Source organism: Armigeres subalbatus, unplaced genomic scaffold, assembly GCF_024139115.2.
Source record: "Armigeres subalbatus isolate Guangzhou_Male unplaced genomic scaffold, GZ_Asu_2 Contig2073, whole genome shotgun sequence".
Taxonomy (NCBI): domain Eukaryota; kingdom Metazoa; phylum Arthropoda; class Insecta; order Diptera; family Culicidae; genus Armigeres; species Armigeres subalbatus.
In genome coordinates, this window is record NW_026942917.1 from 1 (window position 1) to 72,089 (window position 72,089).

The window sequence follows — 72,089 nt, forward strand, 5'->3', positions numbered from 1 at the left end:
CGGGGATAATTTCTCGTTGCTGCTGTATCTGCTTTGATCGAGGCAAGAACCATCCAGAGAGCTAGAGCCCTCAAATATAGCAGAAGAATGTGAGTTTCCGTGGATTCCAAATATTATTTGTAGATTAAAATAACTTGTATAAAGAAGAATATATAACTGTGCGGAGAGATTCGAGGCTGTGGATCAACATTTAAATTCAGTCAATTCCAGCACGGGGGATAATTTCTCGTTTACTGTATCTGCTTTGATCGAGGCAAAACTATCCGAGAGCTAGAGCCCTCAAATATAAAGCAGAAGAATGTGAGTTTCCGTGGTTCCAAATATTATTTGTAGATTAAAATAACTTGTATAAAGATTATATAACTGTGTGAGAGATCTCGAGGCTGTGATCAACATTTTGGATTCAGTCGATTCAGCACGGATAATTTCTCTCGTTTGCTGTATCTGCTTTGATCGAGGCAAGAACTATCCGAGAGCCAGAGCCCTCAAATATAGCAGAAGAATGTGAGTTTCCGTGGTTTCAAATATTATTTGTAGATTGAAAATAACTTGTATAAAGAATATACAACTGTAGGAGAGATTCGAGGCTGTGATCAACATTTGGATTCAGTCGATTCAGCACGGGATAGTTTCTCGTTTGCTGTATCTGCTTTGATCGAGGCAAAACTATCCAGAGCTAGAGCCCTCAAATATAGCCAGAAAATGTGAGTTTCCGTGGTTCCAAATATTATTTGTAGATTGAAAAGAACTTGTATAAAGAATATATAACTGTGCGAGAGATTCGAGGCTGTGGATTCAGTCGATTCAGCACGGGGGATAATTTCTCATTTGTATCTGCTTTGATCGAGGCAAGAACTATCCGAGAGCTAGAGCCCTCAAATATAGCAGAAGAATGTGAGTTTCGTGGTTTCAAATATTATTTGTAGATTGAAAAGAATTGTATAAAGAATATACAACTGTGCGAGAGATTCGAGGCTGTGATCAACATTTGATTCAGTCGATGCAGCACGGGGATAATTTCTCGTTTGCTGTATCTTAACTTTGATCGAGGCAAGAACTATCTGAGAGCTAGAGCCCTCAAATATAGCAGAAGAATGTGAGTTTCCGTGGTTCCAAATATTATTTGTAGATTAAAAATAACTTGTATAAAAGAATATATAACTGTGCGAGAGATTCTGGGCTGTGATCAACATTTAAATTCAGTCCATTCAGCACGGGGATAATTTCACTTCGTTTACTGTATCTGCTTTGATCGAGGCAAAAAACTATCCGAGAGCTAGAGCCCCTCAAATATAGCAGAAGAATGTGAGTTTCCGTGGTTCCAAATATTATTTGTAGATTGAAAATAACTTGTATAAAGAATATACAACTGTAAAGGAGAGATTCGAGGCTGTGATCAACATTTGGATTCAGTCGATTCAGCACGGGATAATTTCTCATTCGTTTGCTGTATCTGCTTTGATCGAGGCAAGAACTATCCGAGAGCTAGAGCCCTCAAATATAGCAGAAGAATGTGAGTTTCCGTGGTTCCAAATATTATTTGTAGATTAAAAAATAACTTGTATAAAGATTATATAACTGTGCGGGAGAGATTCGAGGCTGTGATCAACATTTGGATTCAGTCGATTCCAGCACACGGGATAATTTCTCGATTGCTGTATCTGTTTACCGAGGAGCTAGAGCCCTCAAATATAGCAGAATAAAGGCTCCCCCAAACCTAAGCGATTCTTCATCGCTGCGACAGTAACAACTAGTCGCCGCGATTCTATCGTTGGGTCGCTGCAGGCAATGTTCCATTTACGCTTCCATACCAACGGCGACAAAATCGCTGTCGCCAAGCGATAGAATCGCGTCGCGACCGTCGCGTCGCGTGTGTTTGGGGGAACCTTAATGAGGGTTTTGAGGTTTCAAATATTATTTGTAGATTGAAAAGAATATACAACTGTGCGAGGGATTCGAGCCTATGATAAACATTTAGATTCAGTTGATTCAACACGGGGATAATTTCTCGTTTTCTATATCTGCTTTGATCGAGGCAAGAACTATCCGAGAGCCAGAATAATGTGAGTTTCCAAGGTTTCAAATATTATTAAATAAAGATCTAGATCTAGAAGAAATGAAATCAATCTCACATTCCCAAAAAGGGAGAGGCGCAGACAGACGTTCAACATCGAGTCTCTAACTTGTGTAAAAAACATGGCGGATTGCCAGGTGGCAATAAGCAAAAGAGATGGCGCCACATGTTAAAACAGCAAACGTTGTTCCGGAGAGAAGTAATCAACAGAACTTACATCACCCAGTGCGTCACGAATATGGAATTCACCACAGTAAAATATACACATTCACCCAGCAAATGACAAAAATTCACCACGCGTTTAAATGGGCCACTCACATTCATGCGGTAAATCACAAACTGATGAAATTCAAAAATTACATAATTTCACGATTATGCGTCTGCTTTGAACGAGACAAATATAACCCCTAATATTAGTAAAGTGTGGTATTGTGCTCGTATTGCTTTTCGATGTTGTATTTTCAAGGGGCCTGCGTCGCACAATCAACAGCGTCCTGTTGCATCTCCTCACCCATATCGGCATTTTTGATTACTGCCTTACGGTCGCTCATTTTGCTGTTGCGGGATTTGCTGTTGGATCTACTCGAGACGAAGTGGTAGAAGATGACCTGAAATGACAAACACAAAAAACTATGTTATAACAGGTATTTTACGCACAGGGCATATAATTCAGCCAAATTAAAGATTGCTTCATTGTTAATGGTGAAAGAGGATTTTTGCCTTTTTAAGCAAACCATTTTTTAACCTGTGGAAATGGAAACCAACCTGCAATACCTTACGTTACCAGATGTGAGATTTGCTTGAAACGCACATAAAAGCAAGCTATACCGTGCACGCACTCCAACTTTGCGCAGCTCCTAACTTTGCGCATTTTGCGGATATTTTTGTAATAGAATGCGTTAAATTGAATTTCGAAATATAATTATTACTTGTCAGCAACAATATACATGTTATCTTAACAGTGCATGCATTTTTTCGCTGTTAAATGACATATTTTTCATTTAATAGTCGAAACTTGTACTGAGAAACAGTGAAAATGACCAAAATGGCGTGTTCTTAGCACAAATGACACAAGTGACGGTTTACCCGAAAACTGTATTTTTGTAGAATTTTACATTCGCTGACAACTGATTACACATGGACCCAATAATTATAATATTGTAGGCCATCTCATGAGAATTTGGTTAGTTATTTACATTTCTCTTAAAATATATGATGCGCAATGTTAGGAACAATTTTTCAATATATGTACCTAATTTTGCGCACAACTCGCATTCTTCGATAATTTCAACATTTATGATATACCTCGTCGAAATAGAGTTCACGCAAAAAAGTACTTTGTTAGCTGTGGCCAATGTACATAAATGAGGCTGTATATACACTAACAGACGTGAAAACATACTAAGTATGTCGAATAAGAAAATAAGAAATAATGCCGGGCATCCTCATATTTACAAATATGCTCAAATATGCCTACAAATGGAATGAACATAAATTGTAATAGTAGTATTAGCCAAAAAATAAAATTTGGATGAAAAATTGTGTGATAGACGCTTGCTTCGTGTTAGAAATTTTCCAAGTTATATGTGTGCAAAGTTAGGCATATAATAAGGATCTGCTTTGAAGTTCAATTTACTATTTATTTTAAATTTTTGTACCAAATTTAGTTCTCAAACAATAATATAATAATAATACTACAGCATGGAAACTATTTCAGGCAGATAGCTACTTTCTGTAAGTTGTAAGAGTTGATTCAATTTTGTATTTCCTTAACTGCGCAAAGTATGGTGCGTGCACGGTATTTTAAACAATAATTTAACCCTTAAAGGCGCAAGACGATTTTTTTTAGAAGTCGACAAAAATATTTTTAACGTAAATAATCATTAAATTCATTAACAATAAACGCATTTTGAGTTTGTTGTTTAAAACAACAGTATGCGCATCATTTAAGGGTTAAAGAAGTTTACTGCCGTTAACCGCTAGTCAGTCCCATCTGTATATGCATATTATATACAGATGATACTGGCTTGCGGTTAGCCGCACATAACCAGTAATATCGGTTTTATCACCCCTGGTAAAATTTTGTGGTGATAAAATAGGGAGTGACAAAATCTATAAAATATAATTATTTTAACTCATTTCACAAATATGAACCACTTTATGTTTTGGAAAGTCAAAATACGTGAACGGTACCCGTTATTTCCTTTCGAAAAGGCTCACAAATCCTTGACAGGCACTCGAAATGATTAATAAAACCACAGGTGGTGAGAGTTATTTCATAAAATTATCGTTGTTTGCGGTATTATTTACAAAGATAAAAAGAACGACTAAAATTTTCAATTTTTTTCGGGGTGACAAAATCGGGTCGAAAACGTGATAAAATTGGGACGTGACAAAATCGGATCGAAAAATGTGATGAAATCGGGTGTAGACGAAATCAGGTCAACACTGTATAGCTCAAAATTATTTCCACGCATGAGTCAATACCGGCCATAAAACCTGATTCAGGACAAATATTCCCTCTCACCCGTTAGTGGGTAATCGTTTTCAAAACACAGCAATGTTTTAATCATTCACCTTTTAGTTCCGAATATTCCATCCTTGACCTGTCCTTTTCCGGCGCCCTCGTTTCCATGACTAAATTCCTTCGTCGTTTGCTATCCGATTTCGCGCTGAACTACCACCTACTGAACTGTAACAAACAGAAGACTGAGAAACCGTCGATTGTTTCTCTCCCAAGGCCTGAGTCCTCCGTATCTAACTTACAGACTTGCAATCCAGGTACGCCGGGAAAATCCCACCCCGTTCCCACCACCACTACATCACCGTCATAATTGAAGTTGAACATATGCAAAAGTAATTTACTTCTTCGTTACTTTCCAACTCCTCAACAGGCAAGCAAAGAGCAGAAAGTGCTATTGCCAAGTCGATTCGTTCATTATATGCTGTTGTGGGTGGGAAAACGCCGAGCAAGACTTTTCGCTTTGGCTTTATGGCGGTGGTCGCACGAGCTCGTGCTACGTAGTTTCCACTTTTCCTCTCGTTCGACGTATCATCGATTTATCGTCTTTGTCATGCGTTTATTTAATGAGGTACGCATATGGTTAGCAGGACTAATTATACATACACTGAAAGATCCACGCTCGCGTTCCAAATTATGTCGAATTAGGTCTATAATGCGCTATTTAATCTTGACAAGTTGCGCCCGCCACCCGCCTTCCCGTTTCTCACTCGGGTTCAATAATTTTGGCTATGCCAAATAACCTTTGTTCTATTCTATTGTGGAAGGTGATTCCTTCGTATTAAAATCTTCGAAAAAAAAACAGATTGATCCACCTAGCGGTGTATAAAATATAAGTGGTTTTTTATAGTGTTTTTTGTATGAAATATAAGTGGTTTGTTTTGCCCATAGAAAATAGTATTTTGGCCATAACTTCTGATCCCATAGTCCAATCTAACTTGTTGCGAGTAATTCAGGCAATGCTAAGTACCAAAAGTGCGTCTACAAAATTTTGTACACACACACATACATTTTTTTTTCGAGGAGTTGACCAGTTGTAGTCTTAATAGACTGGTATCTCGGCTGGAGCTCTCCATGTGATACACAATACTGGCAGACGACTCAAGCTATGTTGCTCACTAGGTCACTGCGGTCTGGGTTCGTATTGTGATCATACCGATACAATTCTCTTCCCGCAGTCTGTCAGTTTAAAAACAAATAATAATAATAATGAAAGCTCATCACGCGCATGAATGTTTTCCGAATAATTAACATGTAAAGTTGATTTAATGTTTTCTTGGAGCCGACATTCAATACCGAATAATAGTCTATGTTGACAACGGGTGGTACTGATGCCATCTCCAAGTAAAGGCCGTTCTACAGCGATTAACGCAACGGCGCATCTTGACAGTAATTCTGTATTCTCTGTCAAAACGCGTCACCGCGCCCACCACCACAGCCGAGCCATAACACTTTGATGTAATGTGATGGGATCATACTAGTGGACTTTGTTTCAACATGGAATAATTTAAATGGTATCGTAAATATACAATAAATTAATTTAGAAGTACTATTGCAATAAATCGACATATTAATCTGAGAGCTTCCATTATTTTGGCGGTTGATCAAAGATTACGGCGTCATATCCTTTACAGATACTTTCTGATATCATAAATTTCAGTAGTCAAATGGTCATGTTCTATTCCGCTCTTTAAAATTCAAGTCTTTAAAGTCTGGTCCAAGATTCAGTTATCAATGGTATGGTAATGCTTCATTGCGTCTATTTCCTAGCTAAATGAATGAATTTTACGATTATGAAGCATTAATTTATATGAATAACATCATTAAAAATATGTACTACTCGTTGGATAGTCATTTCTCGCGTAACATTTGAAAAGGGCCTACAGCCAAAACGTAAATACTGAGAAAATGCCGTTCGAAAAAAATGCATCACAATTTCTATTCCTATTTCCCAGGTTTATGATATTTTAAGCAGCATAAACTCCTAAAAGCACATAATCAGCACTATTTATCCATCCATAACCTTAATTGCATCGAAAACATGCAAAAATGTGTCGAAATCGTTAAAATAAAAGTTTAAGTCTATTTTATTTTTTTCTCCAGGATAGGCCCTCTTGATAAGTCATTTCTGCATTTGCTTGTCATTCATAGACCCTTTGTTTATTGTTTGTTTTTTTCGAGGAGGAAATTTTCTCTCTCGAGGTCGGGCCGATGACGGTTCGGAAAAAAATCTCGTTATCGGCCCGAAGTTTGGAGAAAGGCTTATCCCAGACAGAAAAAACGAGTGGCTTGGCTGTTTTTAGGGTGGACCTACAAATATTTTGAAAAAAACACAATGTAGGCCCAATTAAAAATTAGTTTTTTCTAAGTAATTTAATTGAAGATGCGGAACATTTTTATACTATTAGTAGCTATTAGAGGATGCTGAGAGATCGAAGTATGTTGTGGTCGCGAATAGATGTGTAAATTTTTCATGGCCGTGTTCTGTCAATAATGATGAAAATAAATTATGAACAAAACTTTGTGAAGCGGAAGAAGAATTGACAATTCATCAAAAATATCAAAAAAGAATCCGTCGAATGCACAAGTTAAATTAGTTCTATCAAAAATTAAGGTTGAAGCAGTAGTGAAACTGGATCGACAAAATAGATGCGTGGAAATAATCGCCGCTTGAGATGTGTATTATCCATCGGACATTCTGAGGCCGATCTGAAGAACTCGCTCATTATAAACTACATATACAAAGTAAGAGCGGAAGTAAAAAGGTTTGGTACAGTAAACGCTTTTATAGAAGTAACTTTGGTAAGTTCGATCTTTTTCGTTCTATATTTGAGCAGGGCCAACACAACCGCGGAGTATATCTATATAGTACACAGTGTCGTTTACTAACCAGTGATCATACCAGAAAACAGATTCCAGGTAAACAACCAAGTTTTATAAAAATCAGTTTTTTACTTAGTTCATTTGTGAATCAGTTTATTCATTACAAAAGTTATGTGAAACAAGTATTGCCATCATTAAATTTGCCAGCATGTTGTTATTGTTCAGCGCTGTCATAAATTTATTTAAGACACACAAATGAGTGAAACATTCTGGAGATTTTTTTCTTCCTGAAACTATTATAGTAGTGATATAAAAAATAGTATAGAGTATGACAGAAAATTGAAAGAATACGATGGAGTGGAACAAAGTGTGTTGTTGAGTGACTGATCTCCATCCAATGAATCAATATGTTGGCAAAACAACAATGTATATTTTGAACAGATGTTTTGCACAGTCCAGAAGCACTTTTTTGATCAAAGTTTACGTGTGAATATAATAGACACACTTTGTCAGAATATACCTGGAACATCGCCACGTATAATCGCAATTGAGGGGGATAGAAGCAGAGGAATGTAAGTGACATTTTGGTCAAAATTGAGTTGAGTACAGCAAAAAATACTTTGGTTCTCGAGCTTTGCGGCAATATGTTAACATAGTTTGTATGATGTTTATAAAAAATGTGAAAATTCACAGAAAATAAGTATTTTTTGATCTTCCATACAATTTGTATTAAACAAAAAAAATATTGAAAAACTTTGTACCCATTTTTCTCAAAACCAACTTTTTCTCACTTACACCCCATTTGCGTTTGACTCCCTTAATTCAAAATGTTTGGCCTGGAAGATGTTTGAAACCTATTTGTATTTGACAGGGTGTCTACTCATCTGTAAAAACAAAATTCCCTGATTTTTTCCAGGTTTTTTTCCAGGAGTTTTACATTAATTCCCAGGTAACGAAACGTGCCATATATAGATTTTAGCAGCAAAATAATCTACTCAAAAAAGTAAACATTGCGATTTTTTTTTTTAAGATTTTTTGGTAGCCAAACAATGTTGTAAATTACTTAAGAAATTCCTCAAGGAATTCCTTCGCAAGTTCACCCAGAATTTGCTTCAGCCATTTAATCGAAATTCCTTCAGGAATCACATAGGAAATTCCTCCAGGTATTCTTTTGAAAATTTCTCCATAGATTCGGAAAATCCTCCGAATTTTAAGAATTGCTTCAGAACTTCCTCCAGGATTTTATTTGAAAATTTCTTTGCTAAAGCATCTCAAGGAGTTGTTCCGGAGATTCCTTAGAGATGCATTTGCCGATTCTTTCACGATTTTTTTAAATTCCTTTAGGTGTTTGTTCGAAAATGTCTTGTGAAAATCCCTCGGAAATACCTTTATAAAATACGTTGCAGATTTCTTCAGATACTCTTCTAAGATTGTTTTAGAAATTTCTTTGGAAATTTGGTTAAGAATTCTTTCGGAAATTTATTTGAATTTTATTTCAGTTTTTTTTTTTAAAAGGAACTTGAAGAAAAAATGTTCCGGAAATATGTTTGGGAATTTCTTCAGAACTTCTTGAACACTCATTTAGGAAATGTGTTGATGAAAAATTATGAGATTGCTGGGTCCATGACGTTTGGCATAATACCTTCTTTATACCGTTGGCTGTTTTTTGGTGCATTTTGTGTTTACCATCCTTTATGCCTGAGGTCCTTATATCTGTTCGCGTGACCAACATCTAGTTTGTTCTAGTTTGTGACTAATATCTAGTTTGCTTGGACCTGTATGCCATGGTTGAAAGTGGAAGTGATTTTTTTTTTCGATGCGTCATTTTCCTTGATTTCTAGATTTCCAATATTTTCTCGATTTCAAGTTTTCCTAGTTTTCATTAAAGAGAAAATGATACCAAAAGATTATACAGTGTGACAGTGAAGTGCCTACATACCTGAATAACGTAAAAAAGTGCCTAGAACCGTGTGGAATCGAAGAATTCTCCAAGATATACACTATTTCCCCTTGAAAATTTTCACGCTAGCTTCCCTCACGAAGCGTCGTGCAGTAATCGTCTCAACTTATCTGGCAATAGTTCGACTGCAACTCGAGCTTTTCCGCAAAATGGACAAGCCCCAGCAACATCAGCAGTACGTCCGGATCTAGCCATTCTACCAGCAGCAGATAGCATCTCGGAAAGGGCGTTAACAGCACTGGCAATTAATCTGGTAGCAGTTCCAAGTCCTCCATCGATTAGTTTACCACTTGGGGACAAAAACGCACCAGCAACTGGATCTTATCACGCAAAATTGCAGCAAACCAAGTCGGACATATCACCCAAGTATCACTTTATTTTACTTAATTAATTTAGAATATCCAATTAGTTCGTTTTTTGGGCGTTTATGATTTTATCCTTACTTAATCTATAATATAATACAATTGCTTTGCTCTTACCACGTTTATGCATCATATAATTTCTAAAAACAATATTTTAAAATTGGATAGGCAAAATCAGAGTACACAAAAATCTAGTGTTATAATTTTGATACTGCTTTTATTCTTCAGATTCAAGAACTCTATTCTAAATTTACAATTCAAAACGAAACATATTTAATGAATTCAACAAGGATATTCCTCGACGAATAATTGGCTTTTCCATCCTTGAAGACAACTACTTATATAAAGGCATGACGGTCGATCCGGGACAAACATGTGGAAATTCGGTGAGAGAATTCCATTATATATATATTCCATTGTGTATATAACATCGCAACTATATGATTATATAAAAGTATCATCAGGGCACCCGATTGAAGCGATTTGGATAGGAAGAGTGGAATCGCCAACTTCCTATTGTTAACATCTCGTGGATAAAGGGCGGGCTCTTCTCCCCATCTATTGGGTCAATCTGGGAAACGAGGGCTAGATTATATTATTGTATGTACGAACTTTCTTCTGGAAGGAGATTCTCTATTCATCCCGTGGATTCGCATAAGTGTCTCTCTTTCTCATACAAGAGTTTGATGAAATATAAAAATAATATAATGATCAAATCGTTTGTCAGATATGGCCAGTGCTTCGCGCCAACTCGACCAGCGGTTGGCAGCACAAAAGATATTTTAGTTACTAGATAAAGATTGTCGCTTCGGTTCCCTTTGTTCTGCTGTCCGAAACATGTGTGGTACATACCTGTCAAATCGTATGGATTTTCCTTCTTTGACATTTATCTCCCCTATCCTCGCCAGCAAAAGATGTTCCGGACAGCGACGACAACGACAATCTTTATCTAGTAAACTAAAATATCTTTTGGCAGCACCATCTCAGAATCGATTGAAACTTGGTGGGCATAAAGATATGGTATTTCTAAGCCACTCTGCATACTTAGTTTTTCAAAAATTGTTAAGAGTAACATTTGATGACGGCGTAACTTTTTCATTGATTTTTTTAACATAGATGTAACTCTAAAATGACAAGACTTACAAAAAAAGTGTTGTATATGGCGGACTGTCGTAGAAATTCAGAAGTTTTTGGAAAAATATCCAAAAAATAAAATACCGATTTCTACTCTGATTAGTTTTAAAATTAAAATCAATATTACAAAAAACCTCATCTCAGAAATTGAGAAATTTTTCTGCAGATAGGTATTCTAATTATCTAGCTATTCTGGGAATAATGTTCCTGTGGCATATTTTAGGAAAAAAAAGTTTTCTAACAAAAACTTTTTCATGTCAATATTAATGTGAAAATTTATCAGCGTGCTTTATGCCTACAGCGCCAATTATAGGTTCAGCAGCCTATCATCAACCAACGACACATTTTGGAAGTATAAAAATTGTTTGAGGAGCAATTTAGCATAATCTAACATTAATGTGGACCAACATTTGGAACAGGCGTATATTTTCCTAGATTGCTTATATCAATGTTACACACAAATGACCAGATTTACAAAATTGTGATGTTTGATGGACTATTGTAAATTGGTTTCGGCTGATGCGATTCGATCAAAATCCCAAAAATACAAATCAGCTCCTAATAAACCAGCCGAAAATTATATAAAAGTTCATTTAATTATCATGCAATGTTCTGTGAAATTGTTCTGTAGCATACCAACTGCCGTTTTTGCAATTCTGAGGTCAATCGAGCAATCAGAACCAATTTCCAGATCGAATGAGTGACGGAGGTGTATTTTCCTATACATTTTGGCTGAAATCCCCATACAAACTTCAAATCAAATGCGCCAGCTTATGCAACAAGCGATTGAGCTGAAATTTTCAGAGATTGATTTTCTCACCCAAAGACACAATTTTGGGGGATGCCCCGTGGAATTCGACAACATTTTTTTCTCCCCATAGTAATCTGGGCCAGTCTACTGTCAATATACCACATGAACAGGTTTTGGTTAGTTTTCGATACCCCCTCCCCCAGCGTGGACATCTGCTTTATATAAATTTTACAAAATGGATAATGGACATGGGTTCGAAGCATGGAATGTCGGTAACGGGGTGGACTTTGGCCACAAGTAGTTATTTAAGTCTACATAGTCTCACTACTGCGTATATAGAGCGCTGAAACTTTTATCTAATTGGGGGTCGTACACTAATTACGTAAGCACTTATGGGGGAAGGGGGGAGGTCTACCATTTTCTTACGTTCCATATAAATAAAAAAATAGTTGTAACGAACCCACTGGGTAATAGAGTGGGGCGTCATGGTGGGTTTATACGTGAGTGAGTTCAGTACCGCCCCTAGCTGTCAACGTCAGGTGATCTTTGGCAGGATGAAATTATACCAGAACCTGAACGGAAAACAAAGGAACACAGATAGTCACGTACATTCGAGATATTTTCCAATATAATAGTAAAACGTAGTGAATTCGACAACTAAACTTATCTGCTACTTAACTTAGGCCTAGTTTATGCTTATTGTTAATGAAAAGAAAGGTAAAATGAACTCACATGCAATTGTCCTGAATTATTAAATACTTAACCCTAAATTTGCTATAGGTGCCTAAGAACATAGTACGGTTGAGTGATTCGTAAGCTAAATTAAAAAAGTACGCTATTGAATTTCTACAAGTAAGTGCTGATCATAATGGCCCGTTTACATATAGGCTAGTTCTAGCGGACAATGCACTATCCGACAATACTAGCGCGAAATTAGCATATGGCCCGTTTACATATGAGCTAGTTCTAGCGGACAATGCACTATCCGACAATACTAGCGCGATATTAGCACAATGTAAACAGGAATTGTCCTCGCTAATAAGCGTTTACATTATGCTAATTTCGTTCTAGTATTGTCGGATAGTGCATTGTCCGCTAGAACTAGCTCATATGTAAACGGGCCAATAATATAAACAGGAATTGTCATCTGCTAATAGTGTTTACATTATGCTAATTTCACGCCAGTATTGTCGCACAGTGCATTGTCCGCTAGAACTAGCTCATATGTAAACGGGCCATAATGAAATTAAAGCTAATGAATAAATACTTAACATTAATGGGACTACCACACATAGGTCACATAAGAAGAAAACATAAAAGAACTAGTTTCGGAGAGGAAAAAAGTGAGAAGAAAACGAATATGTGAGTGAAATATTGTTCTTACAGACACACACCTAAACTAACTGATATTGATCAGATTGCAGTTTTGAAGCTGTCTATCACCTGCTATCGGAACTCATATTCTTCATTCATACCTCCGAAACAATCAGGGGACTGAAGAGAAGGCTAATACGCCTACCCACCATTCATTCAATATGGCGTACAATGTTTTTGTTTTAATTTCGTTTCATTTATGATAACAAAACTTCGGAAGAATCGACGAGCTATTTTTCGACATAAAGAAGTCATACAAACACAAAAGGCTCGATGTACCTCAACCAATTGCAAGTTTTCGCCAGGAGAAGTTAAATGCCGATAATTAGCACTAACTGCGTACGAACCAATCACCCAAAATGAGCGCTGAATTCGGGTATACTACCCAGAAACTGGGTACCAAAAACAGAAGTACCAAAAGCGATGTTGGGTAGAGTGCCATTGTACCGCGGGTGACAGGCGTTTCACCCTCCTGGAAACAATAGTTGTATGGGAAAAATCTTACATGGGGAAATCATTATTTAATCTTATGAGGTTGAAAAGGCTAATTCGACACAGTTGTTTCATAAGGGCCAATGTAGCAATGAACTCGAATGGAGAAAAATGGGTTCCAATGTTCCATGACATGTTTTCAATTGTAATTCAAAAATTAGATGTTATTTTGAATGTTAATAGTTTGCATGAAATACATCCACATCTAATCATTGAAGCCCCATATAAATAAAATTTACTTTGGATTGATTTCGGTTTGAAAATATGATTCAAAAACTAGTCGTCCTTTTTTCCTGACAGTGTACACTTGCGCCCTTCAGAAATGCGCCATAATGTTTTTGATAACATCCTTTTCGCCCAAATTCCACGCCCGGCTATCAACCTATTTGTCAATATCGCCTGTTTGCATCGCCCCGTTGTGTTTACAAAGTACCGTTTAGCCCTTTTGCTCACATGTGTTTTTGGTGCAAGAACAAAAAGTCATAATGCAAAAATGAAGCACAGTTTAGCCCCTTTGCTGCTATGGAGAGAACGGGGCGCAATCGCACCAAGAAAAAAATCCAACGGAAATGTAATATCGCCCTTTTGTATTTTTCTGTTTTTACAGCAAAAAAAACAACATTTTGTACTATTTTTAATATGCTACATATAGTGCATTTCCAGGAGGTTCGATCTATGTCATAAACTCGATTTGTTTACATTTGCGACTTCGGTACTTATGAAACAACTATGTCGAATTACTCTCTTTTCAGTTTTCCCACTCGACAAATTGTTTTTCGATAATTATTGAATCTGTCACTTCCAAGTTTTCAATACGAGAAACTTCAATAAAACAGCCTAATCCATAAATCGAAAGAGAGCATATAAATTACAAACACAATTCGCTACCTGCCCTGGTATGTTGGTTGTATCCAGCCTCGTTAGTGAACAGTATACACACATGGATACAAAAGCCAGCATGCTACGCTTCTTCAATCGAAGGCAGAAAAATGAAAACGTGCTGGAACCGGGCAGCAACGCGAATCGAGAAAGCCCGAAACAGAGAGCGCCAATTATGCCGGGATTGACCTTGAATGTGTTGGTGGATAGGAAACGGCTCGCTGCTGAATGTACTAACCCTGAACCGGGAACATCCTTTTAATAGCACTTCCATTTGTCGTTTTCAATTTTTCCATGTCCGAAAGCCACAATCATCACCGGGAGCACCAGAAATCGATTTATGAGAAATCCAACAAAAGTGCACGCTAGCAACAATTTGATTTTTCCTCTAGATTCCGAACCAAATTTCAAATTTTAATTGCTCTAACAAATAATCGGTTGTTTCCAAGAGGAAAATGATTTTAGTGCTTTTCTTTCCGAGTTATCCGAACTTACCTGTAGTACTGTTAACGTATTAATCCTTTTATACTTTGGATGCTAGCACCGGACCCTGGAAAACTTTCCGAAATTTTACAGCCTATAGCTCGAAAATTCACTGAAATTCCACTGGATTTGACACTTCTTACTCCCGAATCAAAAAACGAACGGCACCGCTTACTTTGGTCGCGAAAATTATTGGATTTTCACCGAGAAAATCTTGAACCGACGCGGATAGCTTCTACTTCGCTTAAAAACTCGGGCACTTTTGATTTTCCTTTCCTCTGGCTTGCTGGGGCGCTTGTGTTTGCGGATCGTTCGTCAGCGGCGAGGCAGTTTCTTTCAGGCGGTTTCTAGCGGTCGAATGTCGCGTGCAAAACACGCAAAACAGCGCGAGCTGGATCGAAGGGTTCCGTGCGAGATGGTCGAACGCCTTGTCTTTTGACATAAACATGTTGCACGACGTTCCGGCGGACTATTATGCAACAGGTTGTACAATGGGACGTGTTTTGGTAAAAAAGTCTAAAATTTGGTAAAACTTGGTAAAATAGGGTAAAATTAGCAGTGATTGAAATCGTTCGGGGCTGTCCAGGCGGGTGTTTGTCAAATTGTTGTTGCCACCAATCGAGCGAAGGCACTAACACTACGGTATAATCTATAGAACATAAACACTGCAGTGAGTGGATAATGTTGTAAAACGCATCACGGTGCCAATAATGCCAGTAGCATTTGTCCGTCAGTTCTTGGTTTTCAAGTTCGTTTTGATTAAATACCATAAAGTTAGTGTAAATATAGTAAATCTATCGCCATGAAGTGTTGTGTGCCGTCTTGTGATGTTGATTTTCATTATATGAAGGAGAATAATGGAGCAAGCGAGGAGCAGCTTTCGCAGCATATGTTTCCCAAAGATGCGATGCTGAGAATCAAGTGGCTGCAAGCAATAGCCAATGCAGCAAATATTGATATAGATACTAAGGCTATAAATTGGAGTACTTTGAGAATTTGCTCAGGCACTTTAAATCAGAATATTTATATAAAATCAATTCTCGGACACGGTTAACAAAAAATACAATTCCTTCGATTTTCGCAAGCTGCAGTTTGAGAAAGTAAGTGATTCATGACATGTGTAGATACCGTATATATGATAAGTTTTGACAATTCCCTAACAGCGACTTTCTCGTATCCGAAACAAAGATGAAGGAAAACTTTCCACTACGGCCTCCTCTAGCGTCTATGGATATGAATTCGATTAACCAGCCCAGCCGGCGAACAAAACAACTCAAATTGTTCATTGATCGAAGCAATTTCAAGCACGTGCAAATGACCGAAGATGCAGCACGAAGCAAAGAAGTCTCTACCAAGGACTCTACAACAGAGAATAATGTAGTTGTTGCTGCCAGCACGGTTGAGCAGGGTGACCCCGGCCTAACTGTGTAAACGCAGCCCAACAGGCTGGAACGTCATACGTTGACGTCTTCGAAGATGACGTGGGATGTCATCGGCATTATAGGCATTATTTCCCGTTCTAAAGATGTGCATGGAGTTGAATTGTGGGTTTAGGAGCAAAATTCTTTTCATTTAAAATAAATAATTCTTACTCCTTCCATTTAGGCTGTGAACCATTCCACCGATTCGTTTAACTTTTAGTTAAAATTTGACACTTCGATGGTTATTTTCCCATCGTGGTTAAAATTTTACTCCGAAGCCGACCCATTTGAGTTTTGACAGATTGATAGTTATTCGGAACGAAATGGATTTGGCGCCAATTTTCTCACGAACAAAGTTTAACTATCGAACTGTCAAATCTAACCATGCTCCGGAGCAGGGTTATTTTTAACCACGGCGAAATAACCATCGAACTGTCAAATTTTAACTAAAAGTTAAACGAATCGGTGGAATGGTTCACAGCCTTAAAATAGATCTAAAGTTGAATTACAGTAGCGAGCAATATTGTACACTCAGACAGTGGCGTAGCCAGAAAATTGGTCTGGGGGGGGTTTTCTGAACATATATTTTTTTGAAAAAAAAAATTTCTTCTAAAAATTTTGTCTTTGGGGGGGGTTTTATGCCCAAAACCACCCCCCTGGCTACGCCACTGTCAGAATAATCTGCACGTAATACATATGTGTTCACTAATAGAATATGATAAGCTATCTTCACACTTGTGATTCATTTGTTTGGCTAATACAAATCGTTTTGCGCTAATGAAATGTATGTGCAGCTGTTCATGATATACATTACACTAATTCGTTTTAAGTGCGTCCTGGGATAGTGGATAGTTATGTGCGCACATATAAATCTTAAAATAAAAATTTATGGATTTTCGTCAATAAATATGTGCGGATTATCCTCAGTGTACAACTTAAAACTAGATTTATCACAACTTGTATCACAGTGAGTTACCTTAAATGACTAGACTAGAATTTCTTAAACATAACCTAAATCTAATATCACAGATAATCGTAGCAAGATAAGCAGAGTCTACTTGAATTTAATTGTACGACCTGTTACCGAAATTTGTAAGTAGAATGTTTTCTCCACATTGTTACTTTACTTGATATTCAATAAATTTCAGCTTTAAGCTAGTTCGCACCAATCGAGAGTTTGCGTCAGCTAAAAAGATTACAGAAGGAAAAGACAGCGGATTGCGTTTGCTGCCACCGTCCGGAATCGGCTGACAACTGTGTTCAGTGTGACCAATGCAGGTGGGTGGCACGACGCCATGTTTTTGCAGCCAACATCTCAGTGTAAAACTCATGATAGTATGTGTTTTGTTTACAAGCATCACATTTGATTCTCATTAGGATACAGAACTGTCAGTGGGATACGGTCGCGTAATGTTGGCTGCAAAACGAACCTATTGTGTGAGATAGGGATGCCACCGGGCTGGACCAATGTGATGCCTGGTGGCATATGTCATGTGCTCATGTGACACCTTCGGTTGCCGAGCGGCCGTGGACGTGTAAGCCGTGATTACCGCTGAGCATTTGCTACACTACCTCCACTGCTAAAGCGGCACGTTTGCAGTTGAAAATGCAGAAGATGAAGGAACAGCAAGCACTCGGGAAACGTCATCTGGAAGAGAAGTTTAAGCTGATGGAGGAGGTGATAGAAGATCAGGAAGACGCCATTAGCAATCGGAGTAGAGTTAGCGGCAGGACGAGTATGGACAGAGTGAAACAGTGGCAACAGCAATGTCTGGAACAGGGTGCGAGCGCGATATGTCCGAAGCAAATGGATAAATCGACGGGCAGTGTAGCAGCTCTACCGATTCTGAAACCAGGCGATCCGAAGACTACTATAGGAAATTCGTTCGATTCTACAAACCCGGTTGTCGTGCGGGATCAGCAGCGGTATACCGGCGTCCACAAAGCAACACGTGGAGGACTCGAGAGGTAAAATTAAACTCCCTGTGCCCCCGTAGCATTTCAAGGTAAGCCACTTGAATCTGTTATGTCTGTACCCTTACTATCCAAAGCTCCCTCCAACAAATTATAAGACAATTTGGATCGTTGGCAGCTTCCGCCACGGTACCATCAAACGCTACAATGACCATGCCTCCCATGAAGGGAGCGAAAGTTGGCCATCAGCCACTGATGAATCCAATTAACCCTGGATTAGTACCCAAACTTATGGAACAGTCGAATGTTGGCCCTTTACCACTTCAGACTGGGACAGAACCTGCGAATACAGGGCTGTACAACATCGTTTGCCACATATATATCCGACACCGCATCAAGGGATCATCCCCCCAACACCGGTACTACGTCATATTGAACAATTCGTCCCCTCCGCCTCGCAGTTAGCCGCGCGCCAAGTAATGTCCCGGGATTTGCCTAACTTTTCTGGTGACCCTGCTGACTGGCCGATATTCATCAGCAGTTTCATGAACAGCACCCTAGCTTGCGGTTTCAACAGTGCCGAGAATCTTTCGCGTCTCCAACGTTGTTTGAAAGGGTCCGCGTATGCGTCTGTCAAAAAGTAGGTTGTTGTTACCCGAATCAAGTGCCTCAAGTGATCGATACACTTCGCTTGTTATATGGGCGGCCCGGGTTATTAGTGAGTGCTTTATTGCAAAAGGTGCCCAGTGTTCCGGCCCGAAGGCGGAGAAATTAGAAACGATCATCGACTTCGGTATGGCGGTTCGGAGCCTTTGTGATCATCTAGAAGCCGCTGGACAACAGGAGCATCTGTCCAATCCAACGTTGTTAATGGAACTGGTGGGAAAATTGCCGGTACACACCAAGTTGCAGTGGGCAGATTACTTGCAACAACACCCGGTAGCCAACCTTAAGGTATTTGGGGACTTCATGCTTCAGGTCATCACAGCCATTAGTAGGGTGACAATGTGCGTTGGTGGAAGCAGTGGTGATCATCAAAGGCCACGAATGAAAGGGACGGTGAACACGCACAGTGACGAAGCGGATTTCGATCGGGAGAAAAACAGGATTTGTGTATGCTGCAAGAAGTTAGGTCACCGCATAGCAGAGTGTGCTGTATTCAAGACGTATACCGTAGACAACCGCTGGAAATTCGCGCAAGATGAAGGACTTTGTCGCAGCTGTCTCAACGCGCATGGTAGAAGAAGCTGCAGAAACGAGAAACCGTGCGTAATCCAAGGTTGTCCATACCGCCATCATCCGCTACTGCATTCGAGTCGATCCAGCGCAAGCGGGCGACCTGTACAAGGTTTGTCTACAGTACAGAACCATACGCATCGGCAGAGCAAGCCGGTCATTCTTTTCCGCATTATTCCTGTCGTACTATCGGGGCCACTCGCTACCATTGAAACCTACGCATTTCTGGACGATGGCTCAGATCTGTCGCTGATCGAAAACAGTCTTGTGAAGCAGTTAGGAATTGATGGTTGGAGGTCACCGTTGTGCCTAAAATGGACAGGAAATGTTACCAGAATTGAATCAGAATCCAAACAAGTTCGAGTTTCAATCAGAGGAGTTAACTGTAAGAAACAATTTACGCTCAACGATGTCCGCACCGTGGAAGCGCTCACACTACCAGAGCAAAACCTCAATTTCGCTGAAGTGTCACAACAGTACAGCTACCTACATGGCTTGCCGGTCGCCAGCTATGCGAAGGCGATTCCTCGTCTACTGATAGGCGTTAACAACGCAAGCCTCACTGTTCCACTGCAGGTGAGAGAAGGCAAGAGAACTGAGCCGATCGCCGTGAAAACTCGATTAGGTTGGTGCATCTTTGGAGGAGGCGAAAGAAGAAACACGCACTCTCTAAACTATCACGCTTGTGAATGTGCTAATGACCAGGAGTTGCACGACGCAGTGAAGGATTACTTTTCGATGAAAGACGCTGGAGTAAAGTCTCCGGTGGTTCTAGAATCCGTAGAAGATACACGTGCGAAAGAAATCCTGGAGCAGACGACAGTCCGAGTAGGCAATAGGTTCTAAACCGGCCTACTATGGAAGTATGACGATATTGAATTCCCAGATAGCTACAACATGGCGGTAAAAAGTTTTGAGTGTTTAGAACGTAGAATGGTGCGGGATCCGGATTTAGCGTCAAATCTGAAGAACCAAATAACGGAGTACCAGCTGAAAGGTTATGCGCATCTAGCGACACAAACGGAGCTCGCTCATGCTAATCCGAAATGCGTGTGGTATTTACCGTTAGGTGCGGTTATGAATCCGCGGAAGCCAGGCAAAGTTCGCCTTATTTGGGATGCAGCAGCCAGAGTAAATGGAATATCCCTCAATTCCATGCTTCTCAAAGGCCCGGATCAGTTATCTTCGCTTCCTGGAGTTCTATTGCGTTTTCGGCAGTTCAAAGTGGCAGTTTCAGCGGACATTCGAGAGATGTACCACCAGTTATTAATCCGCGAGCCGGATCGTCATTCTCAACGTTTCCTATTCCGAAGCAATCCATCAGAGCCACTCAGAATTTATCTCATGGACGTGGCGACCTTTGGATCCACGTGTTCACCAGCGTCAGCCCAGTATGTGAAAAACAGAAACGCAGAAGAGTTTGTCGCTCGCTTTCCAAGAGCGGTGGGGGGAATCCTAAGAAACCACTACGTGGACGACTACTTAGATAGCTTCTCGAGTTGGGAAGAAGCCGAAAGGATCTCACACGAAGTCAGAACAATCCATCAGAATGGAGGATTCCACCTTAGAAACTAGCTGTCGAACAGTGCTGAAGTCCTACATGGGCTGAACGAGGAAGTTCTCGAGGGTAGTAAAATCTCTGCTTGAGCACAACAGACAACAGCGACCGAGTACTTGGCCTCCTATGGCAAACAACCAATGACGAGCTTCGCTTTTCGATGAACGTGAAGGACGATATTCAACGTGTTTTGGATGATGGTGAGAGGCCAACCAAACGACAAATATTGAGATGTTTAATGGGTATATTTGATCCGCTGGGACTTCTAAGCGTGCATCGACGTGTGGCGAGCAGAATTCAGTGGGACGAAAAGATACCGGAAGATATATTTGACCTTTGGGTCAGATGGACCGCTCTGTTCCCGAAAATAAGAGTCCTACGTATCCCAAGGTGCTACTTCAAGGAAGCAGATATGCAGACGTATGATCGACTACAACTACATATTTTTGTCGATGCGAGTGAAGCCGCATTTTCCGCAGTAGCGTACTTCCGTGTGATCAACGTAGAAGGCAAAGCAGAATGCGCTTTAGTCGCGGCAAGAACAAAGGTTGCCCAGTTGAAACCGCATTCAGTTCCGCGCTTGGAGCTTCAAGCAGCGGTGTTGGGTAGCCGCTTGATGTCTTTCGTACAAGAGAACCACAACCTTGAAGTGAAGCAACGATACCTGTGGAGTGATTCCGCCACAGTGTTGGCCTGGTTAAAGTCGGATCATCGTCGATACAAGCAGTACGTGGCCTGCCGAGTAGGAGAACTTCTTTCTACCACAGACGCAGCTGACTGGCGATGGGTACCTAGCAAATTAAATCCAGCGGATGCTGCCACAAAATGGGGAAAGAATCATTGTCCTACTGACTCCGACGAGTGGTTCAAAGGCCCTGAGTTTCTGCAGTTACCAGAAAAGGACTGGCCGGAGCAAGTAAAAACGTTGACAAAACCTACCGAAGAACTGCGGAATTGCTTTGTGATCTAAGCTGCGATCACTCCGGAAGGCGTTGTGGAATTTACCCGGTTTTCAAAGTGGAGGCGACTCCTAGGAGCAGTAGCGTACGTACATCGTTTTGTGGACAATTGTCGGCGTAGACGAACCAGCGAGAAACCAGAATTATTATTCCTTAGTCAGGACGAACTGAGAAATGCGAAAAACTCAATTATACGGATAGTGCAGTGGCAGGAATTTCAGTCAACGCCGATGATAGATGAACACGGAGTGCTGCGGATCGATGGGAGAATCGGAGCTGCACCGCATGCAGCGTTTGATACCAAGTTCCCGATGATTCTTCCAAGAAAGCACCCAGTAACAAAACTGGTGGTACACGACTTCCATCGAGCTTGTCGACATGGAAACTCAGAAACGGTGGTGAACGAAATTCGGCAATCATACTACATTCCCCGATTAAGGACGGTGGTCAAGCAAGTTTCGGCTGCTTGTCAGTGGTGCAAAGTCAGGAAAGCGTATCCGAAAGTTCCTCGAATGGCCCCGCTTCCTGTGGCCCGATTGTCATCATTTAGTCGACCGTTTACCTACACTGGCATAGACTTCTTTGGGCCGCTGCTAGTAAAAGTGGGAAGGAGTGCTGCTAAACGCTGGATTTGCCTATTCACTTGCCTCACTACTCGAGCCGTCCATGTGGAGGTGGCTTATAGTCTATCTACACCGTCGTGCATCAAGTGTATTCGCCGTTTCGTCTGTCGCCGAGGAGCGCCGGCAGAAATCTATACCGATAACGGCACCAACTTTCAAGGTGCGAAACGTTTGTTACAGGAAGAACTGGAGAACGAACTGGCCGCGACATTCACCAACGAAGCTACAAGGTGGAATTTCATTCCTCCAGCAGCACCTCACATGGGTGGCGCATGGGAAAGGATGGTGCGGTCCATTAAAGCGGCTATGGAAGCTGCATATAACAACGATCGGAAATTGGATGATGAAGGATTGGAGACATTAGTTGTCGAGTCTGAGAGTATTGTCAACAGCCGACCACTCACATACTTACCCATCGATGCTGCTGAAAGTGAAGCCCTTACGCCGAATCACTTCCTTCTTGGTAGCTCTACAGGAGTTCGTCAGCCGGCTGTTACGTTCATTGATCCTGCTTTGGCGGTGAAGAATTCCTGGTATAAAATACAGTAGCCGTTCGATAACTGCAAAATGTTTACTTTTCAGTTAACGAATGCCGTTCGATAACTGCAACGCATTCTTGACGTCAAACGGTTGTCAATCGACGTCAGATGCAATAAAAGTGCATGCATGCACGCAATGCAGCTGTCATTGAGTTTGACATCAGTTTGAAGTTTAGCGGTCCGATAACTGCAAAACTGTTGCAACTATCGAATTGCAGTTAAAAAGCATTGCAGTTAAATGACTTGCAGTTATCGAACGTCTACTGTACAACATCAACTGGACACGTTTTGGAAACGTTGGGTACGGGAATACCTCCCTATACTCACTAAGCGAACGAAGTGCTTCGGAGAAGCAAATCCCCTTACTGTTGGCGATTTAGTCTTAATAATTGACGGCACCCGACGGAACGGCTGGCTGCGCGGACGAGTCAAAGAGGTCATGACTGCAGAAGATGGTCGAGTTCGGTAAGCTATTGTACAGACTGCTAGGGGGTTGTGGCGTAGACCGGTGTCAAAGTTAGTCGTGTTGGAAGTTGAGCCGGATAGTAAAACTGGGACCGGTGGCCAGTGTTACGGGGGGAGGATGTTGCTGCCAGCACGGTTGAGCCCGGCCTAACTGTGTAAACGCAGCCCAACAGGCTGGAACGTCATACGTTGACGTCCTCAACGATGACGTGGGATGTCATCGGCATTATACACGTAAAAAAATAACCTTATATGTTATGGCAAAAAACCATTCGAAAATACTTATACTCTTCATTATGCCACCTAATGAATGATCCCATATCAAAAAGTTAATAACATTCATAAGTTAATGAAAAGTATAAGTTTCGGAATGTATGTGACTAATGCGATGTATAAGTTTTTTCTTATACATATCATTAAGCGCCTGCTTTGGCAAAAAAGTATTAGAAATCCTAATAATATATAACATTAAATTTTTTTACGTGTAGGCATTATTTCCCGTTCTAAAGATGTGCATGGAGTTGAATTGTGGGTTTAGGAGCAAAATTCTTTTCATTTAAAATAAATAATTCTTACTCCTTCCATTTAAAATAGATCTAAAGTTGAATTACAGTAGCGAGCAATATTGTGCAACTTAAAACTAGATTTATCACAACTTGTATCACAGTGAGTTACCTTAAATGACTAGACTAGAATTTCTTGAACATAACCTAAATCTAATATCACAGATAATCGTAGCAAGATAAGCAGAGTCTACTTGAATTTAATTGTACGACCTGTTACCGAAATTTGTAAGTAGAATGTTTTCTCCACATTGTTACTTTACTTGATATTCAATAAATTTCAGCTTTAAGCTATTTCGCACCAATCGAGAGTTTGCGTCAGCTAAAAAGATTTCGGAAGAAAACCGCCTTTTTGTTCTCGGAACAGTAGTCTTCTTCTTCGTTGGCATTGCATCCCCCACTGGGACATTGCCGCCTCGCAGCTTAGTGTTCATTAAGCACTTCCACAGTTATTAACTGCGAGGTTTCTAAGCCAAGTTACCATTTCTGCATTCGTATATCATGAGGCTAACACGATGATACTTTATGCCCAGGGAAGTCGAGACAATTTCCAATCCGAAAATTGTCTAGACCGGCACCGGGAATCGAACCCAGCCACCCTCAGCATGGTCTTGCTTTGTAGCCGCGCATCTTACCGCACGGCTAAGGAGGGCGGAACAGTAGTACAGAACCGAAATTTACGCAAGACTCAACTAACGCCGGAAGGGGATGCTAAACTTATCAGGACAAGAAAGAGGTATCTAGTAAATATTTGTATTCGTGTTTTATTATAATCTTTACGAAACATTTCAAAAACAGTGCGCTGATTGCGAGGCGTCAAATACGGGGCTGTCAGTTTGAATATGAATCTGAAACATTAATTTTTCCAGCAGCTGTTCTAGATTCATTTTTTATACCAGTCAAATGACAAAAAAATAAAACTGGTATAACGCTCCGTTCTATTTTCTGCAGATTTGATTCACGATTGAATCACGAGATTCAAATATTTTCCAATTGTTTTGGTTTATGAATGCGTCATTTTATCTACGGATCAATCCACTTTGCAATTAAGGCGCCTTTCTTGGCGCCAACATGATGATTTAATTTAATTGAAAATTTGAGAAACATGAAGTTCTATTATAGAACACTGCTGGGGAAAGTATTCTATTAGCATTTCCTCAGTTATTAATTGTAAGCTTTCCTGTGCCCGCCATTGTTTGAGTATGTATTTTGTGTAACAATTATGCCCAAGTAGCCCCCTTCGAAAACATCCTTGGTCAAATCGAGAATAGAGCTCGTCATCTCCGGAGGGCAATTCTACGCTTTTGCTCGCAAGGCTAACTGGAGATCCGTCATAGTAAATTTTTTCACCACTATTCCTTCTGGATTTCCTTCATCCTGGAAATTTCCTTCGGGAATTTATACTTCCAGTCGAAGAAAGTCCTTCTGAAATTTCCAGTTTTCCTACAGGAATCTCTTGACAAAATCCTGCGCGTATTCTTCCAGAGTTTTTGAAGGAAAACATTTGTAACAGCATCCGGAAAAAAACTATGTTTTGAAACGAATCACAAAAAAATTATAGGGCAATTCCAATACAAAAAAAAAATCCCGAAAGAATCTGGAAGAAAGCCTGAAACTATTCTGGGAGAACTGCTAAAGATTCTTGAAAGAACACAAAGATTGCTGGGGAACTCCCGGAAAAATCTTCTAGGGATCCTAGATGAATTTCCAATACAACAATTTTTAAACGAACTACAGCAAAAAACTTTCTGGAGATTTCTGGAGGAGCTACTTCTACTTGAAGGACATACAGAATAATTTCAAAAGGAATTTTCTGAGGGAATCCTGGAAGACCTCCTCGAATTAACTTGCAAAATATTAAAACAGTAGAATTTTCATTCGCGAAAAGTCTATGAATATTTCGGGCTCTAGCGGGCGCTGGTGCGAAACGCTTCTCATTATAGTTGATTAATTACTGTAATTACGTCGCGAAGTTGAACTGGGGCACTAAATCCAAAAAAATAATAGCTTCCTTGCTTATTTAATTTACGTCGAAATTGTTCTGAAAAGAAAAAAAATTCTGCAATTTTTTATCAATACCAAAGTGACGTTTCACAAAATAGCAACCCTGTATGGAAATTTAGCAACCCAGTATGGGGCGCTAAATTTAGAAACTCACGGCTAATTATGAGTTGCGTTCTTATTTTACATTCCCGTTTAGATACCTCCGGTGTAAAAGTGGGTCCCTATAAGGGCCGATGCCCACGTAACGTTTTTTCAACGCTGCGTGCACGTGGCGTTGAAAAAACGCAGGTGTGCATCGGTGCGGCGACGCTGCGTTACTGCTTTTTCCCGATGCACACATGCGTCCTTTTAACGCCGTGTGCACGCAGCGTTTAAAAGACGCTACGTGGGCATCGGGCCTAAAGGGCCCGGAAATAGCGATAGGGCCCCAGATGGGGACTCCCGTGGAGGTGCTCTTAGGCGAAAAACGTACTCTAAAGCTGGGTGGTGCGGATAAAATCGATTTGGTTGTCAAACTGAAGCGAAAATTTTCTATTGTGCCGGAGCCAAACATTGAAGATTGTGGTTATGTTCATTTTAGATCTTATATTGAGAAGTATTGTTTTTATTTGGGAAAAAAAAAAACTTAGTTTGAGTTTTGCATTCTTTGTAACAAATATATTCACATTATATTTCGAGTGGATAATTAGTAGGAATGCAACTAAAAAGCACTCGTTACGAGATTTCACGAGATTCAGCAGCTGATTGGAGCAGGAATGTATGTAAACTATCGTAAAGTCATGTAGAGTCTCGCGCACTCGTGCGCCTTCATGAAGCATGGAAAGAGAAATTCGAAGAGCGGGAAATGTTTGACAGCCGGAGAACTGCAAAATAAATCTGCTTAAAGGATTGATTTCAAAATATCCCGCTACTCGCTTGAGAGCAGAAAAGCGGCTCTATCCGTAGCACCCAGCTCTTACGGAACTTTTGGTTACTTGGGCAGGCGAGGGGGGCGACACTCATCCGATTGGCGCTTTGATGTTGCATGAAGAAGAAGAAGAAGAAGCAGAAAGATGATAATCGAAAAAATCTCCACGGGAAACCATACGAAGAAGTTTTTAAAACTCTTCTCAAAAATTCTAAAAGCAATTTAATTAAAAACGGTAAGCAGTACGGGGTTGGACTTTTCTTCTATTATATAATAAACACAATATTTCTATTCAAAATTTTATTGTGTAATATTACACTTAAAACACAGTATAAGAAAAGTCCAACCCCGTATACTGCTTACCGTTTTTAATTGAATTGCTTTTAGAAAGTTGCCTGTGTATCCGTAGAAAAATCCAACGTCGGTATAAAAAGCGTTCTAACTTTGTTCCGGATAGACAATACCTCTAAGCATTGTATTTTGTACTTTTGTACTGCACTTTTATTTTAGTAAGGATAGACAAAATAATCAAAAAGTGTCATCAATTACAAATTCATGTACAAGCTACAACATTTTATGCTACGGCAAGTGCTGGCAGCGCTTGTTTACGAAATTAACAGCGTTTCTAAATCGTCTGGAAAAGTATTCACCCATCTCCAACATTTTTCAAATAATATCTACTCGGGCAGTGTCCGGTTATTAGGCCAGTATTGTCAGATTTTCTGGATATGATACACTACGCGGCGTTTGTAATGTTCCCAAATGGGTACTTGCACAAAACTTCACGCGGCGAATGACTGTCGAAAGGTACGGCCGCACCAAACGATACACCGCAATGCTGTTCACCCATAAGAATCTAGTAAACGGATTGCAGAAAGCGCGGCGGTACCAGTACCATTCACCGCGTGGAATTTTGAGAAAATCAGGCAATAAAGGCGCGAAGATCTCTTATTGAGCTCCAAGAGCTTTTCGAATCATTATGAACATAACTAGTTGGTCATCAACCTTTGGGCTTCGCAGGACTTCAATTCCAATTTTAGTGGTAGAGTATGATATACTGCAGAAACGTTCTGGGCCAATAAACTGAACCTTGTTTTATAAGCTCGACTGCCTTTTAATTACTTTCAATGTAAGTATCCCAGACCCCATTACAAATTTACGATGTTCCTTGCGAAGTTCTTTTGGCGCACCTTGCGCAAAGAAACAATACTTTCCCAGACAGGTTTTGATGTAAATTTAAAGCTATACTCAATGCTCAATGAGTATCTGTGAAAATACAAATGTTTGCATATGTGTTTCAACTTACACTTGATTTGAATCACCCATGATTTTAAAGATTTTATTTTAGGTTTTTCTCAACACTTAATCTAATAAACTGTTTACTTACCAACGTATCCGTATCTTGATGTGCTCGGAAAAAGTTGCTTTGACAGTGTTGCTCATGAATTCATATTTTAGGCTGACGCTGTCGTGACTGATGGGATAATGATGGCAGTGCTAAATTGCATTAACTGTAAGTGTAAAAAAAATTAAAAAAATCATATGAATATGGATAAATAATTTTACCTTCATTGTCATTGATGACGAGGTTCACACCACATGGAACAGACAAAAATACAATCTTGAACAAAACTTTTCAAAAAATAGTTTATACCCAGCTGTTCGCGCACGGTAATGGCGGCCCTGTGGTTTAAAAAGTGTATCCGTAGTGGAGGGAGATGCTAGAGAAAAAAGTACCTAAAATTATGTACTTTTTTCTAACCGTGTACCATAAAGTCCATTTCTAAACGTGTACCATAAAGCGATAAAGCTTTGCGGGCAGCAGGGACTATGTCCAAGGGCTTGACGATCCCTCCCAGGCCATCGGCGAGTTGTGAGGCTTGCCTAGGATGTGGTGGGGTTTGACAGTGGGCCCTGTTAAATTCCTATAAAAAGCTGCATGTATCAGCAAGTAAGCCCCACCAAAGGGACCGTGTGCTGCTGAAAGCGCACAAGCCCCTGGTGTTAGGTATGACGCTAAACAGCCCTGACACGACGGCCCTCCGACGAGACAGGAGGTTTAATAAGCCGCCTGGAAAACCAATAAATTATGAACACAGAGAAACAGACGTCTCACTTAGAACAAAATGCAATCAAAATCATCGTCACGAAAACATTACCCCCCAATGCTGAAAGCACTGAAGGTGGACAAGCGGCAACCAGGTGGCGGTAGTGAGCAAACGTCAAACACACACGCAGAAGAATCTTGCAAGATTGAAACAACTATTTCGATTGTTGCACCAAACTACGTGCATATTGTTGTTTCAATCTTCAACATTGTTGTTTCAACGATGATTCATTGCTTCTTTCAATTGAACATTATTGTTGTTTCAATCCTGCATCGCATGATTGAAACAATAATAATATCGTTGTTCTGGCAACTATTTCGTAATATGAAAAATCTGTAGAAACTGATCAACATAAATCATTCTGTCTACAAGAAGTAAGTATGGAGCAGAGGTAAGGTGGATGACTGTTACTCCCCTTGTAACTAGTTCGATTCTGCTTCTGTCACATTTTCCTATTTTGTTGATGTCATCGTAGTGTCGATAAAGTAGTTTCGTAGCATTTTCGAAAGTGAAAACAACCATAAAAATAGTTGTTTTCTGATGTAACATTTGACAGTGACAGCTGAAAAGCATGGTTGAAACAAATATATCCGATAGTTGAATCAACTATCGCGTATGGTTGATTCAACCCTATTTGTGGTTGTATCAACCAAAAATATTGTTATTCATAAATCAATGCAAAAATATTGTTGATTTGAAGCAGAATCAGGTTGATTCTACCACATATTTTTCTCCGTGCAAGCAAAACCGATGGAAACGCCATCGGTGACCGATCGACCACCTACAAAAAATTGAACTCACCGTTAAAAAGATGAACGATGATACATGTGTAGAGTGAGACGTCTGTTTCTCTGTGTTATGAACAATATAACAGGATGATCTACGATGAATTACATCTCCGCAACTTCGACGTCGTGGCGTTGCAGGAGATTTGCTGAACAGGACAGAAAGTGTGGAAAAGCGGGCATCGAGCGGCTACCTTCTACGAAAGTCGCTGTCCCGTCTACAAAAGGGCGATAATTTGGATTGTAGCAACTACCGCGCAATCACATTGCTGAACGCCACCTCCCAAGATACTCTCCCAAATTTTATGCCGACGACTAGCACCAATTGCAAGGCAGTTCGTGGGGTAGTACCAGGCGGTTTTTATGGGCGAACGCTCCGTGCAACGTGTCCACACATCATCTATTCATCGACTTCAAAGCCGCATATGATACAATCGATCGGGACCAGCTATGGCAGCTAATGCACGAACACGGATTTCCGGATAAACTGACACGATTGATCAAAGCGACGATGGATTGGGTGATGTGCGTAGTTCGAGTTTCAGGGGCATTCTCGAGTCCCTTCGAAACCCGCAGAGGATTACGGCAAGGTGATGGTCTTTCGTGTCTGCTATTCAACATCGCTTTGGAAGGGGTAATACGAAGAGCAGAGATTAACACGAGTGGTACAATTTTCAATAAGACCGTCCAGCTATTTGGCTTCGCCGACGACATAGATATTATGGCACGTAATTTTGAGAAGATGGAGGAAGTCTACATCAGACTGAAGTGGGAAGCTAAGCGGATCGGACTAGTCATCAACACGTCGAAGACGAAGTACATGATAGGAAGAGGCTCAAGAGAAGACAATGTGAGCCACCCACCGCGAGTTTGCATCGGTGGTGACGAAATCGAGGTGGTAGAAGAATTTGTGTACTTGGGCTGACTGGTGACTGCCGAAAATGATACCAGCAGGGAAATTCGGAGACGCACAGTGGCTGGAAATCGTACGTACTTTGCCGGTAGACCGGTAGTCCTCTACGGACACGAGACCTGGACGATGCTCGTGGAGAACCAACGCGCATTTGGAGTTTCGAAAGGAAAGTGCTGCGTACCATCTATGGTGGGGTGCAGATGGCGGACGGTACGTGGAGGAGGCGAATGAACCACGAGTTGCATGAGCTGCTGGGAGAACCATCCATCATTTACACCGCGAAAATCGGACGACTGCGGTGGGCCGGGCATGAAACCAGAATGTCGGACAGTAACCTGGTGAAAATGGTTCTCGACCACGATCCGACGGGCACAAGAAGGCGAGGTGCGCAGCGGGCAAGGTGGATCGATCAGGAGGAAGATGTCTTGCGGACCCTCCGTAGACTGCGTGGTTGGCGGCGTGTAGCCATGGACCGAGCCGAATGGAGAAGACTCTTATATACCGTACAGGCCACTTCGGCCTTAGTCTGAATAAATAATAATAATAATAATAATAATAATAATAAAAAAGACAAGAAAGAGCTGCTGGAAAAGTTCTTGCATCGTGTCAACGGTATTTTGAAGAGCCTCTTGTCGGCCGGCAACAAGGTGAAGGCGATAAACACGTTTGCTGTGCCCTTGTTGACATACAGTTTCGGGGTGGTGAAGTGGACCAAGACTGACTTGGAGGCGTTAGAACGAGCAGTGCGAGTGGCGTTCACTAAGCATCGCATGCGCCATCCAAAATCGTCCATTGAGAGAGTCACCCTGCCACGTACAGTAGGAGGAAGAGGCGTCACCGATATACAAACACTATGTGTTTCCCAGATCCAGCAGTTGCGAAGATACTTCGTGGAAAGCCAGAACCGCCACGAAATCTATCGCGCTGTGTGTGAAGCTGACCACGGATTCAGTGCCCTGCATCTGGCGCAGGAGGACTATCAGCTGAATTGCGACATCAAATCTGTCGACGAGATGATCGCATCGTGGAAGCAGAAGGAGTTACATGGGACGCACCCCCATCAACTGGAGCTGGAATATATCGACAAAGCGGCGTCGAATACGTGGCTACGGGGTGAGCTCTTCTCGGAAACAGAAGGATTCATGGTAGCCATCCAGGACCGGGTAATTGCGACGAAGAACTATCGGCACTATATATTGCACGAAAACGTGGAGGACCGCTGCAGGAAGTGCAATTCAGTAGGAGAGACGATCGAACATATCGTGTCCGGGTGTTCAGCCTTAGCTGATTCAGCCTATCTCGGTCGTCATAACGAAGTAGCCAAGATTGTGCACCAACAGCTTGCTTTAAAGCACAACTTGGTTAACCAGTTTGTCGCCTACTACAAATATGTGCCTGTCCGGTTCTGGAAAATAGTTTCGTGAAGCTGTACTGGGATCGCGAGATCATAACGGATGTCCTCATTCGTGCCAACCGGCCCGATATTGTGGTCTACGACAAAAGGATGAAGCGGGTAACCCTCATCGACATTGCTGTACCACTAGACCATAATGTCCAAACAACATTCTCCAACAAGATAACGAAGTACCACGACTTGGCGGAGGAGTTGAAGCAGATGTGGCACCTGGAGGACGTGCGTATAATTCCGGTTGTTATCTCAGCAACCGGAATCGTCCCGAAATCTCTTCTGAGATCCTTAGGAGAGCTGGAACTATCTCATAACCTCCATAGCATCCAAAAAACAGTGGTTCTTGGAACTTGCAACATCGTAAGAAGATTCCTGAACCACCATAACTAATACATCCGGTGCAAACGTTTATTATAGGATTTTAAGTCAACCGGCGAATGAGATCCACAGAGCCTAATCCCCTTTGGCATTCAGATTGCCCGGGGTAGGTGAAAATTCCCAGCACGCTTGCTGAGGAAGTGCCAAAACTCTATAATAATAATAATAATAATAATAATAAAGCTCAAAGCTCAGTTTCGTAAGTTCGTAAGTTGCTTAGTGTTCATTCAGCACATCCACAATTATTTATCGCGAGGTTTCTAAGCTGAGAGACCATTTTTACATTCGTATATTTATCATGAGGCTAACACGATGATACACGCAGAAAAATATATTGTAGAAACAACAATATTCCGGGTCAAATTCAACAATAAATATTGTTAACTCAGGGCTAATAATATTTTGTTTTTGAATTAATCCATAATATTGTTGTTTTTACAATCATAACATTGAGTTGCAATATTGTTGAATCAACAATATTATTGTTGAAATAAATGTAACTGTATTGTTGATTCAATATTATGACAACGATCGATTCAACAATATAATATTGTTGAAAGAATAATGATAAAAAGGCGTTGCTTTTTTATGTTCAGATATTAAAAGTAAAAATAAACAAATGAATGGTGAGATTGATTTTATTTTTAAGTCAGTTAGTAGTTTCATATTTCATATTATATTATATGGCATATCAAAACCGCTGCTTTTTCTACTGCCACTGGGTTACTGGTTAACCCTGTTGATTACTGTCATTGAAAGAAATGGAAATGAGGACTTGTTAAAAGTTTCCTATTATTCTTTAGTCAAAACTATACTTTTATTTACCTGGAATAATTTTCTGTTTTGTTACCGGACAGTTACCGGAAGGGATTTCCTCCCCCAAGTGTTATCGTCCGGAATAAAGTTTTTTGTGCAAATTTCGTTTTGAAAATGCTATAAATAAACCAATGTTAAATAAATATATTCTGTAAATTATTTTAATTGTTAGAACTTACGTGTACAGTCAATAAATTGTTTAATCCACATCATAGCCATAATTATATTTCCTTTTTTTTAATTTTTTCTCTCAAGGTTTTTTTTTCAAATACGCACTTAAAAATACACGCTCAATATGATTTAAGCAAATTCATAACAAACACGATTATTGTTAAAATTATAATCATATTGTTGATTTAAAAGGAAAATATTGTAAAATCAACAATCGATTCTTTTTTATTCAACAATAGACCGATTGTTGAAATCAACAATATATATTTTTGGTTCAATCGTAAGACATTATGCTGCGTGTACCTCTATATGCCCAGAGAATTCGAGACAACCTCCAAACCAAAAATTGTCTAGACCGGCACCGGGAATCCACCCATCCTCAGCATGGTCTTATAGCCGCGCATCTTACCGCTAGGCTAAGAAGGGCCGTCGAAGGATTTAGAGTTCTCACAAAAACCAACGATATATATCAGGGGACTGAAGAGAAAGGCTAATACACCTACCCACCATACATTCAATATGGCGTACAATGTTTTTGTTTTTATTTCGTTTTATTCATGATAACACAACTTCGGAAATATCGACAAGCTATTTTTCGACATAAGGAAGCCATACACACACAAAAGGCTCGATGTATCTTAACTAATTGCAAGCTTTCGCACAGGAGAAGTTAATTGCCGATTATTAGCACTAACTGCGTATGAACCAATCGCCCATAACGAGCGCTGAATTCGGGTATACTACCAAAAAATCAGGTACCAAAAACAGAAGTACCAATGGTTTCCTAAATTGAACCTTAGAATCAAGAACATGAGTGCGTAGTTCTTCGAGCATCTCCGCCTCAGCTACTTCCCATCGCCCTGGAAGTCAGCAAAATTCAACCCCATTCGGGAGGGATATTTCCTCTCTAAAAAGCTATCATCCTATCGTCAGCATTCTTTCATAGTTATCTAAAGCCGTAAAAAAGGTGATTCAGCACCGGCTTCTTAAATCTGCGCACATCACAACACATCTTGTTCGATGTACAGTTTGGCTCCTGACACGTGGTCAATCAATAAACGATCACCAAGTGCCTCGAGATACCTCGAGAACAAATGTTTTGACTTCAAGTAGCTTTGTAGCCGCGCGTCTTACCGCACGGCTAAGGAGGGCCCCCTTTCCATAGCTTATTGTATTAAAACTGGTCTCACTGTTTCAGTATTAGAATTTAACTTTAAACTAAAAGTTCGAAGATTTTAAATCTTTGAGTCATGAAATTGTTCTGCTTATTTTTTGTGTCAATAAATAGAGCTTATTGCCTCTATTTAATAAAAATGTTTTAATAAAAATCTCAAAAATACGAAAAATCATAGCACAGTTTACAGAAGCAACGTGAGATCCATGACGATATCCTCCATATCAAGTCAACAACTATTAGTGGGAGAATTTTATGAGAGCTAGAGAAAAAGGTAAATAATGAGAGCAACGGATCTAACAAAATTATTTTTTGTTATGACAACACACGCATACGGAATGTTTTTCCTCGCGAAATTCCGCAACACAAAACTACCGTCTGGCAAGGACATTCGACCGACAAACACATAACGTATTCTGAATGTCAAAGATATATACCTATATATACATAAAAACATAGGAGCAACAAGAATAAACTCTCTTCTATAAAATTGCTCCTTGGGAGATGGATACAAACCGCGTGTCAGACCTCCTCCCTTACGGTTCCTGTTAGTGTAAATTTCATATGGTGTTCCTCGCACATCAATAGATGCTGCATGATGGCTGCATGCGAGACTGCATGCAATGAACATTTCTTCAACCGTGGCTCTCAGTAGTCGGTTCCATAATAAATTTATATGAAACTCTCATTACGTCCCCTTTTTCCCGGTTGCATACCCTACGTGTTTTGTCAGTACAGTGACACTTCATCCTTCTGAAACTGTTCACGAAAATCGTCGTATTTTTTCAACCAACCCATTTTCAAAATTGTATTTTTGGTTGTCAGATTAAAATTTACTGGAACAATCTTATGACTTTCATTACACATCCATTCATTCACTTTGTCTTTGCAGTTTATATGCAGTGAGGTCCTCAGATAAAACCTAATAAATTTATTTCAACAGAGAAACTCACTTTCTTCCACTCGATTATTTTCTTGTAACGAAAAATCCTTACTATTGATTAATGATGCAATGTTTCGGGTAGCTTCACGTCTAAGAATATTTTACTGCCACTAGACGAGTGGTATTAGAAATTAAGGATACAAAACTGCGAGATCATCATATGATATGATATCGATGCTCGTCTGAACATTCAAATGTACTTTTTAAGCACAACCACAACACTAACACACTCTTAGGTTTACAGTAAAGTGCATACTCAAAAACATGCAGTTGTCTTTAGTTGAGAACGTTTAAAACCAAGAGAGTAATATTGAGTGACTATTGTCTATAGCAAAAAGAATGCTCATTCTGTAAAAAAATGAGACATAGGCAAGAGATTGGCAAATAATATTCAGCTGAGTTATTAAAATCCATTAATAGATGGTTGCAGAGGCGCATCCACGTTCCAAGTAGTGGGTAGGACAAATAGGAGAAATGCCGATGATAATGTTGAAAAACCGATGCACATTTCCAAAAATCTGGACCTTCCGGACAGGATCATCACATATATTGTTAATTTTCTTCGATTTTCAGGACAAATATTGCATTTTTAATAACCATGATTGTACATTTCGTAGTTGCTAGTTTCTCTTTCAATTAAATGGTGATCACAATGAATGCATGAAAAGAAGAGGCAAATTAAATCGTTGGCATACCATTGGTACTTCGCGTACCCGAAGGAATTAAATAGACCCCATCTCGCGGTCCTTAGCCTTTACTCCTATCCCTACCTACCCATGGTGCTGGACGGGATACGAGCAACCTTAGGGAAGATCGGGTAACCAACCCTGGTGGGAACTATAGTCGTATGCTAACAGGGGAGGGGGGTTGCTCCTCTCCGGAGGTGCAAATATTACTGAGCGTCTGTTCTCCATGTCAGGATCGGCTCACAACAGCGTCTGTTCTCCATGCTAGGGGCGGCTGATCATCGTCCGAGTGCCAGCGAGGGACTCTAAGTGAAACTGTGCACCATGGTCCATCGGGAATAAGGAGGAATGGTCCTCCGGAAATTCAGGGGGTTTGATGTCAGGCCCTGCAAGCCAGCCTTTAAAAAGACATAAACAACGAACAATCAACAAGAGTACGGACCGGAACGATCGGTGAAGACCACTGCGACAAAAAGGGACTGGCGATTGGAAACTCGGTTCGTGGAACTGCAAATCTCTCAACTTCATCAGGAGTACACGCATACTCGCCGATGTGCTCAAGTATCTGTTCAGATATTTCGGAAGTCTACCTGAAGTTTCAGGTGAAATATACGTGCATAATTGGTTGAGTGTGCCACCAATGGTGCCACATCGTTATAGGCCTTTTCATGTGACATTGCCGACATTGCACTTGTTTACAACCGCTGAACAGGCCTGCAAGTCCGAAGCTGTCACTTTCATAGAAGAACTGTCAATTGACGATAAAATCAGCTGTTTTTAAACGTCTCGTGAAAAGGCCCATTGTCGAACTTCGTCAATAGGCCTTTTCACGAGACGTTTAAAATCAGCTGATTTTATCGTCAACTGACAGTTCTTCTATGAAAGTGACAGCTTCGGACTTGCAGGCCTGTTCAGCGGTTGTTAACAAGTGCAGCCTCGGCAGTCACATGAAAAGGCTTATTGAGGGAACTTCGCGTGTGGAGAGAACCTGACAACAGGCTTTTTCATGTGACACTGCCGGGGCTGCACTTGTTTACCATAGACGTTATTTTTAGATAGAGACCCGCAAACAGTGAAGCCGAAAGTACCAAACGAACCGTCAAACGCGGTACCAAACGAGCAAAGTAAACAAACATTACCAATCGGTACTAAATGCAAGATAGGTATTGTAATCAACATTATAGAAATTATAAAAAAGTTTGAAAAGTTCAGTGAATGAAGATGTTTTCAGAGTTCTCATAGCAAATTTATATATGGTATTTAATCATATTTACTGTTGAATATAAGGAAATGGTGCTAAACAAGAGAAAATATGTAGTTGGAGCAAACGAAATAACTGCTCACACTGAGAGTCACTTCAAGTTCTCACATTTTTTTATGTTGCCGATCGCACAAAATTTTTTGTCTGCTGGCCGTGAAGCCAGAATTGCTTTTATTCTCTCCGCGTGTCTCTATATAATATCATCGTCTCTGTTGTTTACAACCACTGAGCAAACCGCACGCTCGTCCGGCTGAACTCAAATTTGGGTCGATTTAACTCATATTCATAACTTCTTCTGAGACGTCAAACTACTCAGCGTTTGAGATTGAGATTTATGAATTTGAGTAACTGTCACTCAAAATAATATAAAAAGGCTAAATTGAAAAACTGAGTTCACCAAGAAAAAAATGACGAATTCGCATTCCAAACGCTTCATAATGGTGAAAATCTTTAGTGGAAAAATATAGTAATTGAAAGTACGTAAGTTTAGCCACAGTCTTTTATGTTTTTCATATTTTTCATTATTATTTTCTGCAGGTTCAGCTTCAGTTCAATTAACTATTCTCAATCCAGTTGAAACCCGAAATTGGGTGCTAGCGAAGTTGGATTTTTCTCACAATCCGTACGTTAAACCTAACTTCGGAAGTGGTGCGCTGAATAGCGCTTCGCGATACGAAAACAGCGCACCACTTCCGAAGTTAGGTTTAACCTGGGTGGTGCGGATAGAATCGATTTGGTTGTCAAACTGAAGCCAAAATTTTCTATTGTGCCGGAGCCAAACATTGAAGATTGTGGTTATGTTCGTTTCTGATCTAATATTGAGAAGTATTGTAATTATTTGGGGAAAAAATAAAAATAAACTTTGTTTGAGTTTTGTTTTCTTTGTAACAAATATTCTCACATTATATTTCGAGTGGAAAATTAGTAGGAATGCAACTAAAAAGCACTCGTTATGAAATTTCATGAGATTCAGCAGCTGATTGGAGCACGAATGTATGTAAATAATCGTAAAGTCATGTAGAGTCTAGTGCATTTGTGCGCCCTCACGCAGCGTGGAAAGAGAAATTCGAAGAGCGGGAAATGTTTGACAACCAAGTAACTGCAAAATAATTTTGTTTATGGGAGTGATTTCAAAATATCCCTCTACTCGCTTGAGGGCAGAAAAGCGACTCTATCCGCAGCACCCAGGGTTTAACGTACGGATTGTGAGAAAAATCCCCCAATTCCGGTTTTCAACTGGATTGAGAATATATAGGCTTCTTCTTCAATGGCTCTACATTCCAACTGGAAATTGGCCTGCATGTCAACTTTGTGTTCTATTAGCATTTCCACAGTTATTAATTTGGAATGATGGCTAGAAGCGCAGTCATCTCTGCTTACAGGGTAAGTTGCTGACATGTTTCATTCATTCATAAGGTTAAAATACGGACTTCTTCTGGTTCTGATTTGTATAGAGTTATTTCGGAACTTTCCGGAACCAGGCGACTTAATCAAATTTAAAGGAAGTTTCTGGACTGGACGACTTAATTGGAAAAATCCAGTGTTACTGGAGGACGTCGACCAAGACTGATACAGGCTTGCAAGATATTCGGCGCGAAACCGCCCTAGTAACCACTAAGCCGTACAAAAGGCTTTAATTCAGTTCTATAGTCACCTTAAAGATATGGTAACAGTGCTAATAAGATCTAAATTGAGCTTGAGTCAAGGGGTGTCTCACATAAGATGAATTCAATTTATCTGCTGAAAATCAACCAAGTAACCGAAGCGACTTTTTTCGATGTGATTGAAATACATTAAAAGAAACATTGTTGGTTTTAGCAACGCGCCAGACACTTCACCTGTCAAATGGAATGTTGATTGTAAACATTTCCCATTCACAAGTTTTTAATATTGTTCCAGAGATCAGCCAGACTCGGGCTGCAAGGAGCGGCAAGTTTCTTAAACATAGATAAGAAACAGATAATTTATGGTGCGATTACTCAAAATAATCATCATTCCGTGTTTGAATCAATCATTTTGTGTTTTTAGTGTCGTTATTAATTACTGATATCTTACCGGAAAATCTGGATATTTCAACAACAAGATCAACGTCTGGCTGGGACTAACGGAATTGCTTCATTCACAATCACACACTCGCCATCATGAAGCGCAGCAACTACAAGCATTGACTTTACATAAGATTTGTATTCATTACTCTTTATTTAATGACTTTTTATTAAATCTAATGACAACGGCAAGCAAAAAAGGTTCTAACACTCCTTCATTTCGCATTTCAAGAGTTCAGAGGCTTCGTCTCAATGCCTGGATGTGTTTTCCTTTGCATCATTTTTGTTATCGTCAAGATTTTTAAGATATCGTACATTTTCTGGGGTGTCATCTAACCCCGAGCTTACTCTGTATGCAATAACATTATATGGTTACTTAATGAAATTCATATAATCCCAAAGCATATATTTAATGTTGGCCACAGAAATTACAAAAAGCCAAACTGTCTAGGTATGTATTATCCATTAATGAACATGAACTTGATAATTATGTTAGATTCGACTGTTTTTAGATTTTCATCCGGGTGGAATTTTGTGATAATAAATTCTCGAAAGCTAAGGCAGCTAATGCACGAACACGGTTTTCCGGATAAACTGACACGGTTGATCAAAGCGACGATGGATCGGGTGATGTGCGTAGTTCGAGTTTCAGGGGCATTCTCGAGTCCCTTCGAAACCCGCAGAGGGTTACGGCAAGGTGATGGTCTTTCGTGTTTGCTATTCAACATCGCTTTGGAAGGGGTAATACGAAGAGCAGGGATTAACACGAGTGGTACAATTTTCAATAAGTCCGTCCAGCTATTTGGTTTCGCCGACGACATAGATATTATGGCACGTAACTTTGAGAAGATGGAGGAAGCCTACATCAGACTGAAGAGGGAAGCTAAGCGGATCGGACTAGTCATCAACACGTCGAAGACGAAGTACATGATAGGCAGAGGTTCAAGAGAAGACAATGTGAGCCACCCACCGCGAGTTTGCATCGGTGGTGACGAAATCGAGGTGGTAGAAGAATTTGTGTACTTGGGCTCACTGGTGACTGCCGAAAATGACACCAGCAGAGAAATTCGGAGACGCATAGTGGCTGGAAATCGTACGTACTTTGGACTCCGCAAGACGCTCCGATCGAATAGAGTTCGCCGCCGTACCAAACTGACAATCTACAAAACGCTAATTAGACCGGTAGTCCTCTACGGACACGAGACCTGGACGATGCTCGTGGAGGACCAACGCGCACTTGGAGTTTTCGAAAGGAAAGTGCTGCGTACCATCTATGGTGGGGTGCAGATGGCGGACGGTACGTGGAGGAGGCGAATGAACCACGAATTGCATCAGCTGTTGGGAGAACCATCCATCGTTCACACCGCGAAAATCGGACGACTGCGATGGGCCGGGCACGTAGCCAGAATGTCGGACAGTAACCCGGTGAAAATGGTTCTCGACAACGATCCGACGGGCACAAGAAGGCGAGGTGCGCAGCGGGCAAGGTGGATCGATCAGGTGGAAGATGACTTGCGGACCCTCCGTAGACTGCGTGGTTGGCGACGTGTAGCCATGGACCGAGCCGAATGGAGAAAACTCTTATATACCGCACAGGCCACTTCGGCCTTAGTCTGATTAAATAATAATAATAAATTCTCGAAAGGCTGCAATCGCAATATAAAATGCAACGTGAAACCTCCTAGTATTTATTGTCTTCCGGAACATCTCATCACAGCTCATCACGATTTTTTACACAATATCGTTCACATTCAAATCAATTCAGGATGCTTCAATTACTTGAGCTCATGATTCTGAAATAAGAAAACAGTGTCATTGAATAGTGTAAATTTACTTAGAAATCATGCCCAATCCAATTTCTTGATGGAAGAATAAACAACAAATTGTCATTGGTAACGTACAAAATCTGCGTTTGCTTGGTTTGCTTTGACCAAAAATTACAGTTCAGTGTCGCAGAAGGTGCGTTGCAATATTGATCGAACTGTACCTAATGAATACCATTCGCTGTAAATCGACTTTATTTTGATTGAAATTCGCTGCCGTCGTTAACGGTGAGACACCCCTTGGCTTGAGTGCTGCTCAAAAGCCGCTTTTGGCGAATTATTTAGCCAATATAGTGCTTGCCCCTACTATTTTCCATGCCTATGCGTAAGTGTCAAAATATTTAGACGAGTTGGAAATTGAACGAAAAAAAATGAAACGAAAAATATTTATTTGCATTCTGATACGTTCTATCTTTTTCTTCCCGTTGGGTGGACTCGATGGATCTTTTTGTTATTTTGTTATTAAAATCCGGTCTTGAACTTGTGTTTGGACGATGGATTTAGTTTTAGTTGGTCGCCGTGCCTAGAGTCCTATAAGAAGAGTAACGCCATGTGCCACTTTTGACAGGTCTCCTGCTCGTTTGGAACGCGCATATGTATGGAACTGACAGACGATTCTGTTCCAATTCTGACACTTGACGACACTGACGACGTCACTGTAGCCGTGCCATCTGATCCATCTCCAAACTGAGTGGATCTATTGCTGGGAAGGGTTAATCAACATAAGGCCCGATGCCCACGTAGCGTCTTTTCAACGCTGCGTGCACACGGCGTTAAAAGGACGCATGTGTGCATCGGGAAAAAGCGGTAACGCAGCGTCGCCGCACCGATGCACACCTGCGTTTTTTCAACGCCACGTGCACGCAGCGTTGAAAAATGTTACGTGGGCATCGGCCCTAAGGATTCTATTCGCCTCAACGATTCTATCTGCTTCCATGTCAATGGCGAGGGAAATGTTAAAAAAAAGTGCAATTCGTGTACGATTTATTTACTATTGAATATAATGAACCACACTACACTTTTCAAATAAAGCCTATTTGAAAGTTCCCTTCAGCGAGCCTTTCAGGTGGCGATTAATATAAGCTAAATATAAAACAAATCCAAAGCTCCTGAAACAAGAATCATGCATTTCCTATACGTAAATGATAAACATTATCAATAACATTGTTATTGTACATAGCTGATTTTCAAAACTATCTGTTTCAAATGCGAGTGAAAGAGACAGCTTATAAAATTATGGGCGTTATTGTTTATGATTTCACCCAAACGTCATGGATGGTAGAAGGTTCTCTTATTTGGCTTGTATATCTACAGAGCTGATTAGCTTTACATCTAAGCTTTTTATACCGATATACGGCTTCTTCTGCTGCTTGAGGCTTATACTGCCAATAAGCATTTTAAAAACATATATGAAAAGCTGTTATATGGTATGAATACGGCAATGCAGGACTGGAACCTTAAAACCCTGAAAGCTGCTTGACGAATTTCATTCGAAATTATTATAATTTGTAATTAATGTAGTATTTCTACACTGAGCTGATTATCCATCTAAATTTTATGTGCAATGCACATGTATTTTTGCAATCAAGCTTTGCAAATGATATTTATTAGTTCTGCACATAAAACTAGAAATTATTTACCCTTTTAACTATATATGCAATATTCATATAAAATAAATGATCCTTCCAATATATTTTATGTGCGGCTACAGATATTATATAAATGCCTTCCTTTTATTATCTAGATGGATTTCGTTTATTGATTTTTATTTCGCGAATAAAAAAAACATAAATTTGCTATCACTCATATTACATTTATTTAATGGTTTAAACATAATTCTGGATAAAAAAAATAAGAATGCGAAAAAAAATCTAGGGTTTGATGCCAGCAACATCGATTGTGTATAGAAATGCGGTTAACAAAACCATTGTATTTATAAACTTTGCTAAACTTGAACAAAACTTACGCACGGCCTTCAGAACGGTGCAGTTGTCCGATCCGAGAAACATTTTGATGCACTTCAAGGTGTGGCACTGTTGCTGTGAGGAGCTGCCTTGGGCATCTGTACATTGCGTTGAAACTGGAAGACGATTCCCAGACAAGTCCGAAGGATGTTCCCGGCAACAGATCTCCGCCGGATAAAGCAGTGAAATTGGAAACCGATCTGCCTCCGATGCGCATACGAAGCAAGGGAAAATGTTCGCCACCAGGTTAACCATTTGAATAATGGGTTAAACACAATTGATACGTTTGCGTGCGTTTTGACAGTTTTCTCATGGGAAAACTGTCAAAACGCACGCAAACGTATCAATTGTGTTTGGCTCCTAAGGCTTTCTCGTGTATCGTTTAGCTGGTCCTGAATGGCATTCAACGTTTTGAAGATTACCTCGGTAGATACACTTCTGTTGAAGAAATTCAATGATAAAAAATGAAGGCGAAAGGCCATGATAAGATATTATTAATGATGCAACTATCCAGCTTACCTTGTATTTATAATCACGGGTCGACCGTTTTTTCGAGCCGGCTCCAGGCAGCCATTTTGATATCTGACAAAATAAACTTTTCATTGTGCGCATTTATATTTTATCTGCCGGTAATAATATTTATCAACTATGTGTCACTGCACATAAAATTCATTGTCAGATCAAGTAAAGTATAAATAAATTACTATTATATTGTATGAATTCAGTTTGCAAATATCAATGTTCACCAATAAAATTCAAATGGTGCACATAAGATGGAGCTAATGCCAGCCGAATCGTGTCTATATCAGGCTATTGACATCCTATTGTTTAGCCCATCGCCAGATCGTAGCCAGGATGTCCCGGGCTATAATTTTTTTTCATACTGCGTTTCAATGATGACAGCGGTCTATGTCTATTGATGATGATGACACCGCGCTTGTCACCGGCTCGGTCTATATGATTACCGCACATAAAACATAATGGAGATTTGATTTCAGTGTAGTATGCATTAACTGTGATAAACATGTGAATGAAACGTTTTTCATTTTTATTTTTCTATTCTCTAATAAAATAATAAAAATGGCTTTTTTGGTTTGACAAACACAATTTCACAAATCGGCAACAACATTTCAAAAGGGCGAAACTGCTTTTGTAAACAAGAGCTTTTCACGTCTCTGGTGGGCTAATTTGTGCTCACCCACGCAATCCAGCACCATTAAATGAAAGAAGAGGATTCGGTGCTTCCATCAGTGGTATTAGATTGCGTTGGTGGGCTCAAATTAACCCACCAGCGACGTGAGAAGCTTTTGTTTACAAAATCAGTTACGCCCTTTTGAAATGTTGGTGCCGAAATATGCGATTTTATGAAATTAAGTTGATATTGCCGATTTCACCAATTTGAAGAGTTAGTGCCCAAACACAATGTGAACGGCAATGCGGCAGAACGGTAACGGCAAATTTCCAACACATGGAACTATATGGTGCAGCCCACAATGACGGCGCTGCGGCAAAAGTGACATTGTACTAAATCTCAGAAATTTGAAACTTGGCGGAACAGCAAAGCGGTAAACGTCAAACGTCCCAATCAAGATCAACGAATGAGAATGCCTGAGGTACTTTTTAAGATGATTTGTAAACAAATATATTTTTGCCTAAAAATCTGCACACGAATGTATATATTTTCGAAGAAACAGTAAGTCATGGTGGCCTTCTGTTTATTATACTAATAAAAGTGAAAATAATGACAATAATGTTACAAAAATAAACTGTTTGTGGCTATTTTGAATTGTCAGTATCGCCTTTGAACCGTTCACATTACGGGTTGGTTAGCGGCAAAGCGGCAACGGCAGAACGGCAACGGCAGTTTTAGAACAATTCCGCTCTGCCGCAGTTCCGTTCTGCCGCATTGCCGTTCACATTGTGTTCGGGCACTTATGTGTAGATTGTGATTTGCCCGCTTCTTTTCTCACACGCACTCTCATTTCGGGTTGATCGATTTTTGTTACTGTAATTTACCCAATAATAAACCCATTACTCGTTAGTCACATGTAAGCGTGTACACTAAATCGATTCCCGCCATGATTTGACGTCTGTTTGTTTTCAGATTGAGCACCCACACAAAAATATTATACACGGAAAATCAAACTTTTTTGAGTGTATTGAGTGTGAGAAAAAGATAACTGTGAGAAAAAAATCTCGCAAAACTCTTATAAAGTGCAAAAAGCGCAATATAACTCAAAATAAAATATCTGACACCATGACTCAAAATTGAGTTCAAGGCCATGAACCACAGAGAACAGACGTTGAAGCTCTACTCGGCATGTTGTGATAACTTTTTACTGATCATTTTGAAATTACTTTGGAATGTCGCCGTTATCTCGTGCATAATCAGCGCTAGCGTCATCAAAAAATGCCACTGTGCGCTAGTGTCGTTATGCATGCAAAAGCATGCCAGCGCCATCGTGTTGTCAAAATGAGATTGTGAGTTGCAATGTCGACGTCGATGGCGTTGAGGTTCGGTGTGTTTGTTTACACATGTTTTGCAAGAAATTTTGTTCGAGCCTCCATGTCTGTTCTCTGTGCCATGAACTCAATTGGGTTGTTTAGCAGAGAAAAATATGGGGTTTTAAATAGTTTAACAAAAAGAGCATGCTTTTCTGATCTCCAACATATTTTTATTTTGTCTGTAAACCTTTTATTTACATTTTTATACAGCAAACAATAACTCATTTCAATCGATAGAATGACACTAACATTCATAGAATGACAGTTGGCCCATGCAGCATAAGAACAAATTTTTAGTTCCATATAAATTTAAAATGCAAATTAAAAATAGTTCCCGGGCTCCAAAAATTCTGAAAAATTGGGGTTAGGTTTAGTTTTTTATGCAGCTTCAGAATATGTAAAAACATATATACCCCTAAACAACCCAATTTTGTCTTGAGCCAGTTTTTCCGATTTTGATTTAAACTGACCCAAATTTGAGTTGAGCCAGACGAGCGTGCGTTCAAATCCGACGCTGTCACTTTCATAGAAGAACTGTCAATTGACGGTAAAATCAGCTGTTTTCAAACGTCTCGTGAAAAGGCCTACTGCAGTCGCATGGAGACTCCAGCCTTGCAAAAAAGGAATTTTATTATTGTTTTTGTGTTGTTTTCCTCTCCAGTTTAATCACGTTTAATCTTCAGTATGGATCACGATTACTGCAAAGTTACCGAATCAAACACCAGCGCAGATAATATTACGGATTTTACCGAAGTGGAATACCTCATCGAAGAATACGAGCATGTCAGGCCACACCTACCAGATCCGATGCAGCCCGTACCACCACTCCCTATCCGGAAGCCAACAGGTGAGCTCCATTATTGGACACTGATGCTTGATTTCTAGTCTTTAAGAAAATATGTTAAAACTTTGCAGACCGTTGCACTAGTTCAAAGTATGCTCGATTGGCGAGGGAAGTGAAGCGCCTTAAACGGTTGCTGGCGATAGAGCGTACCAAATGTCGGATCCTGAAGGCAAAACTGCGCAAACTGAGAGAAGAAAATCGTAGGCTAATTGCTGCCAAACGGCGTCTGGAAGCACAGCGTCTTGCTGCATTCAAGCTAACTATGCGAAAAATCTTGTACTTTGGGGGTTATGCATTTTAAAGTATGTACAAGGTTACAGAAAAGATGTTTCAAAGGTAAGTAGGATCATAATTGGTCCCAGCCGTCTGACAAGACAGACAGCATTGAGAAATAGGAATGGAATGTGAAACAATCAAATAAAACAAGTTAGTCGAGAATTGACGATTTTTTAAACCAAAGTCCGAAGAGTGTCGGCTGCCTAAAAAATGTCACAGTTCCATCCTGGTTAAATATTGTTATTGTGCAAACTAAAGCCCCAAACGCCATTCAGCGGAACGGTGACGGAAATGGAAAATTTGACACAAAATATATGGGCTAACTGTCAAATCGTTCCGCTGTATTGCAGGGGGCCTTAACAGTAGGACCCAAGAAAAAAAAATTGGTGATTAACCCAGAGGTTAAACAAAGCCCGCTGAACGTTCAAGAGCTGCCCTATTAATGGGACGCTGGGATAAATGAGCTAAAGAGTCAAGTACGAAACACTGAACACGATCTTACTGTTGTGGTTGAAATACCTATCTGTAAAATTATAATTCAAGCGGTGAAATTAAATGGGAATGGCCTACGAGACGAGCCAGCCTTGGGCTGAAAGTCTCGATAATAAAGACAAAAAAAATGGGAATGGAAGCGGTGGATGAACTGAAATACTCCTTAGTGTGACGTTGAGAAACATCAAACCTCATTGTCATGTGATGAAACTAAGGGTGTTCAGTATGTTTGTTACCGGAGGGTATAAACGCTCACCAACAGACGTGGTTCTGGTTCCAATACTCCTCAATTCTGTACTCTATGTTCGAGGTCAGCCTTTCGCATTTTAATAAATTCCATTCGTGAAGAAAAAGATCATAGTTGACATGAATCGGAAATAACGCCACGATTTTCACAACACACTTGGAACTTCTTTGGTGCATATTTCCCAAATGTAATATATTGCTAGGGGCCATCCACAAAGTACCTCACGCTCCTAGGGGGGGGGGGGTTAACGAGCAGCGTGACGACTCATACAAGCAATTTAGAGGTTTAATACAAAAAGTGTGACAAAGGGGGGAGGGGGGGGGTCGAAAATCGCCAATTTTTGCGTGACGTACTTTATGGATCTTCCCCTACCCGATATACATGTGATTTGGCTGATAATAATAGTAGGTACAAATTATAGATAGTGGAATATATAGATGAGCGAAGATAAATCCTCTGTCTCCAAACGAACTGTCAAACGTGTCTCCAAACGAGCATGACGTCACGATTTCAATGGAAACGTTAAGGGCTGTGACGTCATATGCGCGTGTGCACGGGCAAAAAAATCGACTCAGCCATGCTTTCGCTCATCTATAGATTCTACTATCTATAGTACAAATGATTTTTTATACAATAGGCAATGCAAAAATGACCATTTTACGAAAAATAGTAATTCTTAATAGTGACTAGACTCAAAATAGTGACCAAGTCACTGAAAAGTGACTCGCTACCAGGCCTGCGATTAGCAACACAGTATCTAAATCATATCTTACCTTCATCGTAAAACTTTATAATTGGGTTCGATGCTATTTTATCCAGAATTGTTTTAACACTACCGTAACAATTGCAGGGCTGTTACAACAGTTGCGATTTTAGCGTTTTTCGCAAATTTCGCGGATGTACTCTTCCAGTCGCGAAAATCGCTGTTCCTTGAAATGTTGAAAATCGCGGTTTTATTTTTAATTGATAGACCATCTGTTGACCTGACAACGCGGATTATCCAATTTGAGGAACGACACTTTATATTGCTCTCCAAGGGCGTTATTGTCCGGATCAAACGCATTGCAATTCGCACCTGGGAACGCCGGCATTGAGCTAAAGCATGCTGGTAGTCACACGTCATCATGCTGGTTATTATCAACTCTGTCCACTCGGTTGAGCGATAGAGAGGCTCTTCATCTTTCTGACCTTCTATTGCATCCACTTCTGGTCCATAGTGACTCCCAGTGCTCCAGGCTGCTTATTCCAACCATTTTATAACCTATAGTTTTTTGTCATAGCTCAATTACTACCTTGGTTGGTTAGATATTTTTTTCGGTTAAAAACGTTTCTGCCATTTCGCGATCCAAAATTCCTCGTTTCTTCGTTTGCTTGTGCCTAGTGTTGTAAAAGGTCATCTGCATGTCATTTGACTAATTTGTCTGAAACTTTTTTAACTTTATAATTTTTTAAGAACCCACACTTGAGTGGTCCTATATTTTTAACCGAAGCTACATTGTTCTAATAAGGCGGTACCCCGTTTGGCATAATGCCATATGCCATAATGCCGTTTGGCATAACGCCGTTTGGCATAATGGCCATTTGGCATAATGACCATTTGGCATAATATGTATGCGGTGTCAAATTGAAGGCCATTTGGCATAAGGACCATTTGGCATAATTTGTATGCGGTGTCAAATTGAGGCCCGTTTGGCATAAAGGCCATTTGACATAATTTATATACGGTTCCAAATTAATTGCCATTTGCAACAATTCATATGCAAAAAGAAGGGTAAATTACAGAAAAAGTGAATAAAAGTTTTGCTATCAAGGCTTTCAAGAAATGGTCAGTTCAAAAATTCCATTGAAATAAACAAAGAACTGCTCGCGTTTCAAAGAAGGGTGAATTATAGGAAATGAAAATGATAAAGTATTGAAGTGAATAATCTTCAGCGGGATATAAAGTGAACCCTTCAAGAGACGATGTTCTATGACTCGATATCGAGTCATGGAAGCGAGTTATGCCATATTATAAAATATGTTATGGATTTCTGCGATGGTCCCTTGAAAAACCCTAGCAGCACATGTTTCACATAGATTACTGCAATTCATCTGTGGCCAGATTTGGTCACAAACAAGTTGCTGCACCATTTTTGGCTGACTTTTGTTGCTCGGGAAGCTTTTCAAGGATTATATATCCCACTTCTCGATATTTCCCTGAGCCGATGGTCCCTTTATTATCGACTCATGGAGGATTGACTGTATCAACAATTATATGGTGTACCGTTTCGTGATGCACGTGTTTGCCTGTTATAAGGCAAAATGTGTTATTTTGCCTTCTATAACTGCTCGCATTTGCCTTCTTTGAATACTCGGATTTGCTCGTGTATTGGCAGCAAAACGATTCACTGCAAAATAATTATTTGCTCGTGTATTGGCAGCAAAACGATTCACTGCAAAATAATAATTTGCTCGTGTATTGGCAGCAAAACGATTCACTGCAAAATAATTTTAACTGCGGAATGATACAAAACGCAGAATGGAATATTGCGCAATGGTAATGCTCGCAATATGGTACATATTTACACGAGACGAAGATGAACATGTTGATTTTGAGAAACCGATAATTTCCTTTGAAAACTCCAAAATAAACTTGGCTGATCATCGTGGTTTTCAATCGCAGAAAAACAAAATGCAAGTCAATATGCTGTATCGTTTAAATGTCTTGTCTTGTCTTAGCACATGCACAGCCAGTATTGAAAAGCATCCTGGAAATGTCGGTTGTGTTTCCGAGCATTTTCTTGTCTGCATTAATATTTGCAGCATATCATAAATATGACACAAGTATTAAAACGGCCAGGCCCACCGTGCAGGCTTGAATTTGGGAGAAAATCCATAACTCCCCGGCAATCAGATTATTTAGTAATAAATAACATGATAAACGAAGCGTACGAATAATAAACGAAGACTGTACGATTGGATTATATTTATTGAACTGATGCACATCACGTTTCAGAAATTCCTCCAACTCACTCATCGAGACAAAATAACGACGGTAGAAGACAAATACAAGAAGACAACACGTCCATTTCCCTGCAATGGAACGTTAACGGAGTACAGGAACGGTACAATGAACTTTAGTTGTTTGCGGACAAACATCAATCAACCATTATAGCCCTACAAGAAACTCGTTTGTCCAGGACAAATATTTTGCAAAAATTTCACCTTGGAGAATATGATTGGACCATTCTCCCCGGTCAAAGCCCCTGGGGTTGACCAACTACCAGGAGAGCTATTTAAACACGGTGGTGAGGCACTGGCTAGAGCGCTGCACTGGGTCATTACCAAGATTTGGGAGGAGGAAGTTTTGCCGCAGGAGTGGATGGAAGGTGTCGTGTGTCCCATCTACAAAAAGGGCGATAAGCTGGATTGTAGCAACTACCGCGCAATCACATTGCTGAACGCCGCCTACAAGGTACTCTCCCAAATTTTATGCCGTCGACTAGCACCAACTGCAAGGGAGTTCGTGGGGCAGTACCAGGCGGGTTTTATGGGCGAACGCTCCACCACGGACCAGGTGTTCGCCATTCGCCAAGTACTGCAGAAATGCCGCGAATACAACGTGCCCACACATCATCTATTCATCGACTTCAAAGCCGCATATGATACAATCGATCGGGACCAGCTATGGCAGCTAATGCACGAACACGGTTTTCCGGATAAACTGACACGGTTGATCAAAGCGACGATGGATCGGGTGATGTGCGTAGTTCGAGTTTCAGGGGCAGTCTCGAGTCCCTTCGAAACCCGCAGAGGGTTACGGCAAGGTGATGGTCTTTCGTGTTTGCTATTCAACATCGCTTTGGAAGGGGTAATACGAAGAGCAGGGATTAACACGAGTGGTACAATTTTCAATAAGTCCGTCCAGCTATTTGGTTTCGCTGACGACATAGATATTATGGCACGTAACTTTGAGAAGATGGAGGAAGCCTACATCAGACTGAAGAGGGAAGCTAAGCGGATCGAACTAGTCATCAACACGTCGAAGACGAAGTACATGATAGGCAGAGGTTCAAGAGAAGACAATGTGAGCCACCCACCGCGAGTTTGCATCGGTGGTGACGAAATCGAGGTGGTAGAAGAATTTGTGTACTTGGGCTCACTGGTGACTGCCGAAAATGACACCAGCAGAGAAATTCGGAGACGCATAGTGGCTGGAAATCGTACGTACTTTGGACTCCGCAAGACGCTCCGATCGAATAGAGTTCGCCGCCGTACCAAACTGACAATCTACAAAACGCTAATTAGACCGGTAGTCCTCTACGGACACGAGACCTGGACGATGCTCGTGGAGGACCAACGCGCACTTGAGTTTTCGAAAGGAAAGTGCTGCGTACCATCTATGGTGGGGTGCAGATGGCGGACGGTACGTGGAGGAGGCGAATGAACCACGAATTGCATCAGCTGTTGGGAGAACCATCCATCGTACACACCGCGAAAATCGGACGACTGCGATGGGCCGGGCACGTAGCCAGAATGTCGGACAGTAACCCGGTGAAAATGGTTCTCGACAACGATCCGACGGGCACAAGAAGGCGAGGTGCGCAGCGGGCAAGGTGGATCGATCAGGTGGAAGATGACTTGCGGACCCTCCGTAGACTGCGTGGTTGGCGACGTGTAGCCATGGACCGAGCCGAATGGAGAAGACTCTTATATACCGCACAGGCCACTTCGGCCTTAGTCTGAATAAATAAATAAATAAATTCTCCCCGGTCCGTATTCTGTCTCGCAAAATGGAGCTGAACTCGCTGTGCTTGGAAATACTTCTTACAAGTTTTTAAAACTAAAAACATCACTGCAAGTTGTAGCAGCGCAGGTTATGCATCCAATAATTGCTACAAACGCCAGCGTGTATATACTATTGGAATGGCAGTAAAACGAACTACTTGTTGCAGTGGTAGAAGTAGAAGTGAAAATTGTATTCAATTGACATAAGTATATGATTGCTTAGTTTACCGTTCGATCTGAACGCCTACTGTTCATTTTATTCTCCAACACTTCTCCTCGGGCAGATCCGGACGAATTCCTATTGCTTCCTTTAGTTTTTCCAAACGACCTCGTTGAAAAGGTTTCGTCATCAAATCGGCCAACATTGTTTCGGTCGGGCAATACAGCATTCTGATGTGTTTGCTGCGTCGTTCGATGCGATCTCCTTCAACCAGCTTGATACAGCTCTGATTATCTTCAAATACTGGAATGGGAACATCAGTTACTTCACCGTCACCGATCTCATCAATTAATCGTTTCGTCCAAACTAACTCTTGGCAGCCTTCAGCGAGCGCCACGAACTCCGCTTCAGTCGAGCTTAGTGCAACGCATGATTGCTTTCGTGAGCCCCAGGAAATTAATCCTCCTCCGAGCATAATGAGTACACCAAAGGTCGACTTCCTGTCGTGAGAGTCACCAGCAAAATCTGCATCGACGAACATCTGCAATCCTTCATTTGAAGTACCTCACTGTAGCTTGTTGTTGCTGGTGGTGTACAAATATCGTAATACTCGCTTGGCTTCAGTCCAGTCATGCGAATTTGGGAAGCTTGATTTTTGTTCCAAAATCGATGTGCTGACGGCGATATCTGGTCGCGTGTGTACAGCTACGTACAGGAGACCTCCAATCAAGCTCATGCAGTCATGGTTGATAGGTAGCTGATCCATCTCCTCCTTCTTCTGTAGGTAGCCGGGGTCAAGTGGTATCTTTGCCGGTTTCGCTAGTTCCATACCAAAACGTTCTGTCAACCTTCGAATGTACGTTTCCTGATTTAGCTTGTATCCGGATGGGCGATTCTCGATCTCCATACCAAGGAAATGACGAATATCTCCAAGATCATCCGCCACCGTGAAATGTCCTTGAAGAGTTTTCAGAACAGTTTTGAATTCCTCCATTATCTGAGTTACAATGATCATGTCGTCGACGTAGATTAAAATGTACACAGCAGAACCATTATCACGTCGTACGTACAAACACGGATCCGATTCTGTTGGCTGGAACCCCATGGCTTTGAAAACAGTATCGACTTTTCGATTCCATACGCGCGCTGATTGTTTCAGGCCGTACAGGCTCCTCCTCAATAGGCAGACTGTCCTCTCGTCACCGATATGATAACCCTCTGGCTGACGCATATATACGGCTTCTTCCAGTACACCGTTTAAATATGCAGTTTTAACGTCGACGTGTCTTACGATGGATTTCCTTCGACTGGCAACGGTCAGTAATGAACGAAACGTCACCTGCTTTGCTACTGGTGCAAAGACTTCATCATAGTCAGTCCCGTATCGTTGTGAAAACCCTTGTGCGACAATTCTTGCTTTGTACCGAGCTACGTTGCCTTTCTCGTCATGCTTGGTTTTGAAGAGCCATTTACAGCCAATGGCTTTCTTGTCCATAGGAAGCTGTACCAATTCCCACGTGTTGCTTGCCATCAGCGTCTGATACTCTTCATCCATGGCGGTTTGCCATCGAACGGCATTTACACTCCGCAACGCTTCATTGCGTGTTTGGGGTTCGCTGGATTTCCTCATTGAACGTTTGCTAGCCTTCAGCCCTTGTCGCGGGTCAGACTGTTGAGAATGTGGATACGAAAAGTGTTTGCTCGAAAATACGAAATCATGATACTTGCCTGGAATCGCGCGCTCCCGACCGCTGCGCCTCAACACCTGGGACTTCGGTGGATTAGAAGATTGTTTCGGTGGGAGCGCCATAATTGTCACGTCACCATTGACACCATCGGAATATTCGCCTGCGCTTGTTTCGGCTTGCTAAAAGAATTCTTCATCTGATCCAGATTGCTCATCATCGGAAGATTCTTCATAGTCTTCACGAACTTGCTGAATTGGAACATCTTGATGATTTGATTCGGCTAAATTGTTTTCAAAATCCAAACTCACAAACGTTCTCACTCGATTCGAATGACTCCTCGCAGCTACTGGATGTACCAACGTATTGTCACGACACGACTCGCTTACGAAAATTACATCACGGCTCTTGAAAACGTCCTTCTTCAACGGATCAAAAAGTCGATAGGCTTTGCTCTGGTCATCAAAACCAACTAGAATACACTCCTTCGATTTTACATCCCACTTCCTCCACTTTTGCTTGGGAATATGTGTCAGTGCCTTCGTGCCAAAAATTCGTTCGCATGTGTGATAGATCAGGCTTGCGTCCAGACCAGACTTCTTGTGGTGTTAATTCATGACCTTTGCAAGGGGATCTATTGATTACGTACGTTGCAGCTGCTACCGCTTCCGCCCAGAAAGATTTCGGTAGTTTCGCCTCAAACAGCATACATCTCGCTCGTTCAACGACGGTTCGGTTGACTCGCTCCGCCAATCCATTTTGCTCCGGAGTATATTCGGTTGATTTTTAATGGATTATTCCAGCTTCGGCCAGACGTTTTTGAAATAAATGGTTACAGCATTCCTTACCGTTGTCACTTCGAAGTACTTTTAGCTTGAAACCGGTCTGATTTTCAGCTAAGGCACGGAACTGGTCGAACGCGTGTAAAACTTCTGTTGTAGATTTTGCATTTTTTTGCACCTTGTCCAATCGTCGACAAACGACACATAATACCGGCTTCCACCCAATGAGGGTTCTTCCATTGGTCCGCATATATCCGTGTGAACAAGCTCCAATGGTCCAGTAGCCCGATGTCCGGTTTTAGGAAATGGGAGAGTGGTTTGCCCACCCATAGCACACACCGTACAATTGCTGATTTCTGATTCCTTGAACTCTACTCCTCTGACAAGACCGTTTTTCAATTGTTTCAGACTTCGAACGTTGAGATGGCCCGTTTTTTCGAGGAGAACTGTACTTCCTGGAGTAGCTTCGTCTTGATGCTATCGCCGGTGATAGGGATGCCGGAGTTCTCCAACGCCATGATCATCGGCTCATACTCCTCCGGAAGACCAGCAAGCAAAAGAGATCCAATCCACTCTTCCGAAATCTCGAACACAACGCCTCGAAGATGTTGGGCTGGAAATGATTTCCGTCACATACGCTTCCATATTTCCACACAACGAAAGGGACGTGGTGATGAGCTTCCTGAGCAGCGCTACCCGACGAGTCAGACCGGAGTCTTCAAATGCTGCTTCAAGCTTCGCCCAAACCTCACGGGCCGTTTTCGCGTCCTTAACATGTACGTAGTTTACCTGATCCAAAAGAATAATCTTCGCTCGTGCTCTTCTGCACTTCTTCGCGTCAACCGCCGGTAGAGTTCCATCCGCATTTTGAGTCGGCTTCACAACTTCCCACAGCTCTTCCAGCTCAAGATAAGTTTCCACCGCGAACTTCCAAGTGGACCAGTTCTCACGGCCACTCAACCGCTCGATTGAAGGGAGACTTGAAAGGTTCTGGATTTGCTGTGGAACCGCATTTTGTTCAGCAGCTTCGTTTGGCATTTTGCTTCTACAATGTTTTTCTATTACTCAGAGGCGTCGCGTCCGCATGTGCAACCTGTGCACTGCACATGTTGCAATTTTATCCCCAAAATTTAAACTCTAGATAGATTTCTTGTCTTTCTAATCCAAGCATGTATTTGAATTATGTGCATTTGAAAGATGTTTCATGCAAATTTGACTATTAAATACATAAACGGAAAATATGCATGTTTTTTATAGGCGGCATGTGATGTGAGGCAACGCGATGGGGACGCGTTATAGTTTTCTCTACGATACCGAACCGACCCACCGACACCACATGTTGTATCAACACGGAACTTTCAGCCGAGAACGTTTTGGCATGTATCATACACGCATTATATTGTATGTGTGGATCATCTGCTCTAACCGCAATCGGCGATGTATAGGTAGTCAAAGCGTTCCTCGCAGGCAATGCACGGTTTGGTGCCTATCGAGAACCGCTTCAAACAGCGCATGCGCGATTCGGTGAAGAGAGCGCGATCGGAACAAAATCGAAAGAGAAGAGTAAAGCGCGAGCATTTCTGCTTCCTCAAAGCGTTCCATGACGAAAGTTCCGCTTTGTATAAGCAACGCGAAGCAAAAGCGCTTTTGATATTTTTATATGTTAAATGGGATGGCCCGTTTACACATCCACTAATCCTGACGACAATGTACTGTTCGATAACACTAACGCGACATTAGCTCAATTTAAACAGAAATTGTCATCTGCTAATAAGCGCAATAAAACCTGTTTACAAATACGCCTATTATATTAGACATTGAAGTATCCGATAATATTAACATATTTTAAACAGACATTTCATCTTCTGATGAAAATCTATATTGTCGCAGAATTAGTGAATATGAAACGCGCCAACATTTTTAAAGAAATTTATTTCTCAAGGTTTTTTTTTTGAGAAATCCAATATATTTAGTTAGGGAGGGGGGTCAAATGTCAATGGTCCACACGAATTTATGAAATTTTTTATGAGCAAGTTTCCGTGCTGATGGACGGAAAACTTCTCGACATCTGTCCAGTCCAGAATATTGATCAAAGATATAAATTGTAAATAGAATAATTATTAATTGAGAAGAGTAAGGGCTATGAACTTCATTATTCTCGTTATTGTAGAGACTTTATTGTTCTGATATGACATGCTAATTACAAATTATTATTAGAGCCTATATATTCCTTTTCTGTTCCTTTTCTGTATTAAAAACTTCGTCTCATTTTACGAATAACTCAAATTAGAATTGAAAGTTCCAGTTCAATAATTTCCGAATAGATATATTGCTTACTTGCCACATTGGAAACGATTCTGATGATAGTATTTTTTAATTTTACTTAAATCCCTTCGAAGCTTAGTTAAGTTTGAGTTAATTCAGAAAATAAGAAGTAGCTAAGAACCAGTTAAATGCAACAAAATAAGCAAACATATTGAGAAACGCGCTGGAAAATTATTTGTTTATCATTTCAGGTCCCTTTTATGTGTTTTTCTCGAAATATTAAAATAGTGCACAGGTTGAAGAATTGATCACGCGACGCCTCTGCTATTACTGGGCCAATAACCTATTGGAATGGCAGTAAAACGAACTACTTGTTGCAGTGGTAGAAGTAGAAGTGAAAATTTTATTTAATTGACATAAGTATATGATTGCTTAGATTACCGTTCGATCTGAACGCCTACTGCTCATTTTATTCTCCAACATATACCTTGTCACACTCCATCCCAAACCCTAAAAGGAAAGCTAGATAAGCTTATAAGTGAATTGCAGGGTGGCCACTGAAATTCGATTTTCAAATTCCCGTTTTTTTCCCGCTTTTCCCGATAATTTTTGTCAATTTTTCCCGGTTTTTATTTCGTAAAAAAGGGAAAGAGTTTTAAAGCTTTGATTGGGTGTTTTATTTTTTGTCTACTTTTGTATACTTTTGAAATAAATATATATATATATATATAATTACCAACAACGAGTAATGCGAAAAGCTTTAAACAACAGACACACTTAAATTGTGCGCTTCGTGGTCATGTAATGGTAGTGTCAACCGGCATTTAATCACCACAGTACCACATTAGCACCTTATTACAAAGTTTCTATTTTTTTATTGATTGCAAAACTTTCGTAAGTTTCTGACAGAACCAATGGACATTGCATGCCAGTTTAGTTTTATTCTTATTTCTTAGTGCATTATGATAACAGAAAGCAGTACAAATGTATAGTATCTTATAGTACAGCAGAACTATTTTTAATGTTCAGTTCTCTATTTGATCCTATTCAGACTACAGCAGTGACAGTGAGGAAAGTAAAGCAGTGTATAACCTCATCATACTAATAACTATTGCTTTTTTTAAGCACAAAATTATAAAACAACTAATTGGAACACAGCTTAATCCGACGACCCAAATCTTTATTTCCGATCAAAATCATTATTTTGTTTTCAAAAATATAGGGTAAAATGCCCAATAGTGGACCTCTAACCAATAGTGGACCCTCCAGCCATTTGGCATTATTACAGCACAATGTCAACATTTTCCTATGAAATTCCATCGGGAGAACCTACCTTACAGTCCTATGATTTGATTACATGCATTGGAAATGCTATGGAAAGTAAAATTAGATGATTTTTTACAATTCTATAAAAAATAAACACGAGAGTGTCCATTATAGGAATATTTTGGAGGGTCCATAATAGGAAGAAGAACGTCCCGAAACGGGACATGAAAATCAAAATGAAGTGTCGACTATAGGGAAGCAATTTCCTATTATGGACCCCCAAGGGGTCTACTATAGGACGAATTCTGTTAGACTTTAAAATGATAGTTTTGACGAATAACGTCGTGTATTTGGGTGTTTTATGTATGTATCGAGAAGAGGAGATGCAGAGCTTGTTGTTCGATATCAAGAAGAATTAATATGTTGAAAATTTCTACTCCTTATGACAGGAAAAGCAAAATTCCGCTACTAGGGGGTCCACTATTGGGCATTTTACCCTATTTACCAACATTTTGGATAATTCTAGGCATTCGTAGGGGCCCTCCTTAGCCGTGCGGTAAGATGCGCGGCTACAAAGCAAGACCATGCTGAGGGTGGCTGGGTTCAATTCCCGGTGCCGGTCTAGGCAATTTTCGGTTCGGAAATTGTCTCGACTTCCCTGGGCATAAAAGTATCATCGTGTTAGCCTCATGATATACGAATGCAAAAATGGTAACTTGGCTTAGAAACCTCGCAGTTAATAACTGTGGAAGTGCTTAATGAACACTAAGCTGCGAGGCGGCTCTGTCCCAGCGTGGGGATGTAATGTCAATAAGAAGAAGAAGAAGGCATTCGTAATTTAATCAATAGTGCTGTCCAATGAGCAGCTCGAAGTAACTCGAAGTTGTTCCCGTCCTGCTCGTTCTTTTTTGTCAACAAATGGGCATGAGCAGGACAGGGAGAAACTTCGAGCTACTTCAAGCTCTCATTGGACAGCACTAATATTACATTTAAAATTTCTAAAATTTAACGTTCTTATTTCCAGTTCTATCCATTAAAATAAAATCTTGATTTTTTATTAAAAAGTTATGCAGAACTGTGTGTTTTAATAGTATGGGAGCCACCTTTTATAGCGGGAAGGAACTTGAACCATCGTAGAAACATTTCTTGTCTTCAAAAACCTCGTCATGTCAATTTTAGTACCATTTGCTCGAATAATTCTCGAGTTAAGCAGACGGGACCCCCCTCTTAGGGCGGGTAGGTGTCTTGAACCCATCATAAGAACCTTCCCTGGCCCCAAAAATCCCTGTATTCAAATTTTCACGCCGATCGGTTCTGTAGTGTTATAGAGATGGATAGACAGGAGGTCCTTCGTAGCTTAGTTGGTTAAAAGCACCAGTCTAGCATGAGGGTTGTGTGTTCGAGTTCCATTGAAGGAAAGTGGTTACCTCCAATACATTTTTCAAATTAAAAAAATGTGTACATATTCAATTCTGAGTATTCAGAACATAGTAAATTAATGTCAAAGTCGGGTGGTCTATACCCGGAAAATAGGCAATTAACTTTGATTAAACTGAATATTTATGATATACTTGCAGACCCGACGAACTTCGTTTCGCCTACATTTGATCTATTCTCTGATTACTTCTCGAGTTATGCAGAAATTGTTGCATCATTTGTATGGGGGCCCCCCATTCCTAAGCGGGGAGGGGTCTCGAACCATCTTAATAATCTTCCCCGGCCCCAAAAACATCTGCATACAAATTCGAACGGCGTGAAAATTCAGTAGTTTCCGAGTCTATAAGGTTCAGACAGACAGAAATTCATTTGTCACACTTTGTCAGAAGATGTCACTCGAAATTGATACAAACTAGATTAGGAAAAAGGTCTACCTATTTTTTGTACCTCAATCATGCCATATACTGAAACCAAATAATTCATTTAGAATGCGACTGAGTAATAAACTTTAAATAATAAATCTGAAGAGTTTTGAATGTAACTTGACGAAAATTTAGTTTTTTTCCCGGTACATGTCCTGAACTCCGGTACATGTCTGCCAAGAGAAGGAAGGTCGTGTGATATGTGCCATCACAAATATTGCCCTCCGCTCGCTTTCAAATCGACTTCTATAAAAACATTCTTCATGCCTGCCGTATCCTAACGGAACTATCAATTCTATACTTTCGCCTCTAATGCTATCATGAACATGTACGTCCGAGTTTGGAAGATGATATTAGCATTTCCATATCATTGTAAATCGTTTAACTTCACGTAGAAGTAACACACACGAAATCATTAATTTAATGGGTTAGTGTTGCTGAATAACGGAGAACACACTAGACTTGATCCCCGTAATGGCGAAACATCAGCTCTGGACCTAACAATAGCTTCCCCGGAAATTGCAAACAAACTCAAATGGAAGATAGACGATAACACATGGACAAGTGATCATTTCCCCATACTCATCAACACAAAAATCTGTCAACTCAAACATTGCACCAACGTAAAAAATGGCAACACAAAACGCCAACTGGACCGAATTTGAGGATATGATTCTAGAGCGTGTACCAAGGAACAGTACGTTAACTGTAGAAGAGTTCAGCTGTAGACATGTGATATGTAAAGCTTTTGGCCGCGGTTTCAAATCAGGTATTCTCATGGTTTTCGAATAAACTCAGATCTCAGGCCTGGTAGCAACGAATGCCATTCAAAATAGTGACTTAGTGACCAACGATGACTAAAAAAGTGGCCAAATAGTGACTTTTAGTTTCTGGAAAAGTGACCAAATAGTGACTTTTGTATAAAGTTTATAATCAGATAGTGAGCAACAAGTTGCATTAGCATTGTTACGGTGTAATTCGTAGACTAAAAACTATGTAGCGATACTCATATTTATCCTCAATCCATATCTAGAATGCTATCAGAAATCAAGAAGACAAAAAAAGCACGTAGTTGGATATTGGAGAAAGTATTCGTTGGTTAAACCAGAAGCTTGAAGTTTGACCATGATGAATCATATTTAGTCACACCACAAAAGTATATATTCCGGTACTTATTCAAAGGACGTATGTGATTTTGTAAACAAAGATTCCAACGTCAATTTGTCCAATTTGATAGCTCTCCCACGCAAAACGACACCACTAACAGGTAGCCGAAGGCTTCCCCTACCTGTCTGTGGTGATGGTTTGCGTGGGAGTGCTATCAGATTGGACAAATCGACGTTTGAATCTTTGTTCACAAAATCACATACGTCCTTTGGAGTTACCATTTTATAATTTCAGCAACGATTTTGAAGCAATTACAGCATTGTGGTAATAATGTTTGATTAGACATCAAAACAGTCTTTGCTTTGGTAGGTCGGCCAATCCTTTCGATTGTTTTTTATGGGTGTTTGTATGAACCTCGTGTGAAAAGTAACTCGGTCTCTGTAAGAATTCTTAATGTGAAGTTAATTTAATACAATTTCCACTGCTTGAAACAAACAAAGTTGCGGATAGTTGCAGTTGCAATGCACATTGAAATCACCGAAAACAACGATTCTGTTGATGTTTTAGGGTGAAACTCGTTGGAACTTTTTTCTGAGCTCCAAATTACTTTAAGTTTAAGAATGTTTACCTATTAATATTTCACCGCCATTCGACAGCCAACGTTCGTTGCGATCAGTCGACTTTGTTCCTGTAACAAAGCTCAAACAATCCCTTTGTTCGTTCCGCTTTTGAAAGTGCTAGTGCTACGCCTTAGGAGAGATTTAGTGTTGACAATACCCCTTGCGTGTACATATTACCTGTAAGGCTAAGCAAACCACGTGGTGCAAAGAAAAGTGTTTTAATAGTTAACGAGTAGTGTACCGGGATAAATAGACTGTGTTTTTGCGAAGTAAAGTTTTCACAACAATTGTTGGATTGGGGATCAGCTTGAGCGGGGGTTACCCCCCACCCCTCCCCGTTTCACCAGCATGCCACTGGTAAACGGCAAGCTATCCCAGTTAGGGGATCCAGGCCCCGGTGGTGGTGGTGGTGCAACAAACCAGAAGAATGGTGAGTACTGCGGAGCTCGTCTCCCATGGTACATGGACAAGGACGGGACTGCAGGACAACTGCAGTTCCTGAAAATGGAAGCAGTAAACGGCAGTTTACCGCAAGATCCTTTCTTGCTACGTGCATCTGTTGAGAAAGGTTGCGGGGGCCAAATCGAAGGTGCTTACAAAGAAAATCGCGGCTCCTCGTATGTTTTGAAAGTCCGAAGTCAAGAGCAGTTCAACAAACTTCTCAAGCTAAACAAACTCGCAGACGGCACTCAAATTTCAATAGCGGCACACCCAATTCTAAATCAATCGAAGTGCGTCGTATCCAATTATGACTCGATTGGCTTAGACGACCAATACCTGAAGAAACAACTGCTATCTCAAGGAGTAATGGATCTGCGACGTATCCAGCGCCGTCAACCCGATGGAAGTTTCGAGAACACATCTACCATAATCCTCACCATAAATGGAACTGTAATTCCCCCGCATATCGATTTTGGTTGGACAAGGTGCCGAACGCGCAATTTTTACCCTTCCCCTATGCAATGTTTTCGTTGCTGGGAATACGGGCACACGGGAAAGCGATGCACTACTCCAACGCGTGTGTGCGGTAAATGTAGCAAAATCCATGAAGACGAAAATCAACAACAACTTGGAGATAACTCGTCCGCCTCCAACACAGAAACCCCGTCATCCACCGCCTTTCGCCCCGAGAGAAGTTGTACAAACAGCACATATTGCAAATTCTGCAAGTCCGATGACCACGGTGTCTCCAATCGAAAATGTCCTGTATATGCTAAAGAAGTGGAAATTCAGCACCTACGCGTGGACCTGGGTATCACATACCCACAGGCCAAGCGGGAGTACGAAATCCAGCATGGAATAACCAACAACTCCACCTTCAATAAAGTTGCTAGTGCAAGCAAGGACAGTGAAATTGGAGAATTGAGACACACGATCAAACAACTACAAGTAGACTCAAAAGCAAAGGACCAGAAAATCGCCGAAATGGAGCGTGCCCTCCGGAAAGGCGGTGTCGAGGATCGAATGGAAAAGACTCAAAAACACGGTACCATTGAGGACCTCGTAAGCCAAGTGGCCGCGCTCTCCCGTACAGTAGGAAAAATGCAGTTAGCTCTAGTTGAAAAAGACAGAATCATCGCGGAACTTCAAACAATAAAATACGTTGGAAATATGACGGAAGTTGAAACTGACGTTTCTCTAGTTGTGGTCGAAGAAACCCAGCAGTCCGGCATTCCTCATACGCAAAACTCCGAAGTGTCATACACTGCCCCTACAATCGCGAATCCAACAACTACCGAGCAAGTTGCCACGTGGATAAACAACAGCACCAATATTGGGAAAAATAAAGCAGTTACTTTAAAAAAAACAGAACTAACCAAGAAAAATACAAAAAAAAGATCAACAAAAAACGAGTTAACCCTAGACGGATACTGCACGGACACCAGTATGAAATCACACCAATCTAACCACACAATGGAGTCAGCTGAAACTCACCTGTCGAGCCCACAAAAACGAAACCACGAGGATTTCTCCTCCGGTGGTGAATCCCCTACTTTTCCTCCAGAAGCCAAGCGAAGCAACAAACCTCGAAAGGCCAATGCTAAAGGGAACAATAAAAAAAATAAAACCAGATATGCTCAGTCTCCTAATAAACTGTACAATAATAAATGCAAACCCTACAATTAACAATCACTTTCGACTATGTCAAACACATCGATAATAACGAAGTTAATGAGTCAACTGAGCAAACCTGTATACTCACTACTCATCCCAGGATCGTAACAACACCTTACCCGGCAGACGACGCGGGAATCATAAATAATGGTTCCGCTGAATCTGAACCCCCACCTTCAGCGCTACTGCAGATGAAAATCGGGGCACATAACACCCCTAAAAACAACGAGAGAAATAATATGATCCTTCGGAAAAATCCAATACGTAGCTGCCATAAACCTACCGTTGCCAAATACGTAAGTAATATAATAGCACGGCCACCTCTCACGGAAGCCGAAGCCACTAATGCAGCCGTTTACGATGCCCTTCTCCGTGCACGTGACAAACAATCAGCACCCATCAGACCAGGTACATCAAATTTTATCAGGAGAAGCCTAAGCTCGTTTTCTTCCTTGCCTGCTGCGAGTTTCATGGCGGGACACGCAACGGATAGGGCTCCAGGGAAGGCTGCATCCCTCATTATTCCTGAAACTCCTTCATATGTGCAAGCTGCTGATTTCGTAACGAGGCCTGTGCTTGGCGAAGCTTGGTCGAAATCCGCAAACAATCAACGGCACACCCCAATCCCACGCAACACAGATAATCGTAATCAGCATGCCTTCGCTCTACAATGGAACATGAATGGGTTTCTTAACAACCTACTGGATCTGGAAATGCAGGTATATAATTCGTGGCCCACCATTTTGGCTCTTCAAGAAATCCACAAAGTGACAGCATCTGCAATGAACAATACCCTAGGAAAATCCTACAGCTGGATAGCAAAACACGGGGAGAATCAATATCATTCAGTTGCTTTAGGCATCTCATCAGAGCTCACCTTCACAGAAATCCAGCTGGATACAGACCTTCCAATTGTTGCAGCTCGATTAACTTGGCCTTTCTCTGTAACAGTCGCATCTTTCTACCTACCGAATGGTAAAGTAATAAACCTAAAAAATCGCTTAAAGACAGTGATAGAATCGATGCCAGAACCGTTAATCATGTTAGGCGACTGTAATGGACATCACCCGGCATGGGGAAGCCCACGCCCCAATGCTCGTGGCTCTCTAGTAGCTGAACTGGTAAGTTCTTGTGGACTTACCATTCTTAACGATGGATCTCCTACATTCAACAGAGGACAAGTGGAAACTGCGATCGACATTACTTTCACTTCTCCCACATTACTTAATCGACTGTTTTGGTCAGCCGGTACAGACCCCTTGGGGAGTGACCACATCCCCATTACCGTACACTTGAACACAACACCTCCGGAAATATCTCGATGGTTATATGAGCAAGCCAATTGGGAGGCTTTCCAAAACACCCTTGACTGCGCGATTGAAAACACCCCACCTAGCTCGGTAAATGAGCTCACCGGAATGATTATTGAAGCTGCGTCATCTACAATACCAAGAACAAGTTGTATACCTGGCCGCCGTGCTCTTTACTGGTGGTCGAAAGAAACCAAAATAGCAGTGAAAACGCGTAGAAAAGCCCTTAGAGCAGTCAAGAAATTACCAATCGACCACTCTGGGAGAGAAGCGGCGAAACAGGCATACTGCCTAGCCCGAAACGATTGCCGACAAACGATAAGGGAAGCAAAGGATAAAATGTGGACAGACTTTCTGAACGGCATTAATGAACATCAATCTGCGACAGAACTATGGAGCCGTATTAACAGGATTCTTGGAAAAAGACGCTTAAAGGGTATGGCAATCAAGACAAATGGAGCAACAACAAGAGACCCAAACGTGATTGCAAACGCACTGGCAGACCATTTTTACGAAATCTCCTCCTATCAGCGATATTCCACAATGTTCTTACAAAAGCATCCTTCACCTGAAAAAGCTCTGGCGAACTTTGTGGTTCCACCAGGATCGGGACAAGATTTTAACATACCTTTCACAATGAGTGAACTAGAATTTGCGCTTCACAAAGCATCCGGGAAGTCAGCTGGTCCCGACGAAGTTGGATACCCGATGCTTAAAAACCTATCGACCGGAGGTAAAAGATGTTTGCTAGATACAATTAACAAAGAGTGGATGGAAGGCACCATTCCAGACACGTGGAAACACGGTTTTGTGGTACCCATACCAAAAAACGGAGGTTTAGCTAATGATGTCAAAAATTATCGTCCTATTGTTCTCACTAGCTGCTGCGCTAAACTTATGGAACGAATGGTAAACAGGCGGCTTATCGAACATTTAGAAGCTAACCGACGATTGGACCAAAGGCAACACGCTTTCAGACCAGGTCAAGGCACCGGCACTTACCTTGCCACACTCGGACAGGTTCTGAACGACGCATACTCTAAGGGCGAACACATCGAGATAGCATCACTGGACCTATCAAAAGCTTATAATCGAGCATGGACCCCCGAAGTGCTAAAACAGCTGGTTAAATGGGGCATCACGGGCAACTTACTGACATTTGTTAAAAATTTCCTACAGAAGCGTACCTTCCAGGTAATGGTAGGAAACCATAAATCAAAAACAACTGCGGAGGAAACAGGAGTCCCTCAGGGCTCCGTTATAGCCGTTACCCTCTTTTTGGTGGCTATAAACGGCGTTTTTAGTGTACTCCCAAAAGGAATTTATATTTTCGTCTATGCAGATGACATTTTGCTCGTTGTTTGTGGAACCAGTCCAAAAGCAGTAAAGAGAAAACTCCAAACCGCTATAAACGCAACCACCAAATGGGCGGATACTGCAGGCTTCGAAATTGCCTCTGAAAAATGTGCAAGAATCCACATCTGTTCCATTAGACACACACCCCCTGGAAACCCACTTACGATACATGGTATCCCCATCCCCACTAAGAAAACGTTAAAAATTCTTGGCATTATTCTCGATCGTAATCTAAGTTTCAAACCCCATTTCGAACTTACCAAGAAAAACTGCAAAAATCGTGTAAATCTGCTAAAGGTAATTTCTAAAAAGTGCACATTAAACGATAGACAAACCCGAATTAGAGTGGCGAATGCAATCATATGCAGCCGACTCTTTTACGGCATCGAAATTACTTGCCAAGCCTTCGATAATCTAGTCCAGCAGCTAGAACCAGTATACAACAATGCTATTAGAGCCATATCCGGTCTACTCCCATCAACACCGGCCATCTCAGCCGTTGTGGAGTCGGGTGTCCTCCCTTTCAAGTCTTTGAGTACCTCAGCGATTTGTAGTCGAGCAATAAGCTTTTTGGAATGCACTAGAGACGATGGGTCGGAGGCTTTCATCGAAAATGAGGCCAATCGAATCCTAGCTTCCATAGCCGATGTCACACTCCCCCCGGTGGTTGGACCCCACCGCAATGGACCAAGGAGTTGGCGGGCTAGATCTCCTAATATCGACAACAAAATTAAAAACTGTCACCGAAAAAATAGCAACCCAAATATAACGCGAACGACCTTCCTCGAATATTTAAGAAAAGGATACGCAAACTCAGATGTACGATACTCGGACGGCTCGAAAGCCACAGCAGGAGTGGGAATCGGGGTACACGGGACGGAATTTCAGGATCACCGTAGTCTATCCGACCACTGCTCTGTTTTTACAGCCGAGGCGGCGGCACTATTTACGGCAGCATCAAAACCGAGCAAGAAACCAATCGTAATTGCCACGGACTCAGCTAGTACATATACTATTGGCGCTGGAATCTCCAAGAGCACGGCATCCTTGGATCCAGGCCACACAAAATCTAATTGACGACGAAACAAAAAACCTCACCTTCATGTGGATTCCAGCCCACATAGGAATACCTGGTAATGAAAATGCCGACAAATTAGCCAACCTCGGACGAACGGGCCGCCGCCTTACACGGAAAGTCCCCGGATCAGACGCCAAGTTATGGGTAAAAAATACTATCCGTGACGCTTGGGCAGAAGAGTGGAGGATCAGTCGACATCTCTTCATCCGAAAAGTGAAAGGTACTATCGCGACTTGGGAAGACAGACCAAATAGAAAGGAGCAGGTTGTGTTATCTAGACTCCGTACAGGACACACGAAGGTCTCACATGATTACTTCGGAGGCTCATCGTTCCGTAAAACTTGTGAAATATGTAAGGTCCTTAATACGGTGGAGCACTTTATTTGCGAATGTCCCGCACTGGAGAATTTAAGGCAACACTATGATATAGGCAGCATCCGCAATGCTCTTAGCAACGACAAAGCAGGTGAGTCCGTTCTGATTTCTTATTTGAAAGACGCAGGGTTATTCACAAAAATCTAATTTCTATTTTTCACATGAACGGCCCTTCTAATTTGGGAACTACTCTCGGTGGAACTTTGTGGAGACGCCAAAATGACACAGTGCCGTAACACACAGGATGAACGAAACGAACAAGGAATGAAGATATTCGACGTGCATCAGAATACCATTTCCGCCATCATGATAAACAAAAATTCCAAATCTGTAAAATAATTGAAACCATGAGGTTGAGCCCCTACGGTTCTCCTCTTTCCTTTTTTTCCAATATCTGTCTGAGGTGAACCAGCCAAGGGCTGAAAGCCTCTCAAATAAAGAAAAAAAAAAAAAAAAAAAAAAAAAAAATATTTCACCGAATTTAACATTTCTCTTTCTCGCATTCAAGGTCTAATTTGGGATACCAAAAATGTCCTCAATCTGATCGCTAGAACTAGTGATAGTGATCCTCAAACATGACCATTTTGTATGAATATCAGAGAATGCTTTATAATTATTCCCTATTATACATTGCTTTACATTTGATTCAGTCGATAATAAAAGTAGGAACAAAGGATTTCTATTTTGATCTTTTTCCAATAGGCGCGGTGCAAAAATAGTGACTTTAGTGACCATTTTCCGAAAAATAGTGACTTTAGTGACTTTTGGATGCAAATAGTGACTTTTTAGTGACTAGCCTCAAAATAGTGACCAAGTCACTAAAAAGTGACTCGCTACCAGGCCTGAGATCTAAACAGATGATCGAATCTCTCTGTCACACTGTTCGCCCATGAAATATTACAGTATTGAGGAGGCAAATTGATGTGGTTGTTGAAAACAATAATCGAATTGCAATACAGTAATATTCCGCTTTTATCACCCCCTGGTAAATTTTGGGGTGAGAAAAATTTATTTACAATTTTTTAATTTATTCTATAAATATGAATCATTTTATGCTTTGGAAAGGCAAAATGCGTGAACGGTAGCCGTTATTTCTACGGTGAAAGTTATTTCATGACAATCAGTGTTGTTTGCAGTATTATTTACGGAAATAAAAACAATGACAAACTTTCAAAATTTTTTGGGGTGACAAAATCGGGTCGAAAATGTGATAAAGTCGGATCAACATTGTAACAATTTTCAATTAAAGTCCGATTTGAGTTCACGAAATTCGTACACGATAAAATAAAATACATAGCCAAGAACATCACACATCGACTGGAACGTTCTCAACTTCTAAAGACAAATTCAAAAGCAGTAACTTACTTTTCTTACGACTTCCAACTCTTTGTATTCTCAGTTAATCGATTCTTCAATATACACCTCGCCCATCAACTTAAACGTTAAGTTTACTCGTTACGCATCATCTTCTCCTTCTGTCGCTGGAGCTTCTTCTTGAGAGCTTTTTTCTTCGCAGGTTCGTTCTCGGCGGTCTTGCTCACAACGTCTTCCTTCTCGGTGAGCGACCGCTCGATGTTTCAGGGCGACGACATGTACGGATTGATGCGACCATGGGCACGGTACGTACGGCGACGCAGGCATGGCGCCCAGTTGACTTGAATGTGGTCAACGACCAGTCGGTCCACATCCAGACCCCGGTAATCGGCATTGGCTTCGGCGTTCTTCAGCAATTGCAACAGGAACTCGGCGGACTTCTTTGGCCATCGTCCAATGGACGTGTTCCAGTGCTTGGCCTGGGCGCAACGGCCGATGCCACTGTTGTAGCGACGGAATGGGACGCACTCCTTTTTTTCGCACACGTTCTTCAGGAACTTCTGGGCACGGCGGAGAGGCATACGCTTGATGGCTAGCGCCGTTTCGCGAGTGTTCTGGAATGTAAACAATTGATAAGATACCAAGTAGTTTTACAAAAATTGGAGACAATATGCATATGAACAGTCCACTCTGCCGTCCTACGTCTGCGTCTAAACGCGACAAAAATGATCACCGTCGTGCGGGACTGCTTTGGACATTTTGATAAAAGAATTATAACGTAAATTACTATCAAACTTCCACTATCACCATTCAGGTGTATTGTTGATAGTTAGATGGCAACTTTCTGTTTCAAATTTTGCATTTATTTCGTTTAAATTTTTCAGAAAATTAAAAATCCAAAGTAGCCCCGTTGTTAAAAGAAACGGTATAGAGAAAACGATAAAGCTGAGATACTGAAACAATCTTTTAGAGCGAGGTGTATAATTAAAAACGCTTACCTTGAAATGCACCCGGAGGTTCGATCCGCGAGCTTTGCACGACTTGGCGGGATTATCTGGCTCCTTGGCGTAACGACCCATCTTGAATTATTGCCCTGTAAATTCCAAAACAGAACATTTTAGCGATTAGATACAACGTAAAAGCAAAACATTGAAAAAAAGGAGTGATCGATTTTGATTGAACCATTGAGAGCAATTTCGGGAAGATTGGAGCTGCCACATCGGAACAGCACCAGATTTTTTGTTGACATCGTCATCTCTGAAAGGATGCACTCGAAGCACCAGCATTGCAATATTTTGAACAATTATTTTTCCATCAAATTCACAGCGAATCGAACCGCTATTAGTTTTCATGATAGATACTACCACTTGACCTAATTTCAATGGCAACCAAAATTAATTTCACTCATTTTTCACCGTATTTTAGACAATTTTTCGGGAAGCAAAGTAAATGTGTTCCACCACGAACCTGACAAGATGCCGGAAAGAGAGCTTTCAAATCATTTGACAGACAAAAGAGCAATCCAAGTGACAGCGGTCTCGCTTCCGGTTTGGAGATGTCACGAAAATGTAGAGAAAATTCTCAATATCGTTACCAAAATCAAGCAAACTATGCACGGCAACCCACAACTATCCAAAAGTGGGATGTTTTTACTCAAGTCACTGACAATATTTTACACGATCATGTTAAATATTGTCGCGCTCTTCTTAAACGCTCAACTCTTCGCGGTGATAACGCGCAAGCAAAGATTGCGCAGCAGCGCGCCCATAAGCTTTTACACAGGGTGTGAGTCTGTGCTGTTTAATTTAATAAGCCGCCGAATGGGATTGCCATAGTTATGAATAGCCGCCGTGTGTAAAGTAAATGGGCGCGCTCCAGCGCAATTCAACGGAGGCTGATTCAGACAGGGGACTGAAGAGAAGGCTAATACGCCTACCCAGCATTCATTCAATATGGCGTACAATGTTTTTGTTTTAATTTCGTTTGATTCATGTTAACAAAACTTCGGAAGTATCGACGAGCTATATACTTTTCGACATAAAGAAGCCATACACACAAAAAACAAACATGGTTTTATAGAAAGTTTTGCACTTTCCACATGAAAAGTACTTGGTTTGCTTAAAAATAAAAATGAAACTAGCCTTCGTAA

The 72,089-nt window shown here is 40.9% G+C and overlaps 1 protein-coding gene, 1 long non-coding RNA gene and 1 pseudogene across 2 annotated transcripts; 1 reads left to right on the forward strand and 2 right to left on the reverse strand.

Moving 5' to 3' along the window:
• Positions 1-2,535: 2,535 nt before the first annotated feature.
• On the reverse strand, positions 2,536-35,958 carry LOC134203727 (uncharacterized). The gene is made up of 3 exons (XR_009977683.1): positions 35,749-35,958; positions 28,430-28,553; positions 2,536-2,682 (listed from the first exon to the last, which is right to left on the reverse strand). It is a non-coding gene; the product is annotated as an uncharacterized LOC134203727 (long non-coding RNA).
• Positions 35,959-46,569: 10,611 nt separating this feature from the next.
• LOC134203725 (uncharacterized) lies at positions 46,570-47,304 on the forward strand. The gene is made up of 2 exons (XM_062678584.1): positions 46,570-46,869; positions 46,938-47,304. Exons 1-2 carry the CDS (start codon positions 46,707-46,709, stop codon positions 47,165-47,167), a joined length of 393 nt encoding a protein of 130 aa, XP_062534568.1. The 5' UTR covers positions 46,570-46,706; the 3' UTR covers positions 47,168-47,304.
• A 22,683-nt stretch (positions 47,305-69,987) lies between these two features.
• LOC134203726 (large ribosomal subunit protein uL22-like) lies at positions 69,988-71,454 on the reverse strand (annotated as a pseudogene).
• Between the last annotated feature and the right edge of the window lie 635 nt (positions 71,455-72,089).

Coding starts and splice junctions, on each gene's coding strand:
- LOC134203725 (XM_062678584.1), top strand. CDS start 46,707: ATGGATCACGATTACTGCAAAGTTACCGAATCAAACACCAGCGCAGAT. Junction 46,870..46,937: donor CCCTATCCGGAAGCCAACAG/GTGAGCTCCATT, acceptor AAAACTTTGCAG/ACCGTTGCACTAGTTCAAAG.